Consider the following 72,089-nt stretch of genomic DNA (forward strand, 5'->3'; position numbering starts at 1 on the left):
GAATTACCCTTATCCGCCCCCGGAATTAGATCCGGTATTATAATTGTCTTCATTTCCGGTTTATGGCATCCATTGTTTTTCAATGTTGTTTTTGTCAGTCAGATACGATTTACTCGGATTTACACATAACATGTTGGCGATTTTCGGTATAAAGCTAGCGGTTGAACAAAATGATTAATATCAGAAATCACCAAATTTAAAACGTCCTTGATTTACGTTTTGTCGACGAAGTTAAAATTACCGCCAACTGAGACTTCAACTCCGTGTCATATTAGTCACAGCCGTTATACAATATTCCTGCGCTTTGTGCCATTTGGCAACTGTAAACGACTTGTAATTAGAGATTTTCGGCGATGAAATAATTCATGCAATTGTTCTTTGACATCTTGGCTAAAAGCACAGGGGATAATAAACTACATAAGGATTTCTATTGAGCACTACTTCCTATGTGCAACTTCAAAACTTTTGGGTGGTTCGACGATCATTTAAGGTTTTTCTGGTCATATTTTTTGTATTCCAGAATTAAAAGTATGAAAAAAGTGTTCAATTAGTTATAAATAACATAATAGCCAGCCAGATAATAACAATGGCACATATTTCAGCATTTATTGGGTAGAACACAAATCTAGGGTGCTCGCATAAAGCAGCTTAACTGCTTAAAAACTATAGGTCACTGTACCCTTCTTTATACTAGACTGACACCAAGAGCTAGAATTTGAACTAACTAGTTCCAAAGCCAACCAGTCTTTGATCATTCTCTAAAATGCCACATTCTTAACAGAGAAGCAGTAATTACAAAGTCTTTTATATAACCTGGCTGGGGAGGGAACCAATGACCTATCCTTTTTATAACCCCTTTAGTATCTTTCTACATTACAACAGAATGCTTCTTTAAACTAATCGGAGTAGTATTTTATTATGTAATAAACTTCATAAATTACTTATATTACATATCATGCTGCATCGATTTCTGGTATAAAAATTTCATCTTAACAGTACATGTATCACTGTACATGTATCACAGTACATGTATCACTGTCATCTTCATTCATATTTTCTACTTTAAAATTCTTGGCATTTTTCCAAGAATCAGAAATCCTGCAACATAAGAGTCTAATGTTGATTAAATTGTCAATTTAACTAGAGCTTCTTCATTCTTGTGTTGACTGTATTCTCCCACTAAGGTTTGATCTCAACAGATGCATTTGATCCAAGGCTTTGGTAAGGAATGGTCTTGCAGTGTTCAACTCCATCAATGTCAAATAATTCAACTGAAATAATTATTACCAAGCATTAACCAAAATAAAACTGTACTTAACCTATCATTAAGTGGTAAATAAATAATAAATAAACAGAGAATATATCTAGAATCTCAATATTTTCAATTAAACACAATGTTCTGACTATTCTGAAACGAATAAGATTGATACACTGTATTTAAATGTCCCATTTATTTTTTACATTGTATTATTCTCAGGAGCAGACAGAGCAACAACAGTTACAAATATATCATCATCATCCTAGTTTATAGAGCCTAGTAGTCATTCCGTGTTGCCACTTAAATGAAATGTGGTAAATTTTAGAATTAAGGGACTGTTGTACAAATATTTGTATAACACCACATTTTCATGTGAAGTTTTTCAATGAGTTGTGTTCAAATTGTCACACAATTTAATGGCATTAGGAAAGTTACAAAAGATCTCAAGTTGTCATTATGGTTAAAATACCGTAGGACAAAAATTGTCAAAGTCCTAAAATATAGTCAAATCAGAGAAACTGTATAAAGAGGTCAACTACACACGAGGAAAACAAATTTCAGTAAGTATGAAGGATTCAGACATAATTGTCTGGGAGGTATTAATGTTAACAAGGTGTTCTTTTATTACAGAACATAAATGGTTATAGCCTCACATTTCATGAAAACTTATCAATATGGCTGTACAGTATGTTCAACTTCCTTAAGGATGTTCGCTACTCTGTTTCAAAATAACAAGCTTTTTGAAAGACTGTCATAAATAGATAGTATATAAATAAAGGAGCTAAAAAAGCAGAAAAAAATGAAGGGTCCGGTGCTTGTTTTCGAGATATAAGCCATTGAAAATTTGGCGGGAAATGATTCTCTCTAGATTTTTCATACATTTAACATTGGCACCTTTTTTCTTTCAAAAACATTGAAAAAATAACAAGGATTTTATAAGATTTTCAAATATGGCTTTTTAAACTATATGTAATAAAATTATGAAAAGAAAAGGAGGGGTTAGTGGACAAAATTTCTTAAAGGAAAAACATTGATAAAACCAGAGGATTCTGAATATCTGACAAAAAATCAAAAACAAGAGGAGCGAACATCCTTAAATGATAAATAAGTGTGGAAGCTTTCAGACATAGAAGGAATCACAAGTTAGCTACAATATGCCTTTAAAAGTCACATATCACCATGGCCAGCAACAACTGTCAAATGAAAATGGTTGTATACATTTGTAATGACAAACAATCCTACAAGGTAATTTTGTTGGCAAATGATGTCCAACTCTAAAGGTGTAGTAATCACAAGGCGTCAGAATGTAGAATATGGTCAAGCACATATGATGACAAACAATATTTCCAAGTGAGAAAGCTTCTGGCAAAGAAGTCCAAGATCAGTCGTTTGTTAGGGAGGGACAGTCAAAGACTATTACTCTGTCATTTGCAGCAGAGGACAAAATTAATAAAGTAATTTCACTTGTATTTTGGTCATTTTTGGTTCTATCTTTTTATGTTCCATTATTCATAGAAATCTTATAAGTGTTCGATTACAACAGCAACTATGTAATGACAAAAGCTTATGCATCTAGAACTTTGTAGTACCTTGGCATGTGTAGCATCACTTTTTAAGAAAGTGTCAATACTGCTTCTCAACTTTGCAATTCTTAAATCCCATATATCTTTTACAAGGGTTCTAATTTCATCAGCATGTGGAATATCGTCTGTGGCACTGAAAGTATAAAATAATGTTCTTATTCAATGATGATATAATATCCTCAATTTAAAAAAAAGACAACTGAATGCTGATCATTATCTAACAAATTCTAAATGATAAGGTCTCACTTAATAATTTCAACTAAGTTGAGTTTGTCAATAAAAAACTGTTTCTTTAATAAAACAAAAATTTTATCAAGGATCTCAAATCTGTCAAAATAGATAAGTTATAACAGTTATCTTATGTTCTTCAATAGAACAACACACACTTGAAAATGATTGACAAAATGTACATAGGTACAATGATTCTGAGTTTATCACTGTAAAGTCAACATAGTGTATCAAAGAACACATATTGTTTAATACAAATGTAAACTTGCTTGATGATATGTATAAATTAATACAACATTAACAGCTGTATTATTTTTTTGAAGATGAGTATACAATAACTTACAGTTTCAGTAACAGCTGTGTTATTATTTTGCTGATGAGTATACAGTATCAAACTTACAATTTAAGTAACAGTTGTGTTATTTCTTTGATGAGTATACTGTGACATGTTTACCATTTAAGTAACAGTTGTGTTATTTCTTTGTTGAGTGTACTGTAACTTACAATTTAAGTAACAGTTGTGTTATTTCTTTGTTGAGTATACAGTAACTTACCATTTAAGTAATAGCTGTGTTATTTCTTTGTTGAGTATACAGTAACTTACCATTTAAGTAACAGCTGTGTTATTTCTTTGTTAATTATACAGTAACTTACCATTTCAGTAACAGCTGTGTTATTTCTTTGTTGAGTATACAGTAACTTACCATTTAAGTAACAGCTGTGTTATTTCTTTGTTAATTATACAGTAACTTGCCATTTCAGTAACAGCTGTGTTATTTCTTTGTTGATTATACAGTAACTTACCATTTAAGTAACAACTGTGTTATTTCCATGAAATGAGGACTAGGCATCTCTGTAAAGAACTTGCTATCAGTTTCTTCTTGTTTCTTGTCTTGAAGCCTCTCTAAGAAATAAAACATCTACAGATTAATAAAACTAGGTCACAACTATTAAAAAATCCACCAACCTTAATATTTTGCCTCATAATATATATATATATATATATAAACAAGAATCTGTATCTATAGGACACCATGGAGTTCACATCATCATATTTCTCTGTTCAGTAAGGGAGCGTCTTTTTACCACAGAATACCACAGAACACCAAAAATATACCACAGAACTTCGAAATATAAATACTTCAGACATTATACTATTGTTATTGTTAATTCTTTTTATAATTTGACATTTATTATTCAAATAAATTTTATTTTTCCATTTAGGGTCGACTGACTATCGCTACGCCCCCAACTGAATTAACCTATTATTGGGTCTATACCAAAAACACCTACCAGTATTAAAACCAAAATATACAAAAAATATTTAAAGTCACAAGTTAACAATTGTAATTCTGGGGTATATTTAATTTTGTGACATTTACTTTTTTTTACAGTCAGAGAAAGCTTTATCTGGTAAAGGTGGTAACAAACTTCGAACATATAATTTATTTAAGAACAGTTTTGAAACGGAAACTTATTGTACAATTCCAATGTCATTTTCACAAAGGAGTTCTTTTGTCAAATTTCAATGTGGTGTAACACCACTAAGAATCGAAACAGGGATATTTGAACAAATTACATTTAGAGCAGCGAGTCTGTGATAGTTGTAAGGATATTTTAGAAGATGAAGCCCATGTTATTTTATCGTGTCCTTTATATGATGATTTTAGAAATCAATTATTTGATGAAGTAACACATTTTAATAGTGATTTTATGTCTTTTGATGATAAACAGAAATTAGTGTTTTTATTTACAGATGTTAATATGATTCGCAGCTGTGCCAAACCCTTTTGTTAGAACTTTTTTATATTGCTACTATTAATATTTTCAAACTGCACATTGATGAATTATCTAATATTTGAACCACTCATTTAGTGTTATGTCACAGGTGTTTGTGAAACTTTTTAATATCATATTTGACAGTGGTATTATTCCTGATATTTGGCTTACTGGAAATATAATACCTTTATTTAAGAATAAAGGAGACAAACATGATCCTAGCAATTTCAGACCTATAACAGTTATAAGCTGCTTTGGAAAATTATTCACTTCTATTTTGAATTCACATGTTTATGTTATGTTGTAACTTTTGATGAACTTCTTTGTACCATTGTAACTATATGGTGTTTGAGAAATAAAGAATCTTGTAATGAAAACTAACTCGTTAGGTTTTATGGATATTTATCTGAAGTTAATAAGCATTATCCCCGGCTTAGTATATTTCTAGGATTCTGATTGGTTAACGCACGTTGTTACAAAACCCATAGCCCCTGGGTGTTGCTAACCCATATCCCCGGACGTTGCTACCCATTACATCGGGGAATTTCACGCGCGTTATCATTAGTTCCATGGTTGTTCCTTATGAAATATCGAATTCTGTAGATTTTCCATGATGTCTGTATAATTAAATATTTAATCCACTAACCATTTTATCTTATTATATCGATTATTTGCACTCATTTAAGTAAATGCATCACTATGCAGCCACATTGTCAATGAATGGTACTACTGACCTAGCTATGCAAATGACCCACGTTGACGTCACACCGTTTATGATGTAACTCTCACAACATTGCACGCCAAATTCGACCCATTTCAGTTTCTCTGTCTCTAGTTTAAAAACGTCTTATATTTGTCTACCTGTAGGGTTCTACCAAAGGTAGTACCCTACACCCCGTTAAAAAAATGTCAAATGCCCAAATTTCAATAAAAGATATTTAAAAAATGAAAAAAACGTTGCTTTCACGTTTAACTTTGTGATCGAATTTCTCTAAAAATCGCCAGATTTAGACTAAGACCAGGGATAAATTCATTATCTACGTTCATATCCGTAGATATGGATATTTTAACACCCTTCAGTACCCTGTACACCCTTCGGCTGCGCCTCAGGATGTACTTGGATACTTCAGGGTGTTAAAATATCCATATCTACGGATATGAACGTAGATAACTTATATTATGTTTCGACAATCTAATCTGATGAATCCCTTTTTATTCAACTATTCATACATGGATTTCTTACAAATGACATACAAGATTTTAGGAAGAATAAACCATTTAATTGAATTATACCTTGCATAATCAGATGGCAATTAGAATTCAATCAATTGACAATTTTGTAAATAGTTGATTATTTTGAAATTTATTAACAGAATTGGGAGAACAAACTGAATCTTAATAGTGTAATTGGCACCGCTAAAATTCATCATGTCAATTTTTCTTTTTATAGAAGAAAGCATTTTTTTTTACAGAAATTTTTTTTTTTTTTATAGAAAAAGCATTTCTTTTATAGAAAAAAACAATTTTTTATACAAAAACATTCATTTATGGAAAATCATTTTTTTTTCTTATAGAAAAACTTTTTTTTTACAATAAATTGTTTTAAAAGATTTTTATAAAATATAAAAGTTTAGTATTTCAAAGGTCTCCAAATATAAAAAAAATCTACCAAATAACAAAAAAGTTAAGATCATTAAAGAAATTTATATCTCATCCAGGTCAATCGTCCTATCTTTATTGTAGCCCGAATTATAAAAAATAATATATTTCTGAATGATTAGTTTTGCATTTTGTAAAGTAATTCAATGTTCTGTGATATATTTTAGTAGTTTTATTGTATTTTGTGTAGTTCTGTGGTATATTTTGGGTGTTCTGTGGTGTTCTGTGGTATTCTGTGGTGTTCTGTGGTAAAAAGACGTTCCGGTTCAGTAAACCAAGAAATCTGGGTCAAAACCCTAATTTCTCACATACTTAAAAAAATTTAAATTTTAAAAAGCATAATGAACATGTGTATTTTAAAATGGGACTGACAAACAGACCCCCTGCTAGGACTACAAAATTGGATCAAAATATTCCAAACACTTGAGAAAACGTTACAGTAACTTTCATGTATTGTATTGTAGGGAAATGTACAATTCATCATTCTGAATTTACTTATGAATTCCAAGACATATACAGCAGATATTCACACATTTCTTATGGGCTTTAATTTCTTTCTTTTATAAAATGTCCTAAAAAGGTGATAGGATCAATATATATGCTGGACAAAAACTGCAAAATTATGAAATGTTCTTAAACTAGAGGCTCTCAAGAGCCTGTGTCCCTCACCTGTATTTACTGATGCTTTGGAAATAATGTAAAATAAGGTTAAAATCATAATTAATAGTATTAGATATTAGATATTATAATGATATCTAAGATAATAACAAAAAAACTGCAAAATTTTTGTAAAATTACTAACTCAGGGGCAGCAACCCAACAATGGGTTGTCTGATTCGTCTGAAAATTTCAGGGCAGATAAATCTAAATCTGATGAACATTTTTGCCACCTGTCAGATTTGCTCTAAATACTTTAGTTTCAGAGATATAAACCAAAAACTGCATTTTACCCCTATGTTCTATTTCTAACCAAGTCGGCCATGATGGTTGGAAGGCGGGGTCATTAGACAAATTTTTTAAACTAGATACCCTAATAATGATTATGGCCAAGTATGGTTAAATTTGTCTCAGTAATTTCAGAGAAGATTTTTGTAAAAGATTATAAAAATTTACAAAAAATTGTTAAAAATTGACTATTAAGGGCAATAACTCCTAAAGGGGGTCGACTGACAATTTTGGTCATGACAACTTATTTGTAGATCTTACTTTGCTGAACATTATTGCTGTTTACAGTTTATCTCTATCTATAATAATATTCAAGATAATCACCAAAAACTGCAAAATTTCCTTAAAATTACCAATTCAGGGGCAGCAACCCAACAACAGGTTGTCAGATTTGTCTGAAAATTTCAGGGCAGATAGATCTTGACCTGGTTATCAGTTTTACCCTTGTCAGATTTACTCTAAATGCTTCGGTTTCAGAAATATAAGCCAAAATCTACATTTTACCCCTATGTTCTATTTTTAGCCATGGCGGCCATCTTGGTTGGTTAGTGGGGTCATCGGACACATTTTTAAAACTAGATACCCTAATGATGATTGTGGCCAAGTTTGGTTAAATTTGGCCCAGTGGTTTCAGAGGAGAAGAATTTTGTAAAAAGCTAACGACGACGGACGCCAAGTGATGAGAAAAGCTCACTTGGCCCTTTGGGCTAGGTGAGCTAATAATATAGGAATGGCCTTTAATTTAATATTATAACTGATGCAAAGTCATGTTTATAAATATGTTTGTCCTATCATTGGCTAAATACCTGTATCCATCCAATCAGGGGGAATAATCCTACATTTCTGTCCTTGCTTCAGATTAATGGCCATCCATAGTGGAACTTTGACAGGTAGCCCAGCATTAAATGGCCCTACATCTCCCTGTAAAATACATTTGAACATTTATTTCAATTTGAAGTTTCATAACAGTTAGTAATTGTATTCAACACATATTTAGGTCATGTTTCCGCCATTACAATTTTCAGCAAACAAGTTTTAAAATCCTTAGATTTCTTCTGTGATGTCATAAACTGCCAATCTGCCAAAGAAAAAAATAATTAGAAAATACACTTGGTTACCAAAAACAGTTTACAATTCATCTTACCTGTTCAGAATACATTTCGACTTTAATAGCTGCATGGCTAGATTAACTTTCAATAACATGCAAAGTTGATTATTTCATAAAGAATGGAATTTCCCAAGTCCATCTGAACTCCATAGATGCAAGTCATGTCTAGTTGCATTGACACACTGAGATGCTGGCTTACAAATAAATGCCAGCATACAAAATGTGCCAAAAAACCAAACAAATCAGATTAGAACTACCTTTTCTAGATTTCTAAAATAAACCCACAAGAATTCTACACAAAAAAAGGTCATCAAAATGTGCCAAAGAACCAACATATGATTTTGATAACCAGTTTAAGACAAGTGCACACACTGAAATTTAAATTTATGTGATACTTGTGTCACATAAAATGTCAATGATCCATAAAAATGAGGTCATGGTCAGAATAACCAAGCCAGACAGACAGGTACACCTTACAATCATTGCATGCATCAAATATAGTTGACCTTAGATATTACTTCAATAAAAAAAAAAAAACTGGCTCATAATTTTTTTCAAGACTAACTTCCAAATCTTATTCTAACTGTCCATTTTACTCAACCATTCTTCACACTATCCATCCTTTTAATCTTTTTCATATAACACATAATCCATTTCTTTCACTGTTCCCCTTGGCAAATTTCTGAGCAACTATTGCTTATCTATGCTGTGACTCATAATATTTTGTTTACAATCATGACAATGACCAATGGTAAACAGATGCTTTCATCTGAATAAATCATTTTTCTTTCAAAGCACGATAAGGATCCTGATAATTACCCAGGTTTTATCAATTGTTTTACCACCCCCTAGGGAGAATTGATGCAAGATACATCAACATTTTTATTTTTGGACTGTTATCTGTTGGACACTACACAATGAGACAAATAAACTGTTAACACAGAGATATGTCTCACCTTTTTGTTATTTTGATAATGCAAATAATCAAAGTCAATGAACCATGACTGAAGGTACAGGGTTAAACAATCTCAATGGAAATGAGATGTGCCAATGCTAATACAACAACCTACCAAATACAATTAATTTTTTATAAGACGTTCCCATTAAACAAACCTAAACACAAACATTTACTCGTAAACTATGTTAAAGTTTCAAAGTCAATGAACCATGATGAGTCGGTAGGGCTATATAATCTCCATGGAAATGAGACTTGCAAATGCCAATACATATGCATACCAAATATCATCAACTTAAGTGGTTCATCTTAAGCTGATCTAAAATATTTTCCATGGAGATGAGATGTGCTAATGCTTTTACAACTGCATACAAATTATTATAAACCTACCACTCATAGTTCCCCTTTAACTGACCTAATCACAAATTAATACATGTAAACTTAACAAAAGTTTCAAAGTCAATAGACCATGACTGAGGGGGCAGGGCCAAACAATCTCCATGGAAATGAGACATGCCGGCAGGGTTTGAAATTAATGCAGGACCTATAGCCCGAGGCTAGAAGAATTGCGCTCGGTCTAGGCTAAATTGTTTCATCATAGACCATGTGTCTCAGGGTTCGACATTAACTTTTATACCAACTTGTCCAGTTGGGCAAGTGCCCTATTACTTTTACTTGTCCGAAAGTGAAATCTACATGCCCAAACTTTTACATACTTTGGTGAATCTTCAATACCATCAAACTTCTTTTTCCAAGACTCAATGAACACTCGTGGCTTCCTTTTTTGTTCATATTTAGCTTTTGACTCGGACTGGGAGTCAGATTTCCTTTTTTGAGGAATTCCACTGAAAAAACTTGCCAGGGTTGATTGTTGTGCCATGATGGCAGCAACTAGACTTGACCACTGAGATACTATGAGGCATATATGAGCCGAGGAGGGAGGGAAAATATCGACGAATATACGGGAATAGGATCATTTACATAGAGATACTTATTTCATAATAATTTATCTAAGAAATGCCATTTCAAAAAACGCTTCTTGATAAACTGACAACAACTGACAAATTTGTTAAAGTTTAATTTCATTTTCTCTTTCAAGCATTTACGTTTTTCCATCTTAGGGAAATACACATTCGATGTCAAATTCTAAAGTTAGAACAACGAAAATAGACCTCCGCTTTCCATTGGTTGGTGGGAATAACATGTGCATCGGAAACGCCTGAGTGGTGTCCCCATTGATAACGATAATGACGAAGCAACGCCGCGTCCGCTTGATTGGCCAATATTTCAAACGTGATCTATTTTTGGTAAAATGGGGAATTCAGTGCGAACAAATGACGAAATATACGCATTGAAGGGAGGTTAAGACCACTTTACTCGACCGTGCAGTGTTATTACTGAGTAATCTATGGACAAAACAACAGACAATATTTGTGAAATTTTAATCATATAACACTTTTTTTTTCACTTGCCCGATCAGACAACCAAGATGATGTTTTTACTTGTCTGAATACGGCATTAACTTGCCCGGGGCAATCGGACAATGGTAAGTGTCAGACCCTGCTGTATAGAATATTTTGTCTTAAAGTTGAAATGCAGAAACTACTTGATTCATTGTTTCAAATATAAGTATGTCGAAGATTTCTGGTGAAGGGACTGCACCAATTGCCGTACCTTTTATTTGTTTATATATTTTCCCATCAATTCAAATTCATTGTTTTCTAAAATGAGTTTCAATAGATGTATTAAAACATTGACTGGCAGAAAATTGACTTCGAAATTTAATTTGTCAAAATTATCATCATGATCATAGTCTCCTTCAACTGCACTTAATAGGGCAGCTTGAGGAACATTAGAAACTAAATAGTAACCTGGAACTTGATCATAGTCATTTACGCTCTTTAATATTCAGAAGAAAAGATAGTATTATTTAAAGCATTGATAAGACTGCGAATTTTTATTTAAAGAATGAAAACCGCACGGAATAGAATTTCCAGAAATTGATAATCGTAAATTGTCTAGACTACCAAATATCATTAACCTACCACTAGTGGTTCACCATAAACTAGACCTAAACACAAACTAATACATTGTTGATGCCGTCGCCAGAAACAGCATACCTATGTCTAACTCTTACTTTTTGACTCCGCCAAGGCAAGACAAAAAATGGAAAAAGGATGTAAATCAAGAGTTTCTACTTCACCATGGTGATTCTAATTTTAAATAAAATCTTTATTAATTCATTAAACAAACTTGATTTATCTGTATTAAAATTGAATTCATTATTATATTTGTTTATTATAATCTCATTGCATTTTACTTAAAAGTCATAATTGAAATAGATCCAATTAACAATCTGTAATTAATTGTAAATCTAATTATTTCAAACTTCAACAATATAGAGATACATATAAAAATAAGAAGATATGGTATGATTGCCAATGAGACAACTCTCCACCAAAGACAAATGACAGACATGTCTACACAAGAGGTCAAGCCCTAAATTGTCTTTATAGACAGTCCGAATTGTCTTTTTCATATACACTCATTTAATCTTTTATAAAGTCAAAACTTTCCTTTAATACTTTGTCTGAACTTATCATTATAAACGGTCGAGTTGACTTAATAGGCGGTCTGAATTGACTTATTGACCGTCCGAGTTATCCACATAGACAGTCCAAGTTGTCTTTTCTGTAGACGGTCCTTGTTGTCTTCTGGTGGAGTTGTCTTGCGCCCCTTCATATACATGTATATAATATGTGCTTTGTTAAATAAAATATTTGAATTTGAATTTTAAATAAAGCCCTAAATACTTACATGTTCATACTTACTAAACCTTTTCAATTCTCTTAATAAAAATTTAATTGTTACAGATAGCTTAAATATTGTTGTTACTGAAAAGGTTAGAATTTTCAAAACTGATGATGATGATGGATTGGTATTATAACATCCGGTGACAAATAATATATATATGTATATTTAGGACAGGAACATATTGATGTGGATATGCTTTATTGGTTTAAACGAACTGCCTTTGCCTTTACTCCTCAATGCCACTTGATGAGCAGAGAAACAGAACATACCAATTTAAGCTCTTTTGATTAATCTGGTTGGGATCAAACCCCACACCCTCCCTCACTGGAGGAAAGCATGCCAACACGAGACCACCAAGGTCATTTTCAAAATTAACAACATCTAGTACATGCATGCAAATCTTGCCACGTCTGCAATTCCCCGTCTTAATCAAACAAATTTAAAATAAAATTGAGAATGGAAATGGGGAATGTGTCAAAGAGACAACAACCCGACCAAAGAGCAGAAAACAGCCGATGGCATCAATAGGTCTTCAACACAGCGAGAAAATTCAGCATCAGGAGACAAGACTTCAGCTGGCCCCTAAACAAAAATGTGTACTAGTTCAGTGAAAATGGACGTCATACTAAACTCCAAAACATATACATGAACTAAAATTAAAAAACATACAAGACTAACAAAGGCCAGGGGCTCCTGATTTGGGACAGGCGCAAAAATGCGGCGGCGTTAAACGTGTTTTGAGAGATCTCAACCCTCCCCCTATACCTCTAGCCAATGTAACATTTGTGAAATAAACATGAAAAATAATACACTTCAAATTATGCTATAAACAATTGTCATGCATCAGAAGCGAATTAAGTGCTCTTGTAATGTTACTACTAACACCTATCAGGTATATTTTATCCTGTGTAAAGTTAGGGACGACAGATATTTCCTCTTTTTCAGCAAGAAATTCTACTTCAGCAGGATCCATTCAAGATTTTCGCGGGAGTTAGGGTCAAGGTTACGTGAATCGATGTTGTTCGAATGATTTGCAGCAAGGAGAAAATGAAAATTTGTCAAACGCTTTTACGAGGCAGACTTGCAACCGGGCAGTATGGCTGTCCTTCTGCTGTCTCGAAAAGCAGGACTTGTAAAACAAGTAGCAAAAGGAGCTAAGGTCTCACCAATTTCTTTATTGCCCATGCTTTTAACGATTTATGTCATTTTTTCTCTTGATTTCAAAAGTCAGACCTCTTACATTGGCTTGAACAATTAAGAAATTAACATCCTTGTGTATACCGTTTTCTAACAGTAACAGTTTGGCATCTTTAAAGACTTTATGTTTGTTTCTTAATATGAGGCACAAGTTACATGTGGAAGCAGACGAGGTCTGTTTAAACAGTTATTCAATATAGCATCACTTGAGGAGCTATATGGATAAAAGGGACCTTGCAATCTAAGTCCTCTAATGTGAGGCAGGTGTAACCTAATGAACTCCCAACCGCCCAAGGTTATTGGTTTCTAAGAGATGCATTTTTGTTTCCCTTGTCATCATGCTTTTTAGTAATCAGATATACTTATTTGGGGGAAATTGTATGCTTCTTTTTAGTAAATGAGATACAAACTTGTGGTATTAAAATACTTAAAAAGTATGGCCCCTTCATTAAAAATATCAAAAACTGGTAATATGTTGGCTGCAATGTCACATGGTTTTAAAAGCTATAGTATATAGACCCTGCTTCCATTTATGCCCTCTTTGGGAGCATTATGATTTAATATGAAGATGGTGCTACCTGGTGATTGCCCAAAGTTTACTGGTTTTTAACAAGTAGATTACATACATGTTTACTTGTCAGCCACAATAATGGAATATGATGTATTTCCTCAGGTACTTACTTCCAGCTTCAATCCAATTATAAGGGTTCCATAAATTATCTCAAAATAGCTACAGTGCAGTACCATAATCCATCTTCAGAATACATCCATTTATGTCAGTAAAGCTCAAAATTGTATGTCTGGTATAGACCAAATTTAACAAATTACTTTAAAAAGGTAAAGAAGAGGCAATTCCATTTTCATATGAATCCTTATTCGCAGTCATACTTAAAAGAAGGTGTTTTAGTAGTCCACAAAATGCCATCAGTATTCAGATGACCAGGACCGCAGCATATACAAAAAAGGCTGTCAAATATCAGAGCAATCATTTCCTAGTATTTTAGTTGTCCTTTATGGGTGATTGTCATGTTGTCATGGTTAAGTCAGTTTCTCAGATACTAGAAGCAAAAGGTTTACTACAATGTATATAAGGTGTATGGAATGATTTTAAGGTGTTCATGACTGTCGGTCAGAGTTCATCTGACCTTGACCATGAAGTCAAGGTTCGTTGTTCAATGTTAAGTTTTCATGGTATGGTCTGTTTCTCAGGTACTTGAAGCATAAGGTCAACTATAGTTGGTGTATGTAATAATTGTATGGTGGCAGGGTTCATCTGACCTTGACCTTATTATCATGGTTCATCGATCAACTTTAAGTTTTTTTGTGGTTAGATCCATTTCTGAAATACAATGTACTATAATCATTTATGGTCAATCTTTTGGGTTACATGAGCAAACCTAAACATTCTTAAATGTCAAATTTTGTTACATTTTATTTGCAGTGTTTGCTGCATAATGAATTCACCATATGTTCTTTAAAAGCACCAAGACATTACAAACTGAAGACATGTCAACACATTCAGTGGCGTACAATTTCAACAACTAGATGTGTAGGAAATGATAAACTAGCAGAGACTGATCCAAAGAATGCAGTTGTAACTGCACCTGTTCTAGAAGTAGAAGAGGAAGAAGATTTGTACAAGTAATATTTAAATATATGTTTGCTACAGATTTGTTTTTTTTTGTTTTAAGTTTTAATACTTGATTGTGTTGACACAAAGTAAAATGCAAGGTATATATATATATCTACAAAAAGAAATGCTAGATACTGTAGTACTTAAAATTTGTTAGTTACCAGGATCTTTCAAATCAATAGCTGGTCCAACATCTACCTCAGTACATATTTATTTTTCTGGTATTTAAAAATAGGATTGAAGAAACCACTAATGACATACAAAACAAAAATTATAGGCCAATATTTGATGAGGCAAGGAGGCTTTTTTATGCCCTGCCTACGAGAGAGGTATTATGTTTTCTGGTTTGTGTCTGTCTGGCATCAGGTCAAAGTTTTGGTTAATGTAGTTTGTACATGAACACATGTTTATAATTATTAAGTGAACTGTTTGATATACATATACAATGTATTGGCAATCATACATGTACAATGTACCATATCATATTATTTTTGTACATGTATGTGCCAAATTATGGTTTTGACACAGATTTCAGGATTAACTAGGCATGGAAATGTTATAAGCTTAGGGTAGTTCGTGGTCTCATAAATTTGAAACCTAGTACACATGTTTAATATGTATCTCAAGTAAGGGTTTTGACCTAGATTTCACAGTCTACTGAACATGGTAATGTAATAATTACGTAGGGCATCATGTTCTATGGACACATACTCTAGTCTAATCTTGTATTAAAACTACATTGCATGAGACCATCTTTTTCATTTGTTAAGTATACAAAAATGAAATCCTAACTCTGAAGGTGGCTACAAATTAAAACAATTAACTTCTTAGGCCAAACTTCAGAACTTTTGAAGAATCGGGGAATTTTTTTTTTTACGTAAATGTCATGTCCCTTACTAAGATACCATCCTTTTTGACATGAAAATGCTTAATCACATTGGAATCAAGTTTGAAGTACTTTCAGCTTTGGACAGAATTTGTTTCATTGACAGAGATAAAGATTTAATATGGAACTGTTACAAACTTTCTGGATTTATGAGATTTTGTTTAAATGGTTGACACATTTAGATTTCGGATTATACGGCTATACTATTTTATAATTTATTATTATTACCTACTTGCTACATAGTCCTTGCTTTGCCTCTTGGCACATAGTGCAAGGATGAGTTGTCTCCAATAATCTCAATTTTGTTTCTTGTCCTTGTTTCCATAATGGTTTTGTTTTGTGAGACAAGTTAGTTGGTCTTGTACTATGATCAACCTTGAACTGGGAGGACCAATAGATTTTTTGTCAAAGTGCTCCTCTTTACATGTAGGTCAGTTGCCATCCCCAACTATGAGCCATGATCTACCCATGTTTCTATTCAGAGCTGTCTCTCCTTAACAGACAGCCATCCCTATCTGTATGGTTATTTATCCATAACATGGCAAGGTTGATGAGTTTAAGACATATCCATGCACCAGTTGGGTTTACACACTGCATCCCTGTGACCCTTAAGCTTGGTGCTCTGAGTCCCCCAACACATTTGCCTGCATTTTCAGAAATCAGTTTCTATGTGTTACTGCATGGTGGATACTGCTGGAGTCATGGCGATGTGAAAGCTATGTACTTGTACTTTCAGCTTTCTTTTCACAAAAATCAGCTAGCCAGTGACATAAAAACATCCATCGAACAGTCCCATACACTAGACACCAGACAATTACCCTTTCGCTCAACCATCAACACATTATTTCATTATTGGGGCAATAGAAAGGACAAAATGAATTGTATTTTAATGCACAGCAGAATTTATACAAGTCAGCCAGAGAAAAAAGATACAACAGATATAATAGATATAAGAAGATGTAGTATGAGTGCCAATGAGACAACTCTCCATCCAAGTCAAAATTTATAAAAGTAAACCATTATAGGTCAAAGGACGGTCTTCAACACGGAGCCTTGGCTCACACCGAACAGCAAGCTATAAAGGGCCCCAAAAATTACTAGTGTAAAACCATTCAAACAGGAAAACCAACGGTCTGATCTATATAAAAAACGAGAAACACTTATGAACCACATCAACAAACAACAACTACTGAACATCAGATTCCTGACTTAGGACAGGTGCAAACAATTGCAGCGGGTTTAAACGTTTTAATGGTACCAAACCTTCACCCTTATCTGAAACAATAGTGTAACATCACAACATAGAAAGACACACTATAAAATATCAATTGAAATGACTTAACTCAATCAAAAGACATATTAAAACCAGTGAACATACACTGAAAAAATAAATTTGATCTATGATACAAAGTAAATACAAAATAAATAAACTACATGAACTAAGGGAAGAATAATTAAAGTAACATGTTTTAAGTTTGATGCATGTTATTTACTAAAATTATCTTTGACTGTATCATGTGTATTCTGCACATATTTCTTGTTGTATTTTATCCTAATTCATGTCATAAAAAGAATTATAGAACAGCATAATATTGACAATTGGTGAGAATTATAAACAACAGTGATTATGTTTCTATGATGCATTTCTCCCATGGCTAATTTTTCAGTTCTTATCATTTGATTTTAGAGAACGGTACATTCCAATAACAAGACAGTCGTTGATTAGATTACTGGTTGAAGAAAAAGCTTTTCTAAGTGAAAGCGAGAAGAAAATTTATACAGATTTTGCTCTTGGACTAGATTCAGCAATCGTAAACAAATACCATGGCATTCTTAATGAAATTAAGGTAAAGACATTTAGACATTATCGTTCTTGAAAAAACATCTGCATTTTCACATACTATATATCACACTTACCGTTGAAAGTGTATTTTTGATGTAAAGTAGACATGCATTATAGGGCTGCGTCTTATTTTGAAAATTATGTTTATACTTCAGAAGATGTACAAACCTTGATAGAAAAATATGAATGACATAAGTTGACTTGTGATGTCATCATTGTTTATGCTGACATTTTTTATTGTCCAAAAATTAACACAAATTCACATGTAGAGGATGAAAAATATTGTTTCCAAATGATTACAGAAATTTTTTTATCATCACCTTAAGAGAGAATAAATATCTTTGTCACTTAAAAAAATGTAAAATTAAAAAATAATTCATGGAAGCCATAGATTTGTTGGAAATTTACACACGGCCCAGGCCATGTGTAAATTTACAACAAATCTATGGCTTCCATGAATTATTTCGATTCTAATAGGACAAATAAGGTCATTAAAAAACTGAAGCGAGGGTGGGTATGCCATGTGTGTGGCTGTTCTTTTTTACTCCCTGTTAGATAAAGCTCAAACATTCTAATAAATCTTTAGCTTGCATGGACTTTTTCGTGAATAACCGCTAGAAAAAAATATATTAAATTCTTTTACTTCTCAAACCCAATATTTGCCATTTTTAATTTACATGTTTTTCTCGTAAGCTACCGTCAAATCCAAAGTTGACATTTCGTAACTAAGGATCCGCCATGTTGACTTGCTGAAATCAGTAAATATGCGAAAAATGCAATAGAATAGAAAATAGAACAAAACCTACCTCAAAAATCCATTTTAATACAATATTATACGAATGTCGATGGTTCACGTAACGGAAAACCTTCAACTCTAGTGTTTTCATTTGTATGACATCATGTTTTGAAATGACTTAAATGCGCCAAAAATATTAATAGACTTTCACGGAATTTTATTTTATTTTGATTTTGTTGATTTCTCTGAGCTCTTGCGCATTAATTCTTTTTATTATGCATCCGAATAAGAATAAAAGTTCTTTTGTCTTTTTTTAATTGCAATTTTTAAAACAATAAAATCGGCAAAGCGTTTGCAAATAGGTTCCAATACATGTGGATTTACGTGGGAGGTATATTGTAACATCCATTATTATGTATATCTCTGAGTCTGGGCTAAGTATAGATATATCGAGAATTTTATCACGATGTTGTTTACAAAGCGAAAGAAGCACGTCATATTAGAATTAACAATAGACGACTTTCGAATTATTGCACTTTCCCATTAATTTCCTATGTCATAATTCTTATGTTATTAAGTCACAATAAGAACCGATTGTTCAATGACATGGTTTACGCCGATTGACCCTAGGTCAGCTGAGGCTAATAAAAAGAAAGGAAGTTTATCTTGCACAACATTGGAGTGCAACTTATCGTTTCCTTCAAAATATCAAACAACCAAGACCATTGTCAAGTGTTTATAGCATAAGCAAAATATTATTTACATAAAGTTGTTTAATTTTCAGGCACTGTTTGATCCTATTAATCCTGATAAAGATACAGTAAAAACCAGAAAGTACACCAGGCGTGAGAAACTTGACAATGAGTTTTGGTTATTACAAAGACTAGAAGACTTGGTAGAGAAGGCAAACTTTCATGAACTCTCAGAAAATACTCTCATTAGATCTATGAATGAACATGATGTGTCTGAAGGTGTTAGGGTTTGTAAATTAAATTTTTTTTTTATGCTTAAACAATGCAAGCTGTTATGGCTTGATCCTTTTCAAATTTAAATATTATAAAATGAAGGTCAGGATTGGTATAGACCATTTTTTATTTTACTCTCAAAAGTTATGGCTCCTGCTTGCTTTAAAAATGACACTAATAAATGTAAGAAAAACCTAGTTTTCTGTCATTTTGACATCTTTTAAATAAAAAGGCTTTTTGAAACCTCCATATCCCAGTAATATGGTCATTTTTGGAATAATGTAAAGAAAAGAGGACCAATAAGAAATAACATGGATTATACATACTGTAAATTAAGCAAATTTCACATAAGTTTACTTTTTCACTTTTTTGAACTGTTATGAAAACAACAGGATGAATGTGTCAAGATCAAAATTGGAAAACCAAGATATGCAAACATCAAGAATAGGGATGTTTAAAATATCTCTCATTATACAATAAAATGCAATACTTCCTCTGTACATTTCTTTTCAAGTTCCAAAAACAGCAATATCTTTTAAAGTGATAAATGTTTTGGTTACAAATTTTGACACAATGTAAATGACACCAAGGGCGTCTAATTATATTAAATTAGACAGTTTTCTAAAATTTTGTAGTCATCAAAAACACAACTGTAACCCAAAATTGTGAAATGTGTATTTTTGAGAAGAATTAAATCCACTCCATTTTCTTAAAAACTGCAAAATGTTTTTGCTTTGTTTTTTTCTGACATTTTTACAACACATTTTGACAAAAGAATTCTTTCAAATTTTTGGTGGAAGAAGACTTCAAGTCTTCTGAAAGCCTTTACTGCCGGATGTAAAATCATTGAACCGTCACCAGGACGTATGCCGTATCCCTTTCTGTGCTTTACAATTTCATAACAACTTCCGTGCCATATCTTGACACCGATGTTTACACATGATCTAAGCATCTGCATCATTTAATTTATTAGTTAGGCTTGAAAAATGATCACTATCGTTATAGTTTTATAATTTCTCATGTTTTAATGTATTAATATCAACCCTTTTATTTATGTAAATTTAGATTTTATCTCATCTTACATGAACGTTATTTGTTTACTTGTAACCGGATGTCTTTAAAGTAGAGTTTGTAGTACGCATGCGTGAATTTGGTATCGGGTCGGTTGGCCCTGATTACATGTTCGCCCTTGGTCCGTTCGCCCTGAGTTCGTCCTCATATACTTTCACCCTGAGTTACTTCTTACTTTTATCGTGGAAGTATTATATTGACTGCTTTTATCAAAGACGTTTTATACGTCCTTGCAATTATTAAAAAATAATAATATTATGGGTATTAAAGTTTAATAAACTTATTCAGATATTTATATGGTATAAATTCTCGAAATTCATGAACACACATGAACAAAAATTAATTAAAAGTTGATGGCTTGTTTTGGAGCATTAATATGTCATGATAAGAATTCTCACTGATTGTTGTAATAATTGTCTTTGGTAGATTAATAATTGAAATTATCGGAATAAAACAACTGGTTTTATTTGGGTTAATTTAAACCATGTTGGTTACGTATCTGCGCATGTGCACAAATGGGAAATTTAATTGTGCATCAGAAAGTTTCACAATAATGATAAACAGAATTGTCATATATTCATACAATCCATCTTGAGTTAAAGTCAAGTATATACGTGGAGAGTACGACTCCAAATCAATAATGCTTGAAAAAATACACGGATTTAGTTGTTCCGTCAGCGTTCAGATCTTTAATGCAATCAATTGAGTCATATCCCAGTTATAGACAACATGTGTTTTTTAAAACAAAAGTTAGAATATCTAAGTATGTTATTGCGATAATAAAGAGTCAAGCGCACACGTGAATCTGCTGGTGTTTTACTCATCAAACGATGCACCGTCTGTTGACAGAAATATCAATGTACAAACTAATGTCTGTTGACAGATTCCATTTCGAAAGTACGTAGTTTTCATGTCGGTCATTGTCGGAATGTCCCCAATGATTGCTTTTATTGCTTTAATACGTTTCAAAGTTTTAGAAGTGATAAAAACGGGATTTAACAACTGAATAGTCCAGCTCTTTACCATTATTCATCATTAAGGTACAGTACAAATTTCGCGAAAGGCTTCCCAAACTCCGAACACCAAGTTTTTTCTTGGTGTGACACCAGGAAACTCCGACATCCCTCCCTAAATTCTCGGAGAAATTTGGGAGTATTCCCTCCGACTTCCGCGTAAATTCGCTACCTTTTGTTTATTGTATTAGCGACATCTCTCCCAGTCCGGTGTGACGCGGTGTCACACCAGGTAATTAATTGCCCTAATCCTTCTGATCTATACCGGCACGCGACAGTCAAGGTATGTGAGATTACTTATGTAATTAAACAATTGTATTTCCTGTCTATTAATAATCAGGTTATATTTCTGAATAAAAGATTTAAAAGCAAAACGTTGTTGTTAATTCTTTCAATTACACTGTACATTTAAAAATAGTTTTATTAAAAAAAAACTATATTTGATTTTTACCTCGTTTTATTTCTGGTCAGTAAATTAATATTTAATTTACAAAAGAGATATACTTGTGTAAAAATAAACGGAGACTTACGCTGAATAAATGTGGGCAGTTTAAAGGAAAATTACATGTCTCAAAGTTTTGTATACAAGTAAAAAAGAAAATATTATTCACTATTCGTTATGCTAATAAGTCCACGTCATTTTCATTTTACGATTACATAATTGCTTGAAACAAATTAAAGATTTAAAAGCAGAATGTTGTTGTTAATTCTTTCAATTGCATTAAAGTTTTATAACAAAAACTATACTTGATTTTGACCTTAAGTTCATCGGTAAATTATTTTATTTACGAAAAGAGACATACTTGCGTGAAAATAAACGGAAACTAACGCTGAATATAAAAGTGAGCAGTTTAAAGAAAATTACGTGTCTTAAAATTTGTATATGCAAGTAAAAAAGAAAATACTATTCACCATTCGTTATGCTTAATAAGTCTACGGCATTTTCTCTTTACGATTTGTTGGCATTACTTTAGGATAAATAATTACATTTCGGCTACAACAGGAATACTTCTATAACTGCATCAACTCGTCGTTGCATAATATTCATTTACGCACAATGAATGTAAACTTGTGTTTTGTTTAAAGGACATTGATTTTTAAATTTGTTAAAAGAAATTAATTGCCGTGGGAAGACGATACACATCTCAGTGATCAACAGTCCGTGGTTGAACTTTGAACTTGACTTCGATCACAATATTGAATGCTAAAAATAGTGACATCAATTTTGTCCACGAGATTTTTATTTGGCGGGAAATATTATCACGTAACAGTAAACTCAGGTGACCTTTCTGGATGACCGTGGGAAAATTCATTCGGGGTTTAAATTTGCTTTGGAATGATTGACATTTGTATGCCTTAAGATTGAGGCTCTAGAAGGTCCTTTTACAATTGATTAACCGGAATCTAAAATATAATCCTTTTCTGAATAAACGAACACCAGCCTTTTAATTTTACGTTTCTCAGTCAACACAGGACATAAACCTGGACATTATTTATACGTCCATGGTCAACAATATACATAAATGGTAGATGAAAACAGGATGCATGTCGTTCAGTTCCTGTTGGGCGTTGGTAGAGATCCTCTGTGAAAATGTGTAGATCGTAAAAATCCTGCATACACAACGTTTTCCCTTCGTTCAACAGAGTTGTCACTTGACAGTTTCTTTTCTGAGTTCAAATATTTCAGGTCGGTAATCTACCGAGGTAGTGAAATATAATATTTTACATTGCAAAATAAATTGAAAGTAACAGAGTTCACTTGTTGATCCGATAAATTAACTCTTGGGTTTAGATTGGACAAATTACCGTAAAAACATCATTTTGTTTTAAGCCAGTTGATATTTATATATTGAACAATTAATGAACCGGATATTGCTCACTGAGTAGGTCATAAAAGATTCTAATTGTAGTAAAATCGTCTTTGTTGAAAAAACAAAAATTATGACCTGACCGGACTATAATAAAAATACAAAAAAAGTGTTTTATTCGTATTTTTATACGTTTGTACGTTTTATTTCAAATGGCAATGACATGGGGCAAATACATACAAGAATAATTATCTTATTTTGAATGAAAATGTCACATTTTTATCTGTCAAAGAAAGGAAATTTTAATACCGTGTTTTAAAGCACACAGGTGCAATCAAGATCGATTAAATGTACAAAGGTAATAAATCTGGCTAATCCGATTATGTTGTCACGCGTCATTAATTTTCAGTACATCCGATGGGCAATAAACCAATTAACAGCCACGCGGTGTTGGGAGAGAATCTTTGGAGGAAATTGGGAGTATAATCCGTGATTCGCGGTGTGACACCGCTACACTCCGAAATCCGTGATTAGAGTTCGCGATTACAAACTCTCTGTGCGTACTGTACACACAAAAATGACACATTATCGAGACTCGAGTACGGAACCAGTAATTCGTTGCTGTCAATAGTTTTATTTTCATAAAAAATTTCAGAAAAGGGCTGTGTGACTCCTGACGGAAAATGCCTTTCCTACCCTCATACTTTTGTGTAAAAATATTAGATGAAAAACAAATATGATATATGGGTCAAGCACTTTAAATGAACGGGTTTGAAATGCTAAAAGAGTCAAGCGCACACGTGATTCTGTCAACTGACAGTGCATCGTTTGATGTGTAAAACACCAGCAGATTCACGTGTGCGCTTGACTCTAAATTATCGCAATAACATAGCAAGGTCATCACCTGACATGACCGGTCAATCCTTAGCCTAACACATATCTGCATTGGATATATTTAGAATTTTTCAATATATGTTTTTTTATTTAAAACCCTAATTTTAGCAAACTTGACTAAAATCTTGGTGGCCAGTTTTTTTTTAAAGTTAACTATCTGCCTTTGACAGAAAACTTTCAAGTGAAACCAAATCGCTTGGCGATATTGCATTGCATCAAGTTGACCATGCTGAGACGAATGTATGGAATTTAGTTATAGAAAATGTAATTTGAATCAACAGTATTTGCAGATTTTTATGTTAAGTATAGTGAGTTTTGGTTGAGTTATGAGTATTATTATTTTTGGTAGAAAAAAATACGTCGAAAGCAATAATGGGACAAAGCAGGCTGGGTTGGTGTGGGCTGTTTTTATGGTATTTCAAGTTACCTTTTATGCATCTTCTTCCACCTCAGAGCAATCAGCTCTTTGATTAAATTAGATGTTTCCAGTTAAGAAATCATGGCTCTTGCTACTGGGCGACTAGGGCTAAGAAGTTGCTTTCCTGTTCGTCATTTCTCTTTTTTCTCAATGGCCAAAGGCAATATCTAGTCACCCAGGTGTTCAAAACTGTTGCTTTTTTCATCGGTAATTTTCTGTTATTACTTAGTTCATGAAACAGCATTTTTTATTTGTAAGCAAAGAAATTAAAAAAATATAGATAATTTATTTTTTAAGAAACATTGTGAAAGCTTTGATTTTGTAGACTGGTTGTATGTTATTTCACTGTAACAACTTTTAATGCAAACAAATCGTATTTTCTTTCCCTCTCGGAACTAGTTACTTGAGCATAGATTAAAAGATTTTAATTTTGGCAAAATAAATTTGAAACTTTATCAAAACAGGATTAAAAGTGCCTTTCGTTAATGTGTGATCCATTTATTGCATCAAAAAATGTCATATCCCTTTCCAAATCAATTATCAAAGATTGTCTCTTTTTGTAAATTTTTCTTTTCTGCCATTGAAATATATATATGAACCTTGGATCTGAGGCAGACTTACTATGAACAAAATCCATATTTTTACAATGATAACTACAGACAAATGCATGGCTCAGTTGACAGGGGAATAATAAGCACAAAAGTGAAAAATATGCATTCAACCTGCATTAATAAACATTTGGTTAAATCTCCTTAGTTACAAGTATATATTTGACTGTTAGTGCATTGTTTCAATTGATTTAAGTTGCTTAAATTTGTTGAGTTTATACATTTTTTTTTGAGAAAAAATAAATGCCATAAACTGATAAACAGAATAGTTATTCTCATTGAACTTTAATTGATAATTGATAATTTATTTTCCTTACTTGATATTTAGTTGGTAGTTCCTGACAAGTGAACAAATTTAATTGTGTAACTATAAATGATAATGTAAGACATACACTGTTACTGTAATGGCACAGTGTATTCTAAGGCATGAAATTAAATTAAATTTTAACAATACAAATAGGTATTAAATTTATAGGAAACAATTAATGAATCTTGGTAATTTTATAATATTTTTTTTTTTAGAGAAATAGCAAAGTAACTGAAGAAGCCTCAGTATCTGAACGTCTTAAAATGTTGTTATACTTCACTGAAGTAAACTATGTTTCCTTTTTGAATTTCTACACAAGAATAAATTATGTGACTTATATTTACAGGTCAAAGTGGATAGGAACAATTTTGATATTCTTCGTATTTGGGCCTTAGGAAAAGAGAAACCAGAAATTAGTATTCCATGGTATAAAAAATTACAGTTCTGGAAGACACCTGTCAAGCAGACAGATGGACCGGCCTTTTACAAACGTGTTGTGATAGCTTTAAGGTTGAAAAAAGATCAGAAACTTATGTTAAAAGTATATAAAGAAGTTCCAGTGAATGGTTTAGAAATGTTATTACCAGACGGAAGAATAGTAATCAAATCTAGAGACAAACAAATTATAGCAGGATCGGCTTTCCTTGCAATGTCATCTGTTTTGGGGAAATGTGTCACGATTTTAGCTCATCTGAATATTGATTGGTTTTTGGTTGTATTTATAACGGCTGGACTGTTAGGAGGTCGTACATATACTGTGTACAATAATCGTAGAAATAAATACCTTGCACGATTAAATAGACAATTATATTTTAAAAACGTAGCAAATAACCGTGGCTCCTTGGCTTTGTTGGTTGATCGAGCTGAAGATGAAAGTTTCAAAGAGGCACTTATGGCCTACACATTTCTGTTGACAAATAGATCAGTATTAGCAATGAAGAAGGACATTCAGTTTGTACCAACAGAATTAGGTATGAACTAAATGAAATAAACTTCTTAGTATTGTAAATGGTTGGAACTGTATATGGGGGTCTTTGGAGGGGTTAACAGAATAAAGAATAATTGGCAAAAATATCAAGAAAGAATAGAGAACAATATGGTGCTAAAATATAAAGATAGAGAACAATGGCTTAAAAAATTATAGAGAAACATGGCGTTAAATGTTAAAGAAAAAAGAAGACTCCCAATCCAGACCCTCATATATAAGACTCCCCATCAGGACCCTCAAAAAAGACTCCCCATCTGGATCCTTATATATAAGACTCCCCATCTGGACACTCATATATTCACCATAAGGAGCTCTTTTATGAATGAAAGAAATGGATGAATAATAATGTATGATTGATTGGCAAATGTTTGACAATTATTATAGACAATTGCATGATCTTTTCAGTCTCTGTTGTTTGCAAAACATATTTTTAAAATTTCATATAAATTAGTAATATTGATTATTTTGCAGTGACTGTTCAACAAATAGTTTTTTGAAGCCTGGTTTAAATATTACCTTAACTTGTAGCTATTATCAATGAAGACAACATCAATCATAAACAGACCCTTTATTATGACATCTTGACATTAAGTTTTTTGTGCAAAATAGTATTCATAAAATCTAAATGAGTTCATCAATCAGTGAAAGAACATATATTTTATTAACCCATTTTTTTTATGCATTTTGAAATTGCTACACATAGTATGATATTTTCAATTATCCTCCTTTAGATAGCCTCAAGATTTAAGTATATCAGTTTCAATAACAATCTTAATGATTCTTAAATATTTTGCCATGGTTTGACATCTTATTTATATCTAAGTCTTAGCAGTAGCTGTATCCAGCAAGATAATTTCTGATTTAATTGTTATTTCAGGAAATATTACAGATTTGCATTTAGAGAGAAAATGTGAGGAATGGATCGAGAAGAAAACAGGTGCCAAAATTGAATTTGATTCATCAGAGGCCATCAAACACTTACAAGACTTTGGTATTCTAAGTATATCTAATGGTAAGCTAAATGTATTACCACTTGATTCAGCCATGCGTAACCTCCCACAGCAACCGACACCAAAGGTAGAACGTATGGAGGAAGACTTATTAGAGGGTTACGACAGGGACTATTTCTTAGAAATGGAGGAAAAATACACAGAAGAGGAAAACAAAGACAAGAAGTATGGATGGTTTTGATTGATGATCTATGCATAGAAGGATTTTATATTTAATTTTCGTAAGGTGTTTTTAAACATGATTTGTATTTATAAAGTTACAGTTTAAAGTAAATTTCATGGCTTTGTAACTAGAAGTAGTGACATGTATGTTTTCAGTTGATTTGTGGTGTGTCACCCCCTATAAATCATGAATTCAAGATTATTTAGAGGTTAAAGTAAATGAACTTGTCGATTTATTATTTAATGTCAGTATTCATAAGAATAAAGTGAACAAAAATGCATGATGTTATTCAAATATTTACTACTTAACATATCAAACACATTTGAAATTACTTCCAGCTTATATGAAACAAAAGGAGTCTCAGTGAGATAGCCAAGTTTGTTAATAAACAAACCAAAAATTGACATAGTTCAACAGTGAGTCATGTTATAAGAATGTAACAAAATGTCAATATGTTAATCTCATATTCACTCCAATTTTTGACAGCATGTTTCGTATTTGGAGGTAAATATCTTTTTGAGTTAAGTTATTTATGTATGTCAGTAGAAGAGACTCCCGCTTTGTTCCTATGAATTCTAAACTTTCAATTGCAATTACAGAAAAATCAGATTCAGAATTACTTGTATTTTTTCATAGGATACATTTTTTTCTAATGACTAAAGTGCTTAGTTACTGAAAATAACTAAAGTCTTGGGAGTGTTTCTGAATAAAAGGTAATCTGTTTTATAACTTTTCCCAACTTTAATGTCTTCCAATTTGATAATATACTGTTTTTGTCCTCTGTAACATCCAGTACTTTAAATAAGGCTAATGTCCTCGGCAAATCCTGAAATAAAGAGGATTTTATTTTAACAAAAAGAGTCAAAACACTATTCAAAGCAAATAATATTATTTCTTAATTTCAAATTTTCAGTATACTGTGGATTTTAGTATTATTCATTGGATGTCAATTTTCTTGGATACAGGTGAGCAAAAAATTTAAATGTTCAACCAAGTATCAACAGTCCTCGAAATGAGTACAGGAATGACAGGACATGTCCTGTATAAATGTATTCGGTCCTGTCGATTTTTATTAATTTTGTAATACATTCCTAAGAAAAATTTGAAGAATCATCAATTCGGTCTTGTAAATGCCAAACCCCAATTTCTATGACTGTACCAATTTTCTATAGGCTTGTGTGCAGACTTTGGCAAACCACAAAATACAACATCCATGAAAATACAATTTTATCCTAGTTCAGGAAAATTGGTACCCAGGAAAAGAAATTAATCTACAGCTATATAAAAATTTTAAGGGGAAAGAACATTAAGTTTTGCAATTCCTTCATCTGATATATAGGTTTGTAGGTTGTATTAAAAATGAAGGGTCATTAAAAATGAAATTCTTATATGTAGGTTGGATATCACTGAGAGCATGATATAATCATAAATGTTTATTTATATAAATATAATAAAAGACATTAAAAGTGCTTTGATCTTTTACTGTTTATATCTTATTTTTGGGTACTGTTATAATGGGGAATATTTTGCTCACTAAATACAACCACCTCCCCAATATACGTACAGTCAGATTAAGAGAGTCAAAAACTACTACCTAAAAAATCAACAAAACAATGCTGTTTTCAAAACCATGTGACTTTATATTATTGTTAATCTCATCTTACCACAACTTAACAATTCACACTATAAAATCAGGAAAGGTAACATTTTGTCTAACCATCTATGACATCAGATTTTACAAAAAAGAAACAGACATCACTAATATATATGTATAAACAGTAACAAATGACAACCACTGAACTACAGGATCCTGACTTGGGACAGGCACATACAGAATGTGATGGGGTTAAAGATGTTTGCCGTCACCAACCCTCCCCCTTACTTGGGACAGTGGTGTAACAGTACAGTATAAAATTCAGTTGAAAAGGGCTCAACTCATATCAATACAAAGCAGATAAAAACACACACAAAGTCCAGATTTGAAAGTACTCTCAGTTACTGAAAGCTAGTTCAAAGCTAATAACAACTAATAAGACTAAAATATCAATCAGTACACATCCACCACCCAATGGATTTAGTGGTCAGACCTCATTAACAGTCAGAGAAAGACATGACCTTGTGCAATGATGAAATAAAGGTATTGACATTGTATGACCTTGAATGTACATATGTGTTTAACAATAATATTCAGTTTGGTTACATAGGCGGATCCAGGGGGGGGGGGGGGGTCCTGGGGGGCCGGGCTCCCCCTTTTGTGGGAAAAATTTGGTTGATTATATAGGGAATCACTGAAGCATGACTGGAGCAGGCCCCCCTTAGGTCAGTCAGCGGGCCCCCCTTATGAAAAGTTCTGGATCCACCACTGGGTTATGATTTACTATTTTCAATATACTGATAAAAACAATATTTTAAGAACTAATCATGCTAATTGCAGTGTTAATGAAAAACCTTTTAAAAAAAAGTCTGTTCGGATAATATCTAAATTTATAGGCTCATTAAACAATACACCCTAAAAATTTGGATGTGCTATCCTGTTTGCAAATGTAATATGTGAACATGCCCAGGGCGTCATTGAACTCCATGTGCCTAATGGTATTTGTTCCCTTTAGTTTTTTTATATTTTTTAGCATTTAATCCTTCCAGATTTCTACCACTTTCTGATAACTTAAGTGTGAATCATTTGTTAACATTAAAGGCCCTGCCAAGGTCTGGTCTTGTCTTGTTGAAAATCCTGCATTTTAAAAGCACACATCTGAATTTAGATTAAATGGTGTAAACACTTTAAAATCTAAATGATATTACTTGCTTTTGTAGATTCGTCAATTGACAGAGAGATCACAAATAACCCTTTATTTTTATTCACCGGTAATGTTAGTTATATAATATTCCTTGTAATATGCAGAGTAATGCAGAATTTTCTACCTAATGTATTCCTTGAGAAGAAAATCTGCATCCACATTTGAAAGCAGCTCACTAGCATATGAAATTAGTAAATTTTAAATTAGTAATTAGTAAAATTTTATGCAAAGCTCACAATTATTGTTCAATTGTGGGAATTCAAACAGGTGATTGATGCAAGAGCAGTGATCTATTGTTTCCGAGTACTCTTCGCCTTAGAGTCAAATTGGATTGACTGGTTGCAGACTGTCCTATTAAACTGGAGAATACATGTACCAATAAGGAGTCGAAACTTTAATGTCATTGGCAGAAGTTTGTATGCTTGCTAAAGCAGTGTGTAATTGACCAGTTTTGTGATAAGATGTGGAAATAAATGAAATAATTTTGTAGTTGACAGACAAGGTGACAATCCGAAAGGTATCGATTACTTACCTGCAGAATTTTTCCATTTGAATTTTGATAGTTGATGCTATGACGGCGGCACGTCTTATTTGTATACAGCTTTATATTTCAGTAGGATGAAGAAAGGCACTGGCTACGGTTACATGGAAATGTAACAATAATAAAAATACTATTGTTACATTGGAGACTAAATGCCGGAATGCATGGTTGGGTAAGGACCTGATTAATTACGAATGTAACAATAATTATTGAGCCTACGGTTACATTGCGTTATTGTTACATGAAAAACAGCAATGTACGCTAGATTTATTAAACTTAAATCTTCTATAGTTTTGGTGCTTAATTCTTTCATATGTACTAAATAATACTTGTAATAATGATAAATAATAAATATTATTATTCAACAAATGGTGATTAAATAGTTTTACGTATTAATGGTTTTGATGTTCTTAAAGATACTACTTCAGGTTAGTAGTGCCAAAGGCGAAAAATATAGTTCAATGGTTTGTTGTTGAGATCGGGCTGAGAAAAGTGTTCACTTCTAAGTATTTAACTGCACACCTACTACTTATTACTGTAATTATACTTTGAACAATGGATGAAGAGATTCCTGTTGCCAATTTTGTTTTGGGTGAAAAATTTAAAACTTGGGATGCGTATGAAACAAAACTGAAACAATATCAAGACACAAATTTCATACAGCTATACAAACGCAGTTCTAAAAAAAATGATACATCAATAGCAAAGTTTGCTAACTGTGAACAAAAAAACTGTGAACTTGTTGTTTTTCTTGTAACAATAACGCAATGTAACCGTAGCCTCAATAATTATTGTTACATTTGTAATTAATCAGGTCCTTACCCAACCATGCATTCCGGCATTTAGTCTCCAATGTAACAATAATATTTTTTGTATTGTTACATTTCCATGTAACCGTAGCCAGTGCCATGAAGAAACTGGATACTTCAAATCTAGTATTAACATGTCACGAAATTTAAGTCTGCCATGTGAATTGTCCTTGGCCTGAGCTTCTACTGAAAAAAACCAATTTTTTTATTTCGTGTTTATCTCACTCGTTGAATCACTAAATTTAGCACTTAGAATCATTACAAGGCCTACGGATAGACTGTGTCTGACCTTGACCTAATTTAATTGATCAGTGATAAGGGTACGTTTTCATGTTAAAGCTGTATCTCAAAAACTATAAACAATATGTAAACTGGTGTACTGAACGATCGTAAGGCGTACCTGTTCGTCTGAAATGGGTCATCTGACCTTAACTTCAGTTTCATGGTTAATGTTAATGTTCCATAATTAGGTCTATTTCTCAAGATAATTTAAGCCACGGTCAACGTTTTGGTGAGTGGAATGATTGGTAGATGTACAAGTATAAGTATTCCTGGCAGGCTCATCAGTCATTTTCATTGTTCCTTGGTTTATGTCTGAAATATGATAAGCAAAATGTTTATAAGCAACTCTATTTGATGATTGGAATCATTAAAAGGTGTTCATGGTTGTCTGATTTGGTTAATGTAAAATTTTCTTGCTTACGTCCGTTTCTCAGATAACATAAGTAATAGGTCCACCGTATTCAGAGTACATGTTTGTCTGTTAGGGTTTATCTGACAATGACTTCAATTTCCATATTACATAAGTCAATGATAAGCTTTTGTGATATGGTCAGTTTCTCCGTTAATCATACACATGCAACAAACCCATAGAATCAAGTTTAACCATACCAGATAAGAGATGCACAACCCCAACCCACCTTACCTCACCATTCGAACATAATTTTTGAGAAGTCTCAAGTCAAGTAAGTTCTGCAGATTCAGATAAAGATTGAAGGAATAAACTTATGTTCCGCTTATCTGTTGAATATATATTCGTTTATCTTGATAGGCTATTAGTTAGCGGGAACCAAATCATCGTCAGTGACTTTTCAAACAATCTCTATCAGCTGCAGTAACACAATTTTCAAATTTTGCGAGAAGAGTAAGCAGCAATATAAACTACACTATAATTTACGACAAAAGGGACGATTTTTCGTTCCCTATTGTTAATTTTCCTTTTTTGGATGGTGATGTTTCTTTGTTGTATTACTGGTAAATGATTAAGTCGGGGATTTCGTTACCACAAATTACTTAAAACTTTTACTTAATTCTTCCATAGATATAAAAATTTGGTTTTTAAGTTTGGTTGTTCCTGTAGAAAACTTATTTCAAACGGAATAGCACATCCTCTTTTTTTACGGAGATGTTGTTTGCCGAGACCAGAAATTTAAAACGATCCGGTTAAACTTATCGATCCTCGAAATAAACTTATTCTAAAAAGTTACCAATTCAACAATGTAATTATATCTTTAAATATTGTCTTTATTGGTATTAATATTGACTTTGTTATCAGTGAATTAAAAGCAAACTAAATGTTATTGTTTTATACATATGCACATTCATGGCTCTACAATCTGTCGATACCTGTATCTTGGCATTGCACAAGGTCATGTTTTTTTGGAAAATGACGCTATCAGCGGCATGTTTCCGATACCATTGACCAGAACTTACGGAAGTCGATTATTGCCTCATCCTACCGCACTCGGTTTCATATTTACTATTTTACATACTAACTGGAATCGCTTGTATTACGCTACACACGAACAAAGTGTTGTAGTCGGACGGGAACCAGTTTACATACGTTATTTTATTTACCAAAAAGATATCTTGACCTGTCCATATGTTTTTTGTTATTAAATGGTATTTGGAGCTATCCCTTTGTTATATTTTTCATATTTATTCGAGCTTTCACTTTTATGCACATGTCTTACAATCGTAAACAATCGGTATGTATACATGATAAATAGATCCGTTTTGTTATGGTGTTGGACTTTTTACCCTCCAATGATCAGCAATCGCTAGACAAAGTAGTTCTCCTAAATAATGTCAGCCTTTCATGCCATTTCAACTTTACAATCATTAAAAAAAGTGAAAATCGGAATCATTTTGATATCCATTTGATAGAAACTGGTCTTTATCCAGATTTACGAAGATTTTAAAAATCGGAAATTAGTAATACGGTAATACCCACGCGGTGCGTATGCATCTTTGTTTACAAAACAGGATTTCGGAACGTCTCTAGTTTTTAGATCGTAAGTCACGATAAACTGTAACTGAAAGTAAACAGTTGTTTGTAAGACGCAGGTTTACTCACCATAAACAAGCTGAAACGTTCAGTATGGCATATATTTTAGGTTAAAGACGGTCCCATTCATTTAAAAAGCATTTTGAAAGTAGACGATGGGATTATTTCAGGTTTGGGGAACGAGTAAATCATCACAAAGTTCATTTCTTGACGACCTCATAATTTCATCATGTCGATGGTACAAATCGATTTTTACTGTTTACTGTCGCTTCTCATGTTTTGTATTTAAACGGTCGTTTACTTTTAAACCCGAACCAGGCATATGCATTCTGTAATTGTGCAAATCTTCGTTCTTTGGTCAATTGGCTTATGGATAGTTGTATCAATTTCAACTCTTACATTATTTTTTTTTAAATATATTTGCATTACACATGTAAAGGCAGTACCTTTGCAATTACTATTTATGTGGTGTGTCTAAATTAAAGTTGTAACACTTTATAGTGACTGGAAAGGGTAGAAAAATTCATCAGATGAGAAAAGGCTGAAGATACTTCGAACGGCACCGAATCATTAGATATTGCATCTTATAAAAAGAAACTGAGATTTGGATAGTTCCACTTCAAGGTAAAAATGTTTATCTCTTGTGAAATGAAATAAAAAAAATATTGTAACACTGTAGTTAATTAATAAAGATACTATTACTTGTATTTCTGTATTGGCCTTATTATTGGTTCTCGGCCAGCAGTCAAACGGCACCGAATCATTAGATATTGCATCTTATAAAAGGAAACTGAGATTTGGATAGTTCCACTTCAAGGTAAAAATGTTTATCTCTTGTGAAATGAAATAAAAAAAAATATTGTAACACTGTAGTTAATTAATAAAGATACTATTACGTGTATTTCTGTATTGGCCTTATTATTGGTCCTCGGCCAGCAGTATTGGCCTTCCGCTTCGCCTCAGACCAATACACCCAAGACATGGACCAATACAGAAATACTTACGCAATGATATTATAGAATGACAGTATGGTTCAATAGCGGGAATCAGCCCCTCAACTACTTTTAACACAATTATTAACTTCTGGCTTCAACGCTTTGTTCGTCTTGTCTGGAGATCTTGCTGTAGTTCCAGTTCAGCAAGCATTTTAGAGACGTATCCCGTCCATCCACTTTTGACTTGTAATCTCTGGTGATAGATTTTGCCGCTTGACATTGTATCCTTTCAAGCTTGTTTTTTTTTGTTACCGTGTAGGGGTCCCATACTATGGCTCAATATTAAATTATAAGATCCATTCCTAAAGATCTAGATCATTGTTCTAATCTGACACAAATTTCAGTAACTGGAATGCTACCCAAGTTGAATATATGGTGACCCACGAGAACAGCATTATCACTATTGAAATTGTGTTTAATACCATGATTGTTCAATGTCATTAACTTAAATGGAGACAGACATTTGACCTGAAAGACATGAAAGGTGGTGTGGGAGTGCAAAATCAAAAACTAACTGACTATGATATATGGTTCAAGAATGAATATCAATTACATGGGTCAACATGGTCAAGGGCAGAGTTGTTATAAAATAACAATATGGCAGAGAAGTGGTTTCAAGTTTCATATAAAGCGACCTGACTGACATGAAATAAAAAATCGAAGGAGTATCCCTATTTGTCTAATCTTCAAGGTGAAATAAATTTAAAACTAGTAAAACAATATTATACTATTGTCTAAATATACAGAAATATAATTTGCTTCAAGTAACAGAAATAACTAGGTCACTAGTAACTTATTTAATGAGTATGTGGGGTATAAGAGCTTGCTAACAACAGGCTCTTCATAATCATTGGTTTGAAAAGGATACTAGTAGTCTATATTCTTGGTTTAGAAAAATGTAATTGCAAGAAAAAAATCACATTACTTAGAATACTTTAGATCATTCAGGTAGTCTTTATTTATATGTACAAAAGAACAGCCAGTAGTCATTGGATATTGTAGATCATTCAAATAGTCTTGACCTTTTTATTAGTACAAAAGAACAGCCAGTAGTCATTGGATATTGTAGATCATTCCGGTAGTCTTGACCTATTTATTTATACAAAAAAACAGCCAGTAGTAATTGGATACTGTAGATCATTCAGGTAGTCTTGACCTATTCATTTGTACTGAAAAAACAGACACATATACGAATATCAATTATATGCTTACGAGACATGTTGCAATGTTAAACTTATTACTGTATGTGAAAATCAAGACTTGCATAAAAAATATCACAATATTAGAGACAGTGGCGTCATTTTTCCTCAGAGCTTTCAGCTCTTTGATTTTTGGGATACGATTGCTGTCAGGCAATCTGTAGACTTTTACCATTGACTCCTTTCCAAGGCTCTTACGTCAACCGTTGTGTGCTTTACATTAGGAACAACTCAGATTCTTAAGATTGTCCTGCTATAAAAAGTAAAAACAAACAAAGAGATTGAATTTAAACAACTTTCTGTTAATTTTCTTTTCATAATCCTCATGTTTTGATATCTCCCTTTTTTATTTGCGTTAATTTTCTCTATACGGAAAATCAGAATTAAGCAGTATTTATATTTAGGGTTTTATATATTAAAATCACGTCAGAGAGGGAATTCCGCGGTTTTGTTAAAATGCGAGAGTGGTTCCGAATACAACTATTTATGTCAGATAAGTACTGAAGTGATATTTTTCCTAATATGTTACCTTTATGAAACTTTGATATTGAACTTCCATAAAGAAATGGAGAATCACAATCAAGGACGTATAACTAACATATAATATACGTTCTTGCTACAATTGGCCTCAATCAAATCATAATTCTCACGGTTTGTTTACGTGATTAAACGCATGCGTAGTTTTCTTGACCCCGAGGGGTATCAGATTAAATGGTTGCCCTGAATTCCCTACTCTATTGATTGATTTGAAACCCAAGAGTTCCTTTCTGTGTCTATCTGCTATTTAGGGTTATTGTTGTTGTATGATTTTAAATTACGTGCAACATTTAAATATAAGAATGTTGTCAACAACGTTCTGGTAGAAGTAAAACACCCCTTCAGCCAAAATGGACTACATATCACTTGTTGCTCATTGAATAGAAATAGAATCTGAATAAGGAAATGAAAATTGAATAAGGAAATAGAAACCGAATAAGGAAATAAAAAATCGAATAAGGAAATAGAAACCGAATAAGGAAATGAAAAATCGAATAAGGAAATAGACACCAAATAAGGAAATAGAAACCGAATAAGGAAATGAAAATCAAATAAGGAAATAGAAATCGAATAAGGAAATGAAAATCGAATAAGGAAATAGAAACCAGTAAGGAAATAGAAACTTAATAAGGAAATAGAAACCGAATAAGGAAATGAAAATTGAATAAGGAAATAGAAACCGAATAAGGAAATGAAAAATCGAATAAGGAAATAGAAACCGAATAAGGAAATAGAATCTGAATAAGGAAATGAAAATTGAATATGGAAATAGAAACCGAATAAGGAAATGAAAAATCGAATAAGGAAATAGAAACCGAATAAGGAAATAGAAACCGAATAAGGAAATAGAAACCGAATAAGGAAATGAAAATCAACTAAGGAAATAGAAACCGAATAAGGAAATGAAAATCGAATAAGGAAATAAAAACCGAATAAGGAAATAGAAACCGAATAAGGAAATGGTAAAAAAAATGTGAGGAAATAAAAAATTTTGAGAAAAAAAAATTGAGAAAAAAAATTTTGAGGACAAAAATTTTTGTTAGAAAAAAAAATTTTGAGGAAAAAAATGTTGTGAAAAAAAAAATTCAGTTTGAACTTAGAATATTTTTTTCGAAATTTGAATATCGAAAAAGGAAAAGGAAAAAGGAAACAACTTGTGTCTGTTGTTGATCAAATGTTTTTTGAAAAGTCAAATTTGTTTAGCATGTTGTAACATTTAAGTAATTATCAGATGTGTTTATTTGCTATTATTCCTGTTTTGTTAAAATTTTGAGTAGTTCAATAATGAACTCGGTCATTGATAGATTGTAAACATGTGGATAGACTATTCCATTTTAAGTCAGGGGTATACTTTTGGATATACTATTCCATTCAAGTCAGGGGTTAAAATCTGTTAAAAATCAAAGGACAGTGCCCAGAGCAAAATTTAGAAGAAAAAAATGCATTTGTCTGTTAAGAACTAGTAATTGGACTTTGTTGGGTATGTTTGCTGTTAACTTTTAGTCTAAAATTAAAAGTTTTCGAATATCAATTTGACTTTTCCAAATTTCATGGAATTTTATTGTACTACCTGGATTGGGTAAAATTTTGAAGAAAAAACATTTTTTAATGTAATATTTTAGTATTTTACTGATAAATGTACTCAATTATTTGTAATGGGGAAAAGTAATTTAGACATGAATGGATAGCTAGTATTTATATCTTCATCAAAATTTCATTGAATGTAATGAACATTGGACATAATCAAGAATTGCATCTGAAGAAAAAGGTTGATTATTTCATACTAACAGTAACAAACGCAAGAAAAGCAAAAACTCATGTATTGTACTTATAATTTGGTACGCTAGAAGTGCTACATAAAACTCATCAGTGGCACATGAATCAAAACAGTAAGACAGCCAAATCAAATACAAAGTTGAAAGTTGAAGAACATAAAAATTAGGGTTGAGTTTAATCCATTAGAAATTTTTTGTTAAATTGAATTGTGCAAATCGTTGTCTTAAATATATTTTAAGTTCCAGATATATGTGTTTAAATGGATCTTTGTAGGTTATTTATTTTTTCAACTCAATTGCTTGAAAATATTGTAGCTCAAGATACCGTTTTCCCAAAAGCTTTCATACATGATAGAATTTACAATCTTGCCCGCGAACATCATGTGTGCAGTTTTGGAAGACGTCTAGGATTTTAACATTTTGGGCCATATGAATCCTAAACCCAAAGAAAGTACAGACTTTTGTATGCTTGTACAAATGTATATTTTTGACGCTAAGTAAAATGTTTGTGGGATTGATAACATTCAGAAGGAATCTATACTACTAAAGAAAGAGACCAATTTCATCAAGCCGCAACTCCTCTGAAACCATACAAAGTCGGAAATATTTGTGATATGACGTATAAATGTAGTGTTTTGTACTTCGTAAATTTGTCTTTGAAACAATCTTTTTTCCGCAGAAAACGCCAATTATTTTTAGAAAATATCCAAATTCAGAGATCGTTATCGATCCGTGTCTTATACGCTTTCCCGCATGCTCAATCGACGTACTGCCCGCGAAATCTAACTTGTATAGGACAATGGTGTTGATTGAAAATTACAACATTCCAGACCCTTTTGTTTTCCACCTAATTTAAAACCAATAATTAACAAGTTCCGGGTCGATTCCTATACCGAGCCCAATAGTACCTGTTAACTGTTACATAATCAGTACGTTCAGCCTCTGTCAGGTGCACCACCAAACGGTGTAGTAGGGATTTGCTATATACACGGATCATAATCACACCCGAACTTCGTCATTATACAGGGATTGACACTTTGACCCAAAAATATATCTACAAGTAGTTTCCGGTTGTATTAAGAAAAGCAGGACAGGTTCAAACAGAAAGATTTTTAAAGCAAAGAAAACTGTACGCCTTACAATCAGAATGACTTTGTCAAATGACAATACGAATACTAAATATCCAGAGTGAAAATAAGGCGTATATCCTTTAATTCAGTCACAAACCCGCGTTGTCGCGGATGTGTTCTAGTATTTTTAAAATGAGAGGGTTTGAATTGCCAAGAATTAAGCAAATGTAGAGCAAATTTCAAACACAATAATTACATTGTTCATGTATAAATATACACTTGTGTCAGAGATTGGCTATTTTTAAAGTTTAAAAACTATATGCAGATTGAATCAAATAGGGAATACATGTGCAGTTGAATTATTTTTGAGAATAATACTAATAACAATGAAAACAATGGCGATAGTATCCCTCAGAGCAATCATGTTATTTGATTCTTACTGTTTATGACGTCTTTACTTAACCCATTGGATGTTGGGTGTGTACTGATTGTTAGTTTAGTCGTAGATGCATTAATTTTTTGTTAGTGGTAATTGGCTTTGAACTAGCTGTCCGTAACTGCGAATACTCTCAGATATGTACTTAGTGTCTTTTTGTTGTTGGGATGTACTTGTACCCGTCCACGTCTACTCTGTGTTTTTGTTAGATGTATTTCTATTTGTATCCATTTGCATGATGAGTTAAGTCTTTTGCAACTGATTTTTATAGTTTGTTCTTATGTTGTACTTTTACACCACTGTCCCAGGTTAAGGGGAGGGTTGGGCGCCAGCTAACATGTTGAACCCAGCCTCATTCTGTATGTGTCTGTCCCAAGTCAGGAGCCTGTAATTCAGTGGTTGTTGTTTGTTGCTGTGATAACATATTTGTTTTTCGTTCATTATTTTGTACATAAATTAGGCCGTTAATTTTCTCGTATGAATTGTTTTACATTTGTCATTTCTGGGCCTTTTAAAGCTGACTATGCGGTATGGGCTTTGCTCATTGTTGAAGGCCGTACGGTGACCTATATGTGTCAATTTCTGTGTCATTTGGTCTATTGTTGAGAGTTGTCTCATTGGCAATCACACCACATCTTTTTTTATATATACCCTAACTTAAAATTAAACAAACCCATTAGGGGCAATTTGAAACCACCTTTCGGAATTTTAGGTCCTCAATGCTCTGCAACCTCACTTTATGTGGTTATTTATGTTTTACTTTGTTGATTCCAGCTTCACTAGTGAGTCTTTTATAGACGAAAAGCGCGTTTGGCGTACACAAGTTTAGTTTAGTTGACCATTCGATATAAATGGTCTTATGTTTCTCTCTGGCATACTTCGTCCGTTGTCCTGTCAGTTTTGTTGTTCAGCAACTGCTCAAAACCTAAATAGTTTTCATTAAGTGATTTTTTTCGTTTATTATGAGATGCACGACAATTTTATTTGATATATATAATAATTGTATGGTATAGTAGACCTTCAGACAAGTTTCACATGACTTTGACCCCATTTTATGGATTAATGATAAGCGTAAAATGTACGTTACTATGTTCGTTTCTAAGATCCGAAAACAAAATGTCAAATTTATTTGACTCGTCAGATCGACACAAAGTGCTAACAAAAGGATTTGAGACAAAACGTACCGATCTGAGAGTACTTGCTGTTACTGAAAGCTAGTTCAAAGTCAATAAACAAAGAAAAAAATCAGATTTGTCTGAATAAAGGTTAGATAATCAGACTGTTAGTAAGAAAAACATTTGCAAAAGAGTATAAATTTAGTCTGTACTATATATCTAATTTTAGACATTGTTTTGCTGTTAATCATAATTATAGTGCTACTAAAAAAGTCCATTAAAATAATGGAAAAGTTAAGATTTACTCGATAGTAGCAAAGAAAATAGTCACCCTATGTCATGCATGTTTTGTCAGATTTGCTCGAAGAAAGGAAGGTAGATGATTTATGTGTGAGTGTGATTTCAGGCGATGTATTTGTCAAACGACCAGTGCATTATTGTGCATAAATTCAACATTAACTTAATCAGAGATGTACTTAACGTATTATCCAAATCCATGTCAGTGTTTAAGTTTAAGAAAGACATTTTAGAGTTAAACAATAATTTAAAAAAAGTTTGTATATATGAAAATATTGATCACCACGATTGTTGATTGATTCAAGTTATTCTCAGGAACTAGAACTTCGGTCTTCCAAAACCTTTTTCTTTTTGTATTTGTGTATTATTTATGCGTACGTTTAATGTTTACATTTGTATAAATATACACTCTTTAGTTATGTTATCGCTAATGTGTATAAAGAACTCTTTCATACAAATCATATATTGCATTTAAATTTACAATTTAAATCACAATGACGTACATAAACCATTTTTCGGACAGAAGAAAAACATAATGAATCAAATCAATAGTGAACTTTTTGACAATTTTAAGTCCGTTGCTGTGGCTTTGAAAATAACAGTTGATGGATTACAAGACTTCGTTCATGGAAACCTTCGAAGTTTACATCAAGATATATACAGAAAGTGTTCAGTTGGTCAATGTAAGGTAAACTGTAGTAGACGACATGGAAATGAATTTGTACGTTGGTGCAAAACATGTCAAGCTTGGAAGAAAGAACTCAACCAAATTAATCGTTACAAGAGACATTGGAATAACATAAAATGGACAGAATTAGACACAATGGATTTTCCTTTTTCTCATGAGGAGGCTTCTAAAGTCTTTGTTCAGGACTTCACTCATGTCCGGCAAGGAGTACTGGAAGACTTAAATGCGTTGATGTCTCTTTTTAGGAATACAAAAGTATTCCACCACATAGTCAACGACAACTTAATTACAGATATTCAGAGATCAAGGAATGAATACTTTGCTCATAATTATTCTCTATCTATACATGGAGTTGAAAAGGCTCAGTGTTATGATTCGTTGATTGCCTTATTTAAAATTCCTGATATAGCATGCACTCAGAGCTCCAAAACTGCTTTGAACCTATTAGAAGAAATGAAATTGTCACAAAATATACCAGAGAGAATATTAAGAAAACCGGACGTACAGTATACAATTACAGTAATCCAGAATGTTTCATGCAGAGAAACGTTTGAAAATATACAAGATAATTGTATAGCTTTTGCAAATCTTTATGAATGTGTTGACAATGAACAATTTCATATCAAACGATCTACAGAGCTGCTAAAGATAACTCAGCGAAATCGCAAAACAATGGTTCGCCATTTTGTCATCCTGTTGGTGCTTATATCAGTTTGTACATTCACAATATTGTACGGGTTGTTGTCTAAAGAAACAGTACCAGTTAAAGGTAGGTGTAATTTCTTTCTATTTGATATCGGATTACTTTTTACCACCATTGGCTCCAATTGCTCGTGGACGTTTCATTCTCGAGGCCGTCAAACGCGTAATGCTGACATGAAAAAGGTCGGACTATTTCCCTCTGTATTTGTATCACTCACAAGTTCAAAATCGAAAAGTAGTCAAATCCTACTGATTTAAAAATTTTTGTTATAGTAAAGAATATTATTCCAATTTGTACGTTTTTTGGTCTGTGTTTATGTGTTTATAATTTCGTAATAATTTGAAAAAGCCCACAATTTTGTCGGAACGTTGAAGTGCATACATTGAGCTATAATACTATGAATTTAAATATATATTGAAATATTTTTTAAAAGTCCCTGCTGTAAAATAAATACAGGGAAAGTTGACCCTACCTATGTAAAGCGCAAAGGCCAAACTTCCCCTGAATTTATCTCACACGGGGCCATTTTCTGCCAATCAAGCTTTAAATGTGTAATTTGATGGTGTCAAATTTCATACAATCAGTTACGTTACGTTTTGTCTTTGAGATTCAAGTTAACTCATGTTGATTTCAGATTCCTATGATGTAAAATTAACCCCAAAAAATAACGCCTATATTGCAATTCTGTTTTCAAGAACATTGTAATACTCCGAATAATATTTGGAATTTACGGATAGGTGTAAAACTGCTGTGAAATGTTTATTACATATTATTTAGACTCATTTTAATTTTCAATGTTCAGAAAATTTTAAACTCTTTTCTGTTTTTGATTCTGCGAATGAAACAAATTAAGGGGAAATCTTGTCCTACATTACTGTTCATAAAATGTGCTACCTCCTACAGGCATAAATGGCCAAAAACGCGAAAATAACAGTGTCCTCTCCACAATTCGAATAGCCACGTGCTAAAAAACCGTGTTCCTAATATGAATTAAACTGCCGCTAATCTAAATTCACCTTCAACATTAATCTAAATTCACAATTGTGTTAAAGGAGGCAATGCCTTTGCATCCAGATTGTTCAACAAAAACGCACGTGAATAACCACAAGTATTCCCGCACAATGCCAGTAAATGACATACCTGCTCCAGGATATCTTCAGATAATACCGTTCGGTCATCAGTGAACAGAAGAACTTTTTCTGTCTCCTTTTCATTTGACATAATACTTGAAAATCCAAAAGCATCATATATCTTGTAACATGAACAAAACTGAAATGTAGTATTCAATTTGTAGGGCAAACTGGACGTGATTTTTTAAACGAACACAAGAATATCTATACCACTTCCGCAGACCTAAGAAATTCAAAAGTTTAATTTACCAAAATTTAGAAAAACACAAATACAATATTCAATTTATAAAAAGCAAATCACTCCAAACCGCCAATAAACAACCAGGACAATCACATAAACAGTTTGAAGATTCTCGTTAAATTTGCGAACTGTATTGGATTTAACGACTACAGTCAGCAAATCAGACCCTGGGTCCAAATGACAATACCATTGGCCAAGGGAACATATCTTAAACTTACACTATTGATATCATGACTATTGTTGATTTTTATCAACGCAATCATAGGTCTAATTTCAACCGCAATAACTGCAATCAACGAAATAAACATCGTTCTAATATAACACTCGATGATTTTTTTTATCTATATTTTAAAACAATGGTAGACATCAATATTTATGCAAACTGGATCAAATGCCAATTAGTAAATTACATAATATTTATAACAAGTGTGATACAATATCGTTTTTTAGTCCTAAATACGAGTGTACTCGTATTATTACGGCTTTTTGTCATCATAGACTGTTCCCTCAAATTGACAAACCTGAAGATCATAAAAAGTATTTTCGAAAGATAAAATACATAAATCGAGGTATTGTTTTTTATTAATTTGACTAGTATTTTTTTGAGCCAACCTAAATTTTTTATTGGTATGAAAAACCCAGTAGAAGTTTAATTTTTAATTATACGTCAGTTACATCAGACGTCAGTATAGAAAATAATGCTCCTTTCAACATTAAACTGTGAAACATCGAAGTTTAGATATGATCCCTATGGCCATTTTATTACATTGGACCTCAACAACGTTCAAAATAAACTCATCATAGATAGCAGGAGACCGAGAGGTTATAAACTTTTGAAAACGAACCAAAATATCGTCCACCGTCGAAAATTCATTGGGAAGAGTGTCGTCAGGTTATTAAAGACGCTCTTTCCTCCTATTGTAAAAAAGGTGTAAACGGGAGAAATTATACAAAAAGTCACTTGGTTCCTATTTAAATTAATGTCTGAATATAACTGATATTCGTATATTACATTTCGAAAATAATCTAGAAATAAATAAATGAGTAAGTTATACACCCATTTCTAGGATTAAAGACTAAATTCAAGTACTCGCAAAACATTTTGTGTTTGAACCGGCCGACAAAGCAGCCTATAATGTGGTGGTTGTTTGACGTAAATACTACACGGATGTCCTTAAGAATGAAATTATATATTCAACTACACCAGAAACTCTACACAAAAATATACGACAAAAGGGATGACTTTTTTTTTGGACTGTGATGTTCCTTTGGCACCGTCTTACGCTGTTAATATATCCCAACTCGTTTGCTATGCTCGTGTCTGTAATGATGTTTTGAATTTTAATGAGCGTAATCTACGCATTACAAGTAAATTATTATTTCAGGTATTTCCTTACCACAAATTACCTAAATCCTTCACTGAATTCTTCAAAAATACAAATATTTGGGTTTGCAATTTTGACTGTATCTGTAGAAAACTTATTTCAAACTGAATAGCACGTCCTAAAGTTTACGGTGATGTTGTAAACCGAGCCCTGAAATTTAGATACGATCCGGGTAAAGTTATCAATCCTTCAAATTTACATATTTTAAAAGGTTACCAATTCACACTGTAATCAAATCTTATGGCACAAATATTGATTTTGTTATCAGTAAATTAAAGCTATACTAAGTATTATTATACACATATGTACTTTCACGGTACTGCAAACTGTCAATACCTATATTTTGGCATTGCACAATGTCAAGTTTTACTCAGACTGTTTATGACGTCTTTACACAGATAAATCCATAATATAAGTATTTTTGGCTTTGAACTAGCTGTCAGCAACTGTGAGTACTCTCAAATCTGTAGGTACCAGTCTTGTATTACAACTCTAATTTCCGGTGCATCAAAACATGGAGTGAAATAAGAAAGTCCATATTTTTCTGAATTTTTTTCTGGAATAAATTTTTTTCTGTTTGATTTAAAGTTTATGCTTAATTGAAACATATATATTTAGTTTTAAAAAAAATATTGCATCTTGTTGGGGATATCAATAGACATAAGAAGATGTGGTATGAGTGCCAATGAGACAACTCCCTATCCAAGTCAGAATTTATAAAAGAAAACCATTATAGGTCAAAGTACGGTCTTCAACATGGAGCCTTGGTTCACACCGAACAGCAAGCTATAAAGGGCCCCAAAAATTACTAGTGTAAACCATTCAAACGGGAAAACCAATGGTCTAATCTATATAAAAAAACGAGAAACGAGAAACACTTATGAACCACATAAACAAACGACAACTACTGAACATCAGATTCCTGACTTAGGACAGGTGCGAACAATTGCAGCGGGTTTAAACGTTTTAATGGTACCAAACCTTCACCCTTATCTGAAACAATAGTGTAACATCACAACATAGAAAAACACACTATAAAATATCAATTGAAATGGCTTAACTCAATCAAAAGACATATTAACACCAGTGAACATACACTGAACAAATAAATTTGATCTATGATACAATGCAAATACAAAATAAATAAACTAAGGGAAGAATAATTAAAGTAACATGTTATACCGCTGTGAAATGTTAAACAATTTAAGAAAAACAGTATACTTGAACAAAAATATCAGCCGTTTACAATTACTTTAAACACAGGTAAATAAATATAATTTTGTTGTTAGGTATACGTGTACAGTTCAAATAGAGAAAGGAAATATTTTTACAAAATAAATAATTTTGATGTTCATAGTACGAAGAAGTGAAAATTTATAGTAATACCAAACACTTATCAAAGCTGGTATATAGACCAGATATAACCCTGAATAACATTAAATAACAAAAAAGCATTACAATTAGTATCAACAGGTCATAAACAAGAAAGTACGATTTGAGAGTACTCGCAGTTACTGACAGCTAGTTAAAAAGCCAAAAACAATTAATAATAAAAAATCATGCATCAGAGACTAAAATCAACTAAAACACATCCCAGGGATTTAGTATTTTAACGTCATGGACAGTAAAAAAAGACATGACTTGTACAATGCCAAAAATAAATGTATCGACAGGCAGTAGGCTAGTTAGGTGTTAACCTCTTTATAGATCAAAATGAACGTGGGTGTGTCTTTATACATCCCGTTTGAAAAGAATACAAATTTAGTTATGTTTTAATTTGCTGATGACAAAATCGATATTAGTGCCAATGTAATCTATATTCAAAGATCTAATTACAACATTGGTAAGATAACCTTTACTAATAAGTTTGTTTAAAGGTTCGATGAGTTTTCACGGATCACATAGTGATTTCCGCGCTTTAAGTACAATATTACCGTAAAATTTAGGATGTGAAATACCGTTTTTAATCAGTATTCTACAGGTACAGCCAAATTTACTAATCAAATCTTTGTATCTATGAAAGAATTTAGTAAAAGTTTTACGTAATTTATGGTAACGAAATCCCTGACTTAATAATTTACCAGTGATGCATTGATTACGTTTGTTAAAATCTATGACATCACTACACACACGGGCATAACGAACGACTTGGGATATATAAACACCGTATGATGGAGCCAAAGGAACATCGCCGTCTAAAAAAGGAAAACTAACAATAGGGAATGAAAAGTCGTCTCTTTTGTCGAAAATTTTAGTATGGAGTTTTCCTTTAGAGATTGAAATGTCCAAATCTAGAAAAGGACAACTACTGCTGTTATGTTAGATTTAGTTAAAGTAAGTTCTTTTGAGTAAATTTCGGTAGTATATTTAGAGAACTCTGGATTATTTAACGAAAAAATATCATCTAGATAACGGAAGGTATTGTTGAATGTATCAACCAAATGTAACAATGACGTGTCTTTACTGAGTTTGGTCATAAACTGAGATTTATAGTAATACAGGAATAAATCTGCTATTAAAGTGGCGCAGTTAGTACCCATAGGAATACCTCATACTTGTCGATACACTTTATCGCCGAAACGTACATATATGTTATCCAGGAGAAAATTTAAGGCTTCATTCATATCTTCACATTTCCAGTAAGTGTATCTAGCATACTTTCCTTTTTCGTTACAGAAAAAAGGTTTAAACGAGTTACAGCAAATAAATTTGAAATGAGATTTTTCAAAAAACCATTTAATTAAATATGAAAACTTTTTCTTGATAAGATTGTGTGGAAGTGTAGTATAGAGAGTAGAAAAATCATAACTGTCAACAGAATTAAAAGGACCATCAAAAGCATGTATTTTATCTAAAACCTCTAAAGAATTTTTAACACTCCAAAAATAATTAATACCATTGTTTTATAAGCTTTATTACAAAAGTTAATAACAAGTTCTTTGATAGTAGTAAGGAAGGCAGTTAGAAGCACTGATAGATTGGTAGTAGAACACTTACTAGATGCGGAGATGAAACGGAATTTAAATTTTTTTTGTGCAATTTAGGTAACCAGTACATAGTAGGGACTTTCAAATGTTCGGAAGAGGCTTTAAGCTGGGTAGTGGCAGTGATATGCTTGTTTACAATTTGACTCTCTGTGGAGCGTACGGACCTGAATGTAGATGAATTTGTAATTTCGTTTTGGAGAACTTCCGTGTAGTATATGCGTCACACCACCACTACATTGTCTGCCGGTACGAACACAAACCGCTTTGCGAGTACTAGGAGTTTAATTTTTATTCTAGAAATGGGAATATCATGGACCCTATTACTAATTTCAGAATTGTTTTCAAAATGAGATATACGAATATTAACAGTATTCATAATTTTATTCAAATAACTGTCAAGAGATTTTTTATCTGATTTTTCACGTTTACACCAATTTTTACAGTAGACAGATAGCGTCTTTAATGACCTGACGACACTGTTTCCAATCTATTTTAGATGGCGGACGATATTTCGGTCCTTTCTTAAGAAAAATTATGACCTCACGGTCTTCGACGATGTTTGAGGTCTCTTGTAAGGACATGACCATAGGGAACATATCTAAAACTAGATGTTTCACAGTCTCAAGTGGAAGGAACATTATTTTCTATATTGACGTCTGATGTAACTGACGTATAATTAAAAATCAAACTTCTGCTGGTTTTTTTTGTAAGAATACGAAATAATAGGTGGTTCTATATTATCAAAATATGGAGGTATTTGGCTTTGGATGGTAGAGTCATTGAATCAAGGTTGGCAAAAAAGTGGTCAATACTAGTATTGACCATGCCGGCGGTAAAAACCGGTAAATACCGGGAAATACTGGCAAATACTGGTTGATTGAAATTTTGAGTGGACATTACTATAAAAACCACTCTCTACCTGGTCAATTATCTTTAGTAATGAAATAATGAAAGTGTTAAAGCCATTTTAAGTGGTCTTATTTCTATTTTTATTGTAAATTCTTAATAAACAATTTTGATTTACAATGATTTATTTGTACAAAATATTGGAATCATTTCATTTTGCACTGGTTTTGTTGTTGTCTTATAGTGTATAGAAGTTCCAAATGGGCTCTTTTAGGTTTCAGTTAGGTGCTTTAGGTCAAGGTGGTTGTACTATGTGTAAGTAAAAATTGATTAGGTAAAGGTAAAAATTGATAGGTAAAGGTAAAATCTATTTTACATTATATATTTTTTGGTTTAAACCATAAATTACAGAAGCCTTAAGACATGTAAAAGTAAGGTCCATCATACTTTCCATTTCCTGCATGAAGATGATTTTTGTTTCACAGTTAATAGACAGGAAATATTTTATCGTTTAGGTGAGTCTTCAAATATCCAATTTATTACTTTCAACCCATATTTTGTCATCATTTATTGGGGGCTGTTGTTTTAGTAATTAATTTTTCACACCTAGCAATGCCAGGTGATAGGTAATAAGACACCTGTAACTTCATTTACCTGTAAAAATTATGCATTTAAAAAAAAAATATCTTGAAAAATGTTGTAATAACTAATATGTCAATTTTTATTAATCTAAAATATGGACTTGTAAGGACTAAATTAGTAGGTATAAGTGTTGAAAATGAATAAAACATATCAAATTCATTCATTTTTTCAGCTGAAACATGCCAAAAGATAAATGTTTAAATATATCTTACTTTGTATATCAAGTTTTTACTACAATAAATAGTAAAAACCACCAAGAAAATTTCAATCGACCAGTATTTGCCAGTATTGACCACTTGAGGAGTATTGTCCGGGGCGGTAAATACCGGTTAATACCGCCGGTAACTACCAGGGGCGGTTTTTACCGCCCAACCTTGCATTGAATATACTAGATGAGTTAATAAAATCAATACCTCTATTTATATATTTTAATTTAAGAAAATGCCGTTTATGATTTTCAGGTTTATCGATACTAGGAAATAGCCTATGATGACAAAAGGCTGTAATAATACGGGTGTATTCATACATTGGGCTAAAAAAAGAAATTTTATCACACTTCAGAAAAATAGCATATAATTTACTTATTGGCATTTGACCCAGTTTGCATAATACTTGATGTCTGCCATTATTTGTTATTATAGATAACAGATCAGCAAGTGTATAATTTATACGATGTTTAATACGTTGATTACGGTTTTTGCGTTTGCCATGAGACCTTTTATTTCTAAGTCGTTTATCGACAATATCAATGACATCGATTGAAGTTTTAGTTATGTTCCCCTGTCCTAATATTTTGTCATTAAGACCGAGAGGATAAGCTGTTTGAAGTCTTTTTATCCAAAATAATTCGCGAACTTCACGAGATTTTTTAAATTGCTTGTGTGATTCTCCTGGTTGTTTCTGAACGGTTTCAAGTGGTTGGAATTTTATAAATTTTAGATTGTGATTATGCTTATGTAAATGTTGATATATCAAACTTTTGAATTTTTTTAGGTCCACGAAAGCGGTAAAGGTGTTCTTGATTTTTTTTGTAATACTCTCGTCCCGTCTGTCCCACATATTCAATCCCACACTTAGGTTGGGTTCAAGTTACCACATATATAAGGTTTTGAGTTTTTCAGGTATTGTCACAGGAAAAGGAGAGCGAAAAAGCTTTCCCGTTCACTGTTGACCTTACAGTATTTTGTGAAGTTAATCTTAAACAGGTAAGTCACTTTTTGGCATTGCACGGGAAAATTTGTGGATATTCACGTGCATTTTTGTTAAACAATCTGGCTGTAGAGGCATTACAAATACGTTTATTTAAGCACGTGGATATCCTAGAAGTTGTGTTGTTAATAATTTCCTTTCCAAACCTGGAAATGGAAGGATATCATGTTTACTGGAAGTGGTGCGGCCTAGTAAAAACAGCAGGCAGAAAGTAGATAAAAATCCGCTTTGACTTCAGGGATTCAAAACTTTTTATTCTCTGTGGCACGAGGCCCCCCCCACCCCCCTCCCCGTAAAATCAAAATTTAACATAACTACATACATGATATGTACATAAAAAATTACGATGTAGCATTTTATTTTAGAAAAATTTCTATGACTATGATCAGTTGTTTTACATGTAAGCCTATGGGGCAGTCAATTAATTACAAGACTGCAACCTGTACTTTTTGTCTTTTTGTTGTTATGGATTAGGGATGGTTAAATACCCTGCCACGTCCGGTCTGTGGATTTTTTGGAAGTTCATCTGCTTTGTATTGATGTGATGAGTTAAAATTTGTTAACTGTTTTTTTTTTCATATTTTTGTGCTGTTACACCACTGTCCCAGGTTAGGGGGGAGATTTGAGCGATCACAAACATGTTTAACCCGCCACATTCTGTCCCAAGTCATGAGCCTGTAGTCCAGTAGTTGTTGTTGGTTGATGGCTGTCATGTTTTTTTTCTTATATTGTTTTATTATAAACCAGGCTGTTCGTTTTCTCATTTGAATTGTTTCATATTTTTCATGTCGGGGCCTTTTATAGCCGACTATACGGTATGGGATTTTCTCATTGTTGAAAGCCGTACTGTTGCCTATAATTAATTACATCAACTTAATTTGAATTCTTGGATAGTTGTCTCATCGTCAATTATACCACACCTCCTTATTTTTATATTGAAGTTTATTAAAAACTTAAATGGTATTCAAAACAACTTTGATTGAAAATCAGAAAATTGATTAGGTATACATTAATAAAAAGACGTTTCAAGGAACTAAGTCGCTCATTTGTCTTTTAGCATAAAAACTGAAGAAAAATTATCACGATTTTTATGAACTTTGAAACAGAAAAAACATATTTCCTACTGTGTATGCCTTATTGTCTTCTGAAAGTTGCACACAGACATAATTATCATTGATATCATGCATTACACAAAAATATTGAGAACAATTCGTCATAGTAGCATGTGAATGAATGACTTACGTTTAAGTCATAGCTTCTGTTGAACTGTATATGATTTCAGCAAATTTTGTATCAAGATATAGCTGCAGGGTTTTTCTTACAGGTCTAAATTCATTTTAAATTACAGGTTGTCTAAGCGTACGATTTGACGAACATTGGAAAAGTGATTTAGATTTTGATATGTACGTAGAGGAAATAAACAACGAAAGCATAATTGAGAGATCCTGGATTCTCCATAAGATACATGCACACAACAATCATGAAAGGAAAGGCATACTATTGTCAGCAGACATGGGGTTTGGAAAGTCAACCATTGTGTCAAATATCGTTTGTGCAGCTCCAAGGTCTATCTGGTATTCATTAAGACAGCAAGTACTTGTTTATCACATGTGTCGGTATGACCTTTTTTTAACTACACAACCTGAAGTTTTTTTCCGTAATTTAGCAGGTGCAATCGTAAGAGAGATGCCAGAGATTGGTAATACAATTCTATCTGATGATATGGCATTAGATTTTCTGTATGGCAAATGTACAATAGATCCAGTAGCTTGTTTAGAATATTCTGTTCTGAATAAGTTGAAACATGTGAATGACGATCGGAAGCATCTAATCATTATAGACGCAATTGATGAATGCGAAACTTCAGGAGGAACTGATTTAGTTTATTTATTGTCTAAGAAAATTTCTATCTTTCCAAAAAATTTTAAGTTCCTTATTACTATTCGAAATATAGAAAGATTGGTTGTTAAATTCAAAGACCTTGAGCATATTGATCTACAGGCACATGCACAAAACAATCTGCAAGACATACGTTTATATCTTGAAAAAGAGAAACAGTTGACAAATGAAGAAACAAATAAACTTACCGACATTTCAGGCAAAAATTTTCTCCACGTTAAACTTTATCTCCAGCATTGTAAAGATTTGAATACGGATGACTGTAACTATATTCCAGAAAGTCTTGAAAAAATATACATGCTAAATTTTGAGCGAGTGTTTGGTGAAAAAGGAGATCTGTTCGAAGAATTTATCAGTGTATTTGAAGTTTTATGTACCTTGCAAAACCCAATTGAAGAAAACAAACTTTTAGAGGTTGCTGGTCTCAAATCGCAAGATATTAAAAGAAAGACTTCTCGCAGTTTACGTAACGAGCTTCGTCACTTCATCAAAATATCAAATGGTTATATGTCATTTCAGCACAAGTCAATAAGTGATTTCCTAACGGATTCTTCAAGAAAATATTCAAATTTCTATGTAGATTTACAAAATGGTCATAAACGTTTTGCAGAATATTTACTGAATTCATTGAATGTGTCAATGACGGATAATTTGATGGATGTTGTACATCATGTAGCTATGTCCCGAGTCTCAGAGTATGAGAATATATTGTTTCAATATGTAAGAGAACTGAAAAGACAGAACCGTATATCAAATTTCACCACACATTTGAATCTAGGAGCAGAGCAAATGAATTGTTACGAAACACTTACACTGTTTATTAAATTGACAATTTCAAATGAACCTCAGCAAACTGATAAAAATATCGCTGCCCAAAATATCTGGATTAAGAATATATTGTCTGTAGCTGCATTTACTGCTTCTCAATACGGAAACGAAAAGTCTTTGTTGGCTCTACTCGACCATGGATCAGATATAACGTTTCAATATCTGAGTTCTGACCAACCATCTATCATATTTGAAGACGATAGAACTATGTGTAAGTATAAATTATTTTGTGGTTATAATATGTTGCACATCGCAGCACAGCGCGGGTATATCAAAATAGTGAACGAACTATCTCACAGAAATAGGACATTAATCTATGAGCTTAATTCTATGAAAATGAATGCATTTCACCTGGCTGCTGAATTTGGACATGTTCATGTGTTACAGGTTTTTCTCAACATCAACAGTTCTCTTGCAGATTCACATTCGCTATACTTAGCATCTAAAAACGGACACACGAAAGTTGTAATTCTATTGCTTGATTATGTTGATGAAAATTGTCTTCCGTGTAATATGGACATTTCCTGGAGACCAACATTACTATCAAGTGAGGAATTAGAAGATGGGAATAATTTGGTTCAGATAGCTTACAATCTAACATTTAGTAAAGGAGAAAAATTGCCAGTTGTAGAAGATTTTGAGAACTTGAGATTGATAACTTGTGATACACCATTAAATGCTGCTGTCAAAAATGGCCATATCGAAATAGTTAAAATTTTGGGAACATATAGTGCAAGAACAGTCAATTGTAGTACTTACGATGGGTCTATTCCTCTGTTCACGGCAGTCAAATATAATCGAAACGAAATATTCAAATTTTTATATGAAATATCAGATTTATCTCATAAATGTAAAGGCATTTTTTATAATCAATCAAAACTCACAGCTTTCGAAAAAGTTCATTTAAAATCAATGAAATGTCCAGATAATGCAGGTGTGGAACATTTACTAGCTATATATGATAATATACAGCTAATTGACTACGTTTTTCAGAAAGGCCACAAAAATTGGGAATCACGTGATAAAGAAGGTTGTACTCCTCTTCATTACGCCTTTTGTCATGGAAGTTACAAATTTGTAAATTTCTTCATATTTGAAAACAGACTTCGACTTAATTTATCTTCCAGATCAATAAATGGATCTACTCCGTTTCATTCGGCTGCAAATTGTCACTCATTTATACTTCATCAATATTTTGAGAAAATGAAAACGATTAATTTGCCACCTATACCTGATGTAGTAGATAATGAGGGACATTCTATTCTACAGTACGGTTTCAATAAATCAATCAGCTCTAATGATTCGATTAAAATTGATAGAATTGGTAAAGATTATTTCGTCATTTCTTTGTTTCGGTTAGCTGTAAAGTTTGATCACAATTTTCTGCATAATGATAAACGAAAAAATAATTTTCTTCATTACGCCGCGAAAGCAGGAAATTACTGGGTTTTTTTCCTTACTAAGGATTTGAAAACCTTCGACAGAAAACTATATCTGTTATTAAATCAACGCAATCAAAATAATCGAACCGCTTTGGAAGTAGCATTTGATGCTTTACCAAGGCAAAAGTCTTTTGAAGCGGTCAGAATTCCTAACAACTGCAGCTGGACTGATGTTTTCTATGTTGACTGTAAAGCAAACTACTCCGTTCTTCTTTCCCCGCAAGAATATTTTATATTCACCGTGTTTCAGTATTTTGATGCAAAAGAAAACTTTTCTGAGATTAATATAGATGAACTACTTAAGATAGCAATAAATAAGTCAAGAATCTATCCAATTCTTATTATGATAGTATACGCTGAGCAGGAAGTTAGAGATATTCTAGAGAGGTCTTTTGAAATACCGTTTTTATTATCAAAATGTAATTCGCCATATATCATCGAATTACTATTGAACTCAAAGAACGCACTGCGTTGTGACGGAAATAAAAGTGCTCTTCATGAAATAGTTCATAACGACAGGAACATTCAATGGACATTTCATTCTCTCTCTTTTTTGGATCCTATTTTTGAAAAATACTCTGTCAAATTTTTGGATGAATGCTTCGATGACCGAGGCTACAACTTACTTCACAGATCTATCATGGGTGCACATTTGCCGACGATACACTATCTCATTAATCAAGGAATGAACCGTTGGCAACCATCTAAAGACAACAAAACAGCTCTGGAAATATTCTTTTTAAATTCACCATACACTGACAACGGTATTATACCGACTTACTATACATTTGGTTCACGCTTTCATAACATTCAGTATGTATCATCAATAGGAAGTGAAGATGTTGTTTACGATAGCAGTCGTCTTATAAATTTTGATGAGACGGCAACAAATCTCTTGCACACAAATGATATTAAAATACAACTCATTAGAAGTCAATTGTGTGACTCAAAGAACAAGGATCTTGGATTAATACATATTGCTGCGGCTAAAGGGTATTTGACGTTTTTGAAAACAGCAAGAGAAATGTTTGGGTTGGATTATTTGCGCTGTGAGGATCAATTTGGTGTAACACCTATGTATATTGCACATATCTATAATCAAACAAAAATTGTCAATTGGATGAGAAAATTGAAACTTCATATCAAAAGACCCACGGAAAGCTCAGAAAATATTTTACTTTTTAATATGATAGATAATTACATGTCTCCGGACAAGTATGATTGGACTTGTCTCCTGAGATATAGATACAGATATACTGGAATAATACGAAACCAAGTTTTAAAATGTAGTGTTAAAAATTCTCATGTACATATTCATCATTCGAATATGTACAAAAATTACACACATTCTTTTTTACGTCACTTTACCTCTCTAAGGAATGATGAGACAAAACTACCTGCGATGGACCATCTTACTTCTGTACATAAAACTAAATTGCAGAATGTACTTTTATCATACAGAGTGAATCATTGTCGTCTTAAATTTTTCCACGATAAAGGATACTATATGATGAAAAAAATTATGTTGTTTGGAGATGATGATAAAGACTTTTATTATTTCCAAATACTTTCATCGGTGAAGAAGAAACCGAATACAGATGGCGAAGATACATTCTCCAATGTTTCCAATTTATTATTTAATGTTTTTGGAAAATATAACCAACATTTTAGAAAATTAAAGATGCGATCTGAAATTCATCGACTGTGGTTGGAACAAACCAAATTTCAATTTACAAACGATTCACAGACATTCTCTAAATACAAATTTGAATATTTCCGAAAATTGAATAACCTTCAATCGATTAACAGAACGTGTATGAACATTGAAATCAAAACAGGAAAGAGAATAAAAACATAAGATTATTTACAGGGTGGATCAATTCAAATTTGATGTAATATAATATAATTAGGGGCAAAGGACAATTTCTGCGGAATTTATTTCACTCCAGAGCCATTTTGAAAAAAAATCCTTCATTCTTTTAAAAAATCACAGCATTAACGATTCAATAGTGTGCTTCAAACTTTTAACAACATTTGGGCATACTTTCAGCCAACTTTTAAATGCATAAGGATGGCATAAAGTGCAATTTTAAAATATTTTGAGTAATCATAAAAAAAGGAAAACGAAGGACACCCTTAAAGTCATATGAAATTTCAAATTTAAAAAAAAGTCGATTATGTTTAAAATACTGGAATGGCTAATTTTTACTGTAAAACAAGTGAAAGTGAACCTTTTTTAAAAAAGAAAATCCTTTATATTACTAAAATCTCCATAAATGTACCGATATTGAATTATTGACCTCCCAGATTCGCTGATATTATCCCGTATGCAGTGACCTTATTTACGAGACATATTGTTATAACTTCGCCAACCAGCGTTAGTGCGATGGGAAAACCGTACTGAAAGAATGTAAACAAACGTGCTCTTGTAGGTAAATGGTAATAACAGATTCTGAAAGAACAAATCTTATACAACAAATTCTTTAACAAGGAAAATTTTAATTAAGAAATGGGAACGCATGGAAAATATAAAATAAAATGTCATGGCTCTTTCAATTCACGTATTTGTCACGTTTTCCACATGCTCTGTGTTTATTGTTTATCAAGTCAAGATCCGGTAAACTTCGGCAACAAACTCGAAAGTTAATTAGCTTGCGATCAACAATCACTAAATGAAATATTATTTGTCGATAATACTTTATAGATTCGTAATAAATATAAAAAACGTGCATACAAGACTTAGTTAAGTATATATGCATGCATTGGTTCAATGATTTCGATAACATTAAAATTTCAAGAATCTCGTTTCATATGGCTTTTAACTAACTTCAATCGATTTATGACTTTCGAACACCGGTATACTTCTGTTGCCTTTATTTAACTAAAACTGAAATTTTTACTATTTGTGAAATAATATTGATTACACTCTTAAATATTCGAATACCAGTAAGTATTATAAATTTTGATATTTGAACCATGTGAGTTTAAACACATATAAGTGAAAACGCTTTGCCACCCGTTGTTAATAGACGAAACTGTCTAAGTTAACCTGATCTTGAGTACTTTCTTTGTTCATTGATCAACGTTATCTATTTATTAGTTTCTCAAATACAACGCGAAATATATCAACTTTATTTGCATATAGGTACGATAAAGAGTTCATGTCCGTAGGAACTTGACCTCATTTTCAGGGTTCATCGATTTACAATAAGCCTAGGTAAGTCAGCATACTTTGAATAGAGTATATTATTAGTTATTTTCGTTTCGTTTTGATTATGTTTATGTTATCTATTATATCGTCATTACAGAATTAATTTATTTCCTTCTGTGATTGCTTATATATAATGTATGTTCTTTAATGTTACTTTCGTTCATCCACAGATTGTTATTGACAGGGGTGGTTGAGATCCAAATAAAGTAGTCTAAGTGTTTGTCTTCGATATATCTTTTATGTCTTTTTTTTTTACATTTTCAAGAATGAATTGTAAATAGAAACTCTGTGTATATTTTCTGTAAGTTAATTTACCAATTGTATGTACTCGAACCAATTAAACCTCAAATTGCTCTTACGTCGGATTACTATTATTAGGACAACGGATGTGAAAGCGCATCCCAAATATAAAACATTGTAATGGACGATAAATCATACTTCATTAGATTCCTTATTATATTCTCTGCGCGTTCATGTGCGTTGTATTCACATACTTCCCTTTCTCTCACATATGAAAACATTTTTAAATTACCCTTCAATTTTCAGCGACGAACTGGCGCTTTCTCAAATAAGTTGTGCTAGCGGGCTCGCTTGATGTTCTTGCTGATAAAGTCAGTTCCAAAAACAAAAAAGCCATTATTCTATATGTATCGCGGTTTCCATATGATAGATTGGATGAATCGGGTACTATTGAAAATAAAATTGGGGTCCCGATAGTCTTTTTCATAAATAAAGGCAACAGTAGTATACCGCTGTGCAAAAGTCACAAATCGATTGAAAGAAAAAAAATGCGGGCTACAAACTAAAACCGAGGGAAACACATCAACTATAAGAGGAAAACAATGAAACAACAGAAACACTGAAGTGCAACAAAACCAAACGACAATGCAACATACATAGAAATGTATATCATCTCTTCATGATAAATATTATTGTTCCTGCGGACAAAGCTTCAAATAACATTGTTTGTGTATGTAAATCGTACTACTTCGAGTGTCTTTTAAAAGAATAAGAAATAAATGAGCACTCTGATAATTCCACATACAAAAACATATCATTTGACAAGGATAAGATATTTGCGAATCGTAAGTCCTTCGCGACTTCAATAAACATTACAGTGAACGTCAAATATGAGGAACTACCTTGTTTGTATTGGATACCTAAGCTTCACAAGATTCCGTACAAACAACAGTACATTGCCGGCTCATCTGCATGTTCGACAAAGGAATTGACCATTAAATGGACAAACATTCTGTCCATAGTGAAACAAGGACTTCAGAAATACCGTGAAACTGTAGTGTTATTAACCATATGTGGATTCTAAAGAATTTCTGGATAATTTTAAATCTCGATCTTTCTCTAAAATTATTCATATCAAAACCTTACATTTTTCAATCCTCTACAGCACCCTTGCCTATGCTAAATTGAAAAATTGTCTAAAAGAAAAAAATCCACAATGCTTTTAAATATATAGTAGCATATACGATGAATTTACTACTTTGGGATACGACATACTTTGTTAATAGCGAACCAATAGGTAAAACAGGCTATACCGAGGAACAAGTGATCAGTATGGTGGGGTTTTTATTGACAAATTATTTGTTGAATTTTGAGGTCGACTTTTTAAACAAATTGTCGGCAGTCCTATGGGAACGAACTGTGCGCCTCTCCTTGACGACCTCTTCTTATTTTCAAATGAGTCGGAGTTCTATCAGACGCTTGTCAAATATAAGAAGATCAAAGAAGCTAGATCATTTAATTTCACATTCAGATATATTGCTAATAATCTTTCCATTAACAATCCAAACTTTTCTTATTGAATTCCTGTAATATATATATCCTGCAGAACGAACTAGAAATTAAAGAAAACAACAAACACGACTTCCTCCGCCTTATTTTTAGACTTCTACTTCGAATTTGACATTAGCGATCATCTCAGTAATAGAATCTATGATAAAAGAGACGAGTTTAATTTTGAAATTATAAATTTCCCCACCTTAGCAGCAACATACCAACTTCACCTGCATATGGGATGTACGTTTCCTAATTAATTCGGTATTCACGAGCTTGCAACTGCTACTCAGACTTTATAAATCGGCAATTTGTACATTTTGCCTTTGATCTTACTGGTTTATATTTTTAAGACTATGGACAGGACTTGATACTCGAAAGTATTAGGCAATGACGTCATGTGTTAGTGCAGGAACGTCACGTGCTCCATCTGGGTTAATTTATCAATGAAATGCACGCGACTTCATTTATACAACCGAACAACTATCCCAACTTTGTGTACGCATAAAAGTAGTTTTACTAACTATTCCATTTTATTCATATTCTCATCCAAAAAGTAAACAGTTAAGAGAAATTGCCGACAAAAAGAATCATTTTTTGAAACTGACTTCATCATCTCGAAAATCAGCTCACCCTAATAGGCTCGCTTGGTATTCTTGCTGATAAAGTCAGTATCATTAACAAAAATGCCATTGTTCTATATATATTTTGTATTTATGTTAAAGTTATGAGAAATATCTGATACTCAAAATAATTCTCACAGGAAAGTGATACCAATGATAGGGATGCAAATAAAGAACTTAACTTGTCTTTAAGAATGTCAGCAATTTTGAAAAGTTACTCATGCCATACGTTAATTATGAAATTTATTTTGGATCTCTAATCAATAGCTACTCCCATTGCTAACAACTACTACGTCATCCAATAATAATACATCAATAGTTACTGAAATTCAGAAATTATTACGTACATTTATTATTGAGATTTTTGGAAAATGGACAAAATGCGAGATTAATCATTTCGATTTCAGGAAAGTCTGCATACAGATGAATGTATGGGATATCAAAATGCTGGTTCTGATTATTGTGGTACAGACAACAATTTGATATGTTATGAATATAAAAATCTGTCAATAGTAAATGCATATTCAACTGGTCCAGTTATTTGTAGTATTTCAAACAGTTGTATAACAGAGGGATTAATTTGAATAAATATGGTGGCCTGATGCAAATAGTACACGAACGGCGAAGAAGTGAAGACTGGAGAGTAAAGGAAAAGGCCCGAAATTGTTTTGTTTAGCGTTTTATCTTTTTCAAAAAGTTAAATAACAAAAATACCGAACTCCGAGGAAAATTCAAAACGGAAACTCCGTAATCAGCTGGCAAAATCAAAAACACAAACACATCAAACGAATGGATTACAAATGTCATATTCATGACTTGGTACAGGCATTTTCTTATGTAGAAGATGGTAGATTAAACCTGGTTTTGTAAGCTAAACCTATCACTTGTATGACAGTTGCATGAAATTCCATTATATTGACAACGATGTCTGAACAAAACAAACAGACATAATAAGTAAAAATGTCAAAACCTCGCCTTTTGCCTTTTTGCTATTTGAGTTTTCACATTTTCGTGTTTTCTCTTTTTGGCTATTTCAAATGTTTGCCTTTTTGCGTTTTTTATCTTCAGATAATGATATTTTCTTTGTCAAAAGTTAAAATTTTCATCCCTTTCATACTTAGAACAACTTTTTTTATCAATAAAGTACTAGTACTAGTTAAATGCGATAATTAATGAAAGGGTATTATGAAAGGTTTGTGTATGTTTGCATCATTTCGTTTTTCGTCTTAAAAAAAAACAATAAAAAAAGTGTTTTCGTTTTTCATTCTTGATGGTACCAATCTAAAAACCAAAACTGCAAGTTTTTGAAATCTTAGAACGAAGAACGACACCTTTATTTATCTTCCTGATTTTCAGTTATTTAAGACAAACAATGCATGACAATGCTGACGTTTCTTTCCATAGTTATTGAAAATTAGAAGTGTCAACGTGATTCATTTTTCACCGCTAAAATGAAGAAACGACAAACTGAAGTTTCTCCGGGAGGTACACATTCAGTAACAACTATTTATGATGAAAAGAAAATAATAGTATGTATCAATTCGTGATATAAATTAATTACATGCAAATAAAAACACAAAAAAGCAAAGGAGACACAACTGTTATCACTGTTCTCGTGTCCCCTTCACGGGTATGCTCGTGTACTTCTGAACCCCTTTACTATCAATGATTGAATAATGTTTATAAAAATGATAAAGATTTAATTGTAGGTCATTTCATACTGATATCAACACGTTTATATATACATTTAACTTTGTTGGCTGTTGTAACTTGGGTATTTTTTTTCACATTCTAGAAAATCATAGGCCACATAATGAATCAAATTAATAGTGAACATTTTGACAATTTTAAGTCAGTTGCTGTTGCTTTGAAATTAACAGTTGACGGATTACAAGACTTCGTTCAGGAAAACCTTCAAAGTTTACATCAAAACATATATAAAAAGTGTTCAGTGGGTCGATGTCATGACAACTGTAGTAGGAAGTATGGAGATAGATTTTCACAGTGGTGCAGTACTTGTCAAGCTTGGAAGAAAGAACTCCACCAGCTGAATCGATACAGAAAACATTGGGATAACATAAAATGGGAAAAAGATAGACACAATGGATTTTCCCTATTCTTATGAAGAAGCTTCCAAAGTCTTCGTTCAAAACTTATCTTATGGTCGACAAGGGTTATTGGAAGACGTAGGAGCTTTAATGTCACTTTTTAGAAATTTAAGACTATTATATAGCATTATCAACGACAATATAATAGGCGATATTCTGCGAACATGGAATACATATTTTGCCCATAACTATGCTCTTAATTTACACGGCGTTGAAAAAGCTCAAAGTCTCAGTTGTTTGATTGTATTATTAAAAATACCCGAGATAGCGTGCACTCAGAGCTCCAAAACTGCTCTCAACATATTGGAAGAATTAAAGATGTCACAAAACATACCAGAGAGAATTTTGAAGAAACCGAACGTGCAGAACACAATAGCAGTTATCCAGAATGTTTTACACAGAAAAGCGTATGAAACATTGGAGGAAAATACAATGGCAAATTTATTTTATAATGACAACGAACATTTTCATATCAAACGATTTACAGATGTGGAACCGACTCAGAAGCGAAATCGCATGGCAAAGTTTCTACGTTTTGCAATCTTTCTCACTACACTAGGCGTTGGAACATTTATAATACTGTATGGATTGTTGTCTATAAAGATACAATACCGGTGAAAGGTAAATCAGCATTTTTTTTTCATTTCTCTTTGAACTACACTTATTTTGTTTTATTTGTTAAGTTATTTTACTAAGAAAGTATAATTATCTGAGATCCTACAAAAAACACCAAAATTGTTCAAATTGAATTGTAAAGTTAATCCTTTCTGGGAATTGAATGACACAAACTCTAAACTTGAAAACTAAGCGGGTTAGTAAAAATGAACTATAAAAATTAAGTTTTGTGAATCCACTGGATGATTAGTACTAATAATAAACAAGACTTGACATAATTGATAATAAGTGTACAGATTTATAATGAGACTGAAAAAGTTTTTTTTTATAAGGTAAACAATAATTTTACCTTTAGTAGCCGTGCATAAAACTTATGTCGGCATTTCTCTTCAAAAAATGACTTGTTTAATGGAATAAATCGTATGATTTCATTCATTCATTCATTCACATCTTTATTTCCTCTTCATAGAGATTACATGCATTATATCATCATGAACAATAAATTAATACATTAATAACAGAAGATAAAAATGATAAAGTAATGAAAAATACGTAATATTTACATATAAATGAAAATGTTTATATACAGTACAACAGTAAAAACGTTTATATCGCGAGCTGTCGATATTACATGTGCTAACATTATACTATATTGTGCAATTGACGGTTGCATTCGGATGCAGATTTTTTTACATGGATGTAGCAAAGTCGCTTGAATGAATCTAAGTCGGAGTCACTGAGCACAGTTGAAGGGATTTTCCTAGACAAATTGTAAATAATGATCCATCATTACACTCACTTAGTTCACATGTTTTTGTTGCACTTCAGTGTTCCTGTTGTTCCTTTGTTTTCCTCTTAAAGTTGATCTGTTTCCCTCGGTTTTAGTTTGTAACCCGGATTTGTTTTCTCTCAATCGACTTTTGACTTTTTAACACCGGTATACTACTGTTGCCTTTATTTAGTTCAACAAAGAGATCGAGAGAAAAGTTTTCTATTATTAAGTCCAGCCAAGTGCTGTACATATTTGATGTACACGTACAGCCAAAGCATGCATGAACGAAAACTTCAGTGAACAGACGGTCGCAAATTTCACAAGATTTGGAAACGTGGTTTGGAGCGGTAGATATACGTTTTCGATAAACAGTGTAGTGCGAATTTCGGAGCTGTCCGAATGGAATTTCCACACATGAGCCGCAGATACAGATTTATGAATATATTTGAATCTCTTGAAGTCATTGTCCGACTTAATGCAAATCAGCCAGTCTTTATCATGTTTTGATTCAACTGCATTCACAACAATACGTTTCCATTGCAGCTTATCAGGAAAGTTGCCATCACTAATATAGGTAATCAGGAATTTATACAGATTGTATTTACTTAGAATGTCTAATATAGATATAAGAAGATGTGGTATGAGTGCCAATGAGACAACTCTCCTTCCAAGTCAAAATTTATAAAAGTAAACCATTATAGGTCAAAGTACGGACTTCAACACGAAGCCTTGGCTCACACCGAACAGCAAGCTATAAAGGGCCCCAAAAATTACTAGTGTAAAACCATTAAAACGGGAATGTCCGGAATAAATCCAATATGGTTTCGTCCATTAACAGGCACGAAAAAAGTCAAAGTAGAAAGATTTGTTTTGCAAGACAAGAGTTTTTGTCGAGCCTGCGACTTTTGTCGCAGAAAGCTCGACATAGGGATAGTGATCCGGCGGCGGCGGCGGCGGCGGCGTTAGCTTACTTCTTAAAAGCTTTATATTGTAGAAGGTGGAAGACCTGGATGCTTCATACTTTGTATATAGATGCCTCATGTTACGAAGTTTCCGTCAGTCACAAGTCCAATGTCCTTGACCTCATTTTCATGGTTCAGCGACTACTTGAAAAAAAAGTTCAGATTTTTGGGAATGTTAAATTCTCTCTTATTATAAGTAATAGGATAACTATATTTGGTATGTGCGTACCTTGCAAGGTCCTCATACCCGTCAGATAGTTTTCACTTGACCTCGACCTCATTTCATGGATCAGTGAACAAGGTTAAGTTTTCGTGGTCAAGTCCATATCTGAGATACTATAAGCAATAGGTCTACTATATTTAGTGTATGTAATGATAGTAAGGGGTACATGTCCAACTGGCAGGTGTCATCTGACCTTGACCTCATTTTCATGGTTCAGTGGTCATAGTTTAGTTTTTGTGTTTTGGTCTGTTTTTCTAATACTGTATGCAATAGGTCAATCGATTTGGTGTATGGAAATATTGTACGATGTTCATGTCAGTCTGGCAAGTTTTATTTGACCTTGACCTCATTTTCACGGTTCATTGCTCAATGTTAATTTTTTGTGTTTTGGTTTGTTTTTCTAATACTGTATGCAGTAGGTCAACTATATTTGGTGTATGGAAATATTTAATGATGTACATGTCAGTCTGGCAGGTTTTATTTTATCTTGACCTCATTTTCATGGTTCATTGCTTATGTTACATTTTTGTGTTTTGGTCTGTTTTTCTTACACTTTAAGCAATAGGTCAACTATATTTGGTGTATGGAATGATTGTAGGTGTACATGTCTAACTGGTAGGTGTCATTTGACCTTGACCTCATTTTCATGGTTCAGTGGACAAAGTTAAGATTTTGAGTTTTGGTCTTTTTTTCTAATACTATATGCAAAAGGTCAACTATATTTGGTGTATGGAATTATTTTATGATCTTTATGTCAGTCGCGCACTTTTTATTTGACCTTGACCTCATTTTCACAGTTCATTGCTCAGTGTAAAGTTTTTGTGTTTTGGTCTGTTTTTCTTAAACTATAAGCAATAGGTCAACTATATTTGTTGTATGGAAGAATTGTTAGCTGTACATGCCTGCCTGGCATGGTTCATCTGACCTTGACCTCATTTCCATGGTTCATTGTTCAATGTTTAGTTTTCTTGGTTAATGTTAAGTTTATGTGACAGTTGTAAGAAAGCTTTATATTTAGGACTATCAACATAATATCAATGATTAGTAAAGAAGGCGAGACATTTCAGCGTGTGCACTCTTGTTCGTTTTACAAAGTCTTCCAAAGAAATGTAATTTTAGGTTTTTCGATATCACAGGTTATATTACGTAGCCAACCATGCTTTCACACATATCTGATCTTGTTGACGTCTTAAACTTTTGTACGTGCTTTACAGCAAAATGCTGAAATCTATTCATTAATGTGATATCTTGGTTTTTCAGATCACACCAAACTTCACAGCCATATAAAAAAGTAGGAAATACGACTGACTTTTACAGTTGCACGAGAACTAATGGATTCGTATTATCGCCTCTTAAGTTGGCACTTGCAAAATAAGTGTTTCTACCCTTCCTACAAGCTTTTGTCGTTCGTGCTAGTGTGTTTAATTTTCCGTTTAGTTCACTGCCTAGATGAATATAGCTGTCTTCAACAGGTACAGATTCTTGGTTTATTTTCCAGTCATAGTCTGTTTTTATTTAAGATGTTGAAAATTGAGTAACACACGATTTCTTTCCGTTGAACTGAATCCGCCATTTATTTGAATATCTTGTACATATATCAAGCATGTGTTGTAAACGTTTTGGTGTTGTAGAAAAACATGTAATATCGTCAGCAAGTAAGGGTGCGCAACATTTTATACTATTGACACCAGTAACTCTATTACATCTTTCTAATTCATCAATTAATTCATTAATAAACACTAAGTATAAAAAACCAGACAATACCCCTCCTTGTATAATACCTTCTTAGACTACAAAGTTATTTGATTTACAATAACTGTACCTTGTGTTTTACTATACATATCATTTATCAGGGACCATGTTTTCCCTTTGACACCCACATTGAATAATTTAAACATAAGTGTTTTACGCCATACTGTATCAAAGGCCTTTCTACTGTCTAATAACGCTACAAATACTTTGCTGTTTTGTTCTATGTTATGGTAAATTGTCACTAGGAACTTGCTGTTTTTCTATAACAATATTAAGAAAAAATTGAAAGACATTCCGCAACATTTAAGTGTTGTATAGTCTTGCAGTGTTCGACTTGTATCTTTCTATGAGTTTCATTACATCTGTTTTGCCAGTCTTTATTGTTCAGCCACCTCCTACACTGTACACCAGCAGGCCAGAATGCATCGGTCTCGATAATGCTAGCGGATTCCTCTGTGACGTTTAATTTAGCTGATATACGTGAATAATTATATTTGCCGTGAAATAGTTGTAGAAACGTCGTATTGACACCTTTAACTTCAAGAAACTGTAAAATTCCAGATCGTGTTGATCTGTTACCTTTTCCGGATAAATCGTGTCTAGCGGATCGTGTCCTTGGTGTTACACCAACAAAAATATCCTCATTTAAAGGTTTTATTTCTTCGGTATTTCCTTGTACACGTACCGGTATTTTAAATTTTATCCTTATTTGAAACTTTCGATGTTTCCGTTAACTGATCTAATTCGGGATTCGACACAACATTTTTCGAATGGTCTACTGGCGATGACGAATGGTCACTTTCTTTTAAGGTTACTTCCGTACCGTTATTTTTTCCTGGGGTGGTCTGTACATTTAAATGTTCATTGATCTGGGATTTTTCGTGTCCGCAGAGTGTAATGACGTGCTGACATTTAACTCACCAGAGGCTCTTACGGGAGAAGTTATCGATGCGTAAATAAAGGCAACAGTAGTATGCCGGCGTTCAAAAGTCATAAATCGATTTAGAGAAAACAAATCCGGGTTACAAACTAAAACCGAGGGAAACACATCAACTATAAGAGGAAAACAAAGGAACAACAGGAACACTGAAGTGCAACAAAAACAAACGCCAACATACATAGAAACTAACTATTTGATAACAACTGCCATATATCATACTTGGTATTAGAGGGTTTTACAATTAATCTTAGTTCATTTAATGTCTTTTGCATTACCGATTGTAATTTGTTATGTCTATCTAGTTCGCTATTCATAGTCTTAATATCTTTCTGAAAGTTATTCAGATAAAATTCATCTAATGTTTTAGTCGACTGGGACAGTACTTTAAATTTGGCATCGTTTTCTGTTGATTTTCTCTCATAGTCCCTTAAATGAATAACGAGTTTTTCATTTAAATCTAAATATTGCGTACGAAGTTTATTGTTTTCAGTTTGTAAGATTTTAATGACTTTTTCATTTTTCTGGTCTGATTTTTCTAGTTCCGACACTCTTTCTAATAAAATATAAATATTTGCGCGCATCTCGATAATTTCATTAGAAACTACTTCGCTGTTATGATCAACAACACTTAATTTATTGTCATCTTTTCTGAAGACCATCCATTTGCGGTTTATCACTTGCAGGAACATAAATAGTATATAGCAACCCCTAGCATATTTAGACGTAGAAGTGCTTTTCGTCGTAGACTTTCTGTTGAAAAGTTTCCCTGTGGGACACCCTGTATAGATTTTGCTCTACTAGCTAGAGTACTACGGCACCATGTCAGGCAATCTCAGTTATTTGTCTTTTCAATACGTTTTGAAATATAAATTTGTTTTGGTAGATCAGCAAGATCGAAGTCTAATTTTGCAATAAATTCTTGTTGGGGAACATAAACGGACTCTTGCGAGGGTTGGGAATATGAGAACTCATCGTCTTCGGGGCAATTGTTTGTGACATTGTTTACTTTTTGTTCACTTGGGGTACTGACTTCGGCAAAAACACGAACAAAGTCTGAGTTTTGGGGCGAATACTCTCTAAATGTCTCATTTAGGGGTCTATTATCAATAATACATTGATCGTGCTGGAGCACTGAAGCTGAATCCATGTTTAGATCACATAAATCACTGTTTTTGTCTCTCTGAGTAATTACACCTCCACCACTATCGGTAGCCATTTTTTTTCATAGATAATATGTGTACACCTCAAAATGAAGATATGATATCGAGCTATAGTGCCTAACAAGATTGTGTGAGGTAGACAAAATTGACCCTAAAACGATCGTATTGAATTTTGAGGTCCACAAATAGACAGATCGGACATATTTTGACTTTATTTACTGACTTCTTTTGTTTGGAATCAATTGTAATTATAGATTTATAATGAAACTGAAAAATGTTTTTTTTTACAAGGTAAACAATAATTTTACCTTTCGTAGCCGTGCGTAAAACGTATGTCGGCGTTTCTCTTCAAAAAATGACTTGTTTAATGGAATAAAACGTATGATTTGTAATCCGTCACTTAAAACTCCGGAATTGGCTATTAGAAAATAATTTATCTACCCTATGTTTGGAAAATTTTGTGAAAATATTAGAAGTGGCAATTTTAGCTTTCATACCTTTAGTTTCATTGATAAAAAATAATATGGACTCGTCCAGTGTCCAGTTTGAGGTAATTTAAGTGACTGTTCACACTCATGCCCGTTCTGGTTGAACCATGTATAAAAAAAATAAACAGTTTGAAGTTAAACTAGTAATAACTTAATCCAATTAAATTGCGTCAATAACAATGGACGGTCATATCATAATAAGTAATAGGGGGTAAACTGGGTAGGGAGAAAATGACAGATATTTTAAGTTCATTTTTTTGCAATAACGAATAATAATTTGTCAATTAAAAGTTTTGCTATGATTTCAAAAACATGTCGTTCTGTATTGGTATGGTTTTCGGATCTTTCATTTGCATATATAAGGATATAGAAAGTTTGGGCTACAAAAGTCTACATAAGAATTTACTTTATACTGAAAATTCGCCCTTTTAAAAAATTTATCGCTTCACAAATAATAAATGGATACAAAATAAAGTCATTTCTTTTTTTTTTTGTGGAATTGTCATTAAGTGGGTTCAAATGAACCGTGGTATAGCAAACATCGAATTCCCTCACAAAATGTTATCACACAAATGATATCGAAAAATTAATAGTATACATCTTTATACCTTGAATTGTAACATTACAAATACATATTGATTTTGTTATCAGTAAATTCAAATCAAACTATATAGTATTGTTATTTACATATGCACATATTCATTTACTTACAATCTGTCGTTACCTGTGTCTTGGCATTGCACAAAGTCATGTTTTTCTCTTACTGTTAATGACGACTTTACGCTTGATCCATTTAATGTTGAATGTGTACTGATCGATAATTTATTCTTAGATGCCAGATTTTTTTCATAAGTTGTTATTGACTATGAACTAGCTGTCAGTAACCGCTAGTATCTAGGTGTCTGTAACGGTTTCCAAGGATTTTATTTTGGGTCCCTGTTGGTTTTTTCTTTAATTTTATAACCATATAAACGATAACTTAACGTTGCTCTTAAGATTGTTAACGGATGAGATTTCCTTTTTATAATCCAGCAGCAATACAGATTTAACTGCGAGTACTCTAAGATCTGCTATTAATACCTCGCCACGTTGATCTGTGCTTTTGTTAAATGTTTTTTGATTTGTATCGATATGACGCGTTAATCCTTTTTCAACTGATCTGATTGATGGTTTGTTCTTATGTTCTAATGTTATACTGTTACACCATTGTCCGAGGTTTAAAGGGGGGGGGGGGGGACCCGTAAACTAGTTTAACCATGACACATTCGGTATTATTGAATGGTAGATATTTTACATCTATTTGCAGAAAAGCCGATAACCTATTCATTGTGCTGTTTCTCGTCTTTTCCCCTCCTTGGACAGTGTTACTCTTGACGAAAAAGGTTGATAAGTGCGAACTATCAGATTGTCTGCATATTGATATTGTATAATATCAGCTGCGAGTATCAATATGAAGCTTCAGAATGTAACCGAGCAGCTGATATTTAACAATATAAATATGATGAAAAACTTATAATCGAATTATCGGATTGTATTTGTGTATTTTGCATGATAGATTTTTTGTTTTCTTTGTTTCACCAGCAAACCGGAAGATGACTTGGTAAGTTAATGTCAATTTTATCAACGTCGGTTCATTAATAATGATGACGGTGATATGTCCAGGTCAAAATTATCAAAGCTGTGAAATGCAGTTTTATGAAGAGCTGAACAGAGTGA

At 32.6% G+C, this 72,089-nt stretch overlaps 3 protein-coding genes across 3 annotated transcripts; 2 read left to right on the plus strand and 1 right to left on the minus strand.

Annotated features, from left to right (window-relative positions):
* Positions 1–887: 887 nt before the first annotated feature.
* On the minus strand, positions 888–13,331 carry LOC127700836 (DNA replication complex GINS protein PSF2-like). The gene is made up of 5 exons (XM_052204523.1): positions 13,213–13,331; positions 8,259–8,373; positions 3,874–3,973; positions 2,848–2,974; positions 888–1,271 (listed from the first exon to the last, which is right to left on the minus strand). The coding sequence occupies exons 1-5, from the start codon at positions 13,300–13,302 to the stop codon at positions 1,152–1,154; spliced, it is 552 nt and encodes a 183-aa protein (XP_052060483.1). The 5' UTR covers positions 13,303–13,331; the 3' UTR covers positions 888–1,151.
* A 52-nt stretch (positions 13,332–13,383) lies between these two features.
* LOC127700828 (transmembrane protein 143-like) lies at positions 13,384–28,149 on the plus strand. The gene is made up of 6 exons (XM_052204513.1): positions 13,384–13,488; positions 14,968–15,167; positions 17,733–17,892; positions 19,409–19,603; positions 26,055–26,679; positions 27,574–28,149. Exons 1-6 carry the CDS (start codon positions 13,426–13,428, stop codon positions 27,885–27,887), a joined length of 1,557 nt encoding a protein of 518 aa, XP_052060473.1. The 5' UTR covers positions 13,384–13,425; the 3' UTR covers positions 27,888–28,149.
* Positions 28,150–52,960: 24,811 nt separating this feature from the next.
* LOC127702888 (uncharacterized) lies at positions 52,961–65,457 on the plus strand. The gene is made up of 6 exons (XM_052207193.1): positions 52,961–53,440; positions 53,693–54,203; positions 54,366–54,497; positions 54,726–55,034; positions 56,079–57,034; positions 65,392–65,457. The coding sequence occupies exons 1-6, from the start codon at positions 52,961–52,963 to the stop codon at positions 65,455–65,457; spliced, it is 2,454 nt and encodes an 817-aa protein (XP_052063153.1).
* The last annotated feature ends 6,632 nt before the right edge of the window (positions 65,458–72,089 follow it).

Source organism: Mytilus californianus, unplaced genomic scaffold, assembly GCF_021869535.1.
Source record: "Mytilus californianus isolate M0D057914Y unplaced genomic scaffold, xbMytCali1.0.p SCAF_5, whole genome shotgun sequence".
NCBI lineage: Eukaryota > Metazoa > Mollusca > Bivalvia > Mytilida > Mytilidae > Mytilus > Mytilus californianus.

Coding starts and splice junctions, on each gene's coding strand:
- LOC127702888 (XM_052207193.1), top strand. CDS start 52,961: ATGTACGTAGAGGAAATAAACAACGAAAGCATAATTGAGAGATCCTGG. Junction 53,441..53,692: donor CTTCAGGAGGAACTGATTTA/GTTTATTTATTG, acceptor CTTTATCTCCAG/CATTGTAAAGATTTGAATAC. Junction 55,035..56,078: donor TAGTGCAAGAACAGTCAATT/GTAGTACTTACG, acceptor TTATTATGATAG/TATACGCTGAGCAGGAAGTT.
- LOC127700836 (XM_052204523.1), bottom strand. CDS start 13,302: ATGGATCCTGCTGAAGTAGAATTTCTTGCTGAAAAAGAGGAAATATCT. Junction 8,374..13,212: donor ATAAAATATACCTGATAGGT/GTTAGTAGTAAC, acceptor TGTATTTTACAG/GGAGATGTAGGGCCATTTAA. Junction 2,975..3,873: donor ACACAGTTGTTACTTAAATG/GTAAGTTACTGT, acceptor TTATACTTTCAG/TGCCACAGACGATATTCCAC.
- LOC127700828 (XM_052204513.1), top strand. CDS start 13,426: ATGGCTGTCCTTCTGCTGTCTCGAAAAGCAGGACTTGTAAAACAAGTA. Junction 15,168..17,732: donor GAGGAAGAAGATTTGTACAA/GTAATATTTAAA, acceptor ATTTGATTTTAG/AGAACGGTACATTCCAATAA. Junction 26,680..27,573: donor GTTTGTACCAACAGAATTAG/GTATGAACTAAA, acceptor TTGTTATTTCAG/GAAATATTACAGATTTGCAT.